The sequence below is a fragment of the Physeter macrocephalus genome, chromosome 18 (assembly GCF_002837175.3).
Source record: "Physeter macrocephalus isolate SW-GA chromosome 18, ASM283717v5, whole genome shotgun sequence".
Taxonomy (NCBI): Eukaryota; Metazoa; Chordata; class Mammalia; order Artiodactyla; family Physeteridae; genus Physeter; species Physeter macrocephalus.
In genome coordinates this window covers 98,010,886-98,082,363 of record NC_041231.1, presented here as the reverse complement: position 1 = coordinate 98,082,363, position 71,478 = coordinate 98,010,886, and the positions used below count along the sequence as shown (strand labels likewise).

The 71,478-nt window shown below is 45.0% G+C and overlaps 2 protein-coding genes across 3 annotated transcripts; one reads left to right on the top strand and one right to left on the bottom strand.

The window, feature by feature from the left end:
• Window positions 1-33,152: 33,152 nt before the first annotated feature.
• Window positions 33,153-50,943, top strand: CD83 (CD83 molecule). Of its 2 annotated transcripts, none has more exons than XM_007126701.2 (5): window positions 33,153-33,293; window positions 33,386-33,501; window positions 45,936-46,146; window positions 48,313-48,419; window positions 49,802-50,943. In XM_007126701.2, exons 1-5 carry the CDS (start codon window positions 33,257-33,259, stop codon window positions 49,928-49,930), a joined length of 600 nt encoding a protein of 199 aa, XP_007126763.1. In that variant the 5' UTR covers window positions 33,153-33,256; the 3' UTR covers window positions 49,931-50,943. The 2 variants fall into 2 exon arrangements, with proteins under 2 accessions (XP_007126763.1, XP_007126764.1); XM_007126702.3 differs by having other exon boundaries at window positions 33,170-33,293; window positions 49,805-50,943.
• A 5,549-nt stretch (window positions 50,944-56,492) lies between these two features.
• LOC102983619 (RNA-binding protein 7-like) lies at window positions 56,493-58,623 on the bottom strand. The gene is made up of 2 exons (XM_055080032.1): window positions 58,489-58,623; window positions 56,493-57,263 (listed from the first exon to the last, which is right to left on the bottom strand). Exons 1-2 carry the CDS (start codon window positions 58,621-58,623, stop codon window positions 56,493-56,495), a joined length of 906 nt encoding a protein of 301 aa, XP_054936007.1.
• Window positions 58,624-71,478: the final 12,855 nt, after the last annotated feature.

Sequence of the window (71,478 nt, the reverse complement as noted above, 5' to 3'; positions counted from 1 at the left end):
TTTGTTTTTTTCCCCTGTAACTTACCTTGTATCAATTTAATTATTAAGCCAGTAAAAGAACCAAGTGGGCTGGAGGGAAATTGTACCCCTCCCCAACGATAAGAAAGAGGGGAAACACACAAACACAGAGTCCTATTTGCTTAAATTTTTATGTAGTAAGATAAAGCAAAAACTAACAAAAATGGTTACTTATGGGGAGAAGGGACAGGTTGGAGGAGCAGGAATGGAAGCCAGATACTCTGAATTTACCTTGGTTTGTTGATTTGACTATGGACTCAGATAAACGTTTTATATAATTACCAAATAAAATTAGGGTGGGTCCTAATCCAGTATGACTAGCGTCCTTATAAAAAGGGAATATTTGAAGTCAGACATGCACACGGGACGGATGCAGTGTGAAGATGAAAGCAGAGATTGGGGGGATGGTGGTGCTTCTACAACCAAGGAAGGCCAAAGATTGCCACAGACCACGGGAAGCTGGAACAGCTTCTCCCTCCCAGCCCTCGGGACAGACCAACCCTGCCACACCTTGATCTTGGACTTCCAGCCTCCAGAACTGTGAGACGTTAACTTTCTGTTGCTTAAACCACCCACTTTGTGGTACTTTTTGTTATGGCAGCCCCAGCGAACTAAAATAGAAACCTATCGACTGAAAGACACTCCAGAGGCAGGTTGACAAAAAGTTCTGCGTGACTCTTGTTTGGATCCTGATTCAGACCAACCAACTCTATAAAAATACTCAGTTGGATATTCGATGATATTCAGAAATCATAGGGTCTTGGGCTTCCCTGGTGGCACAGTGGTTAAGAATCTGCCTACCAATGCAGGGGACACAGGTTCGAGCCCTGGAAGGGAGCACACGGTCCTGGAAGATCCCACATGCCACGGAGCAACTAAGCCCATGCGCCACAACTACTGAGCCTGCGCTCTAGAGCCTGAGAGCCACAACTACTGAAGCCCGTGTGCCACAACTAGTGAAGCCTGCGCGCCTAGAGCCTGTGCTCCGCAGCAAGAGAAGCCACCGCAATGAGAAGCCTGTGCACCGCAACAGAGTAGCCCCCGCTCGCCGCAACTAGAGAAAGGCTGCGTGTGGCAATGAAGACCCAACGCAGCCAAAAATATGTAAATAAATAAATTTTTTTAAAAAAGAAATCATAGGGTCTCTTAGGGATAATAATGGTATTTTGGATATGTTTGAAAAGATTTATAATTTAAAGACATGTATTGGAGTATCTTTGGATAAATTGATAGAATGCCTGGGATTACTTGGATAAGTAAGCCCTCAGGGACAAGAAAAATCAGTGAGTTTAGGTGTAGATAGAATAAGATAGCAGCAGGTGATCATTTTGGAAGGTGGATTATAGGGTCAGGAGGTAATAGGCTGGTAAACTGGCTGGGGAAACGGGAAGCCCTAATTTGAAGCATTTGCCAATGTCTATGGTGTTCCTACCATGGCCTGTTTCGAGCTACCAAGGGTTTAACAGGCAGCTTGCAAAATTCCTAAATAGTTAATATTCAGGTCTTGGGAGCTGGTAGTAGGAACTGGCTCCAGCACGCCACTGTTCCATTTTCTCTATTTTTATAAAGAAAAATAGTCCATAATTTTTTTAAAAAATAGGAGCACAACCTGGAAAACATTTCTACTCTTCATCTTATCCTGGAGTTTGGTGTTGGAAAAGAGAACTTGGCCTTGGAAGTCCCAGCTGAGCCTCAGTTCTACAATTGACTAGCTGTGTGACCTTAGATAGGTCACTTAATTTTCCTGAGCCTGGTTCCTCAGAGAAGAATACTATCTCATAAAGTTGTTGTGAGGATTTCTTGAGGTAACATAAATGGCTTTAAAAATGTCCAATATTGTTATCATGGTAATTATCGTTGTTGACTGTCAGGCCGAAGACTCGAAGGAAGTAAATGAGATTAAGACCTGACAGTAGACAGCTATTAGCATTTTCTATAATCCTTTGAAAACCATTAAACCGTTACTGAGTCATTAGCAAGAACTTTTTAAGGGGCTCTTTTGCGAAATCGCTAATAGAGGCATTGGCCGCATGGCAAGGACATTCAAGGGACCACGAGGCCCGTGACGGTGGCAGCAGGAATGCTGTCCACTAGGAAGTCTTGATAAATGGAGTGTGAAAGACCTAAAGGTGGAGGCAACCTGGATTGAAAAGTACTCTCCAGGACTGTGGAGGTGGGTGGGAAAAGAGAGGAGTTTAAAGGGTGAATCCTTCATACGATGCAGAGGACCACACACACATCCCAGTGCCCGTGGATGCCAGTGCACGCGGGTGAAGAAGTCACACAGGAGTTGCGTGGAGGCTGGAGGGACAGCAAGGGACGTGGAGGTGGGGACAGCGAGCCACCCCTTTGCCTGTGTGCTGGTCGTCTTCGTATGAAAGTCCCTTTCCCTCTTTTTCTCGGCTTGGAAATCCATCTCCTTCTCTGATGAGAGTCCCACTCCGCGGCCCTCCAGATGGCTCGGACTAACCCTCCTCCTCAGCAAGGGTCTGCCCACCCGATGGTGAGGGCAGAGGACGTGGACACTGTGTGACAAAACTGGGAAAGGTTTGCAAGTGACATTCGTCCCATAAGGGCCCCTAACCCTAGGAAACGCCATTTTCCTCTATGAATAAAAACACGACTCCCAGATCTCCACAGTGGATGCTGGATGGAGAGCTTTCTAGGGTGGAGGGGTCATGAGACCCCGAGGCCTGGCTTCTACATATTCACCATCTCTGCAGAGAACAATGGGCTGGAAGGGAGCTCTGCAGATGGCCCCAGCTGCCACCATCGTGCGGACCTCAGGAGGCATCGCTTGCCCTCTAACCCTCCGGGGCGTGCGGGGCGGGATGTGGGTGAGTAAATCAGCCCTCAGCCTTCCGTGGCACTGCAACCGTCCCCTCATCTTAATAAGTGGTTCCTCGAAGTCCCCAGGACAAACATAAACAAAAACAAAACCCCGTAGATAGAACAACACAGTGATAGGAGATGGGTGCTGATGTTTTGGGGCCAAGGCCCCGTTGCCACCCTCTTAAATTGCGATTTTGTGTAAGGCTGGCCAAGGGCCACCCAGAGGCTGCGGATCCCTTAGCAAATGAGTTTCTGCTCATTCATTCCTTCGTTCAAATGAAAACTTAGTACATACCTCCGTGTGTGTAGTCCGACACAGACACTGGGGATGCTGAAATAAAAAGAACATGGGGGGCTTCCCTGGTGGCGCAGTGGTTGCGCGTCCGCCTGCTGATGCAGGGGAACCGGGTTCGCGCCCCGGTCTGGGAGGATCCCACATGCCGCGGAGCTGCTGGGCCCGTGAGCCATGGCCGCTGGGCCTGCGCTCCGGAGCCTGTGCTCCGCAGCGGGAGAGGCCGCAGCAGAGGGAGGCCCGCATACCACAAAAAAAAAAAAAAAAAAAAAAAAAAAAGAACATGGGTCCAAGTTCCGGGAGGCAACGTAGCACAGTGTTTAAACTTGGGGGCTCTAGACCAGGCTGCTGTGTGACCTTGACCATGTAACTTGACATTTCTGTGCGTCAGTTTTCTTATTGATGAAATGAGGGATTTAATAGAATCTCTCTCCCAGAGATGTTGTGAGAAACAAATGAAGAAATAAAATGAAAAAACATTTAGAACAGTTTCAGTCGCCTAACATGTACTCAGTAAATGCTTATGCTATGATGATGATAATGATTGATAATGATGATTCTTCCAGATTTCTGGGTATCAGAGTAAATTTTAAAAAACAAAACAGGGCTTCCCTGGTGGCGCAGTGGTTGAGAGTCCGCCTGCCGATGCAGGGGACACGGGTTCGTGCCCCGGTCCGGGAAGATCCCACATTCCATGGAGCAACTAAGCCCGTGCGCCACAACTACTGAGCCTGCTCTGTAGAGCCCGCGAGCCACAACTACCGAGCCCGCGAGCCACAACTACTGAGCCTGGGTGCTCAGAGCCTGTGCTCTGCAACAAGAGAAGCCACCACAATGAGAAGCCTGAGCACCTCAACCAAGAGTAGCCCCCACTCGCCGTAACTAGAGAAAGCCCGCGTGCAGCAGCGAAGACCCGACGCAGCCAAAAATAAATAGATAAAATAAATAAATTTTTAAAAAAATCCACACACAGCCCCATTGCAGGTCCTGGCATATGACCCCAGAAGTGACATGAGGAACTACCTTCTCTGCAGCTGAGAGATAACCTGGTTTCAGGTTGGGCGCTTTCCATTCAAGTAGCTCAATTTCCCAGCCAGCACTCGTCCCCTCCCCCATTACACTTCCACCGACACACAGAGAGGCCGCCATGAGACACCGCTGACCATGCTGCTCGATCAATTTCTCTCCAGGCTCAGCACGTCCAGGGGACCCCAGCTTATCTCTCAGCTCAGCACAAAACACACGTGTGTCCTCACTCATCCAGCGGCTGTGCCCTTGTCCTGCCTTCCTGACAATGAGACAGAGCAACTCAGCCTGTCTTATTTTCTGTTTCATGACACCAACAATTTTCTGTGCATCCTAGTTCCGAAAATCCCTAAAGCTCCTACCCGTGAGGATTTCAGTTGACAAGGGGAGAAATCACACGCTGTAATCGTGCACCAGTCCAGTCTCTGTAACCGACGTGTGTACCAAGTTTCCACAAAGAGAACCCCACCGACGGGGGGAGGTGAAGAAGTGCCTCCGAGGTGGGAGTCTTTGGATTTTACCAGATGAATGGGTCCAGGGCAGTGTGAACGACTGGGCCTGTTCAATATGGAAATTAGACATACTGTCCCTTTAACATCTACTCCTCCCTTTGTGTCCCCTGATTTAATAGAGGATTTTACCTGTTTAAATCACCTCCTCATCACCTCCCACCCTAGGGTTTTGGGGACGGCCGGACATACGACCCCCGGTGCTGGATAGATGAGATGGACAACACTGTATCAGTCACATGTACTCCCAGCCTGGGTGAGGACACTGAACGGCAGGCAGGGCCACATGGGGGCTGCACCTGGGAACGCAGTGAATAACCAGGGACTGTGGGGACAGACCTTGTAGTAGCAAGAGCTTGGGGTGCCCCCTACTTCCCTGGGAGAATGTGATTGGCTTTTCTGAATAATTCCACAGGCTGGCAGGGAACTGAAGCCCACTGCTCAAAGAAATGCATATATTCCCCTTGAAAAGTTTTTTTTTTTAAACTTTAAAAATTAATTAATTAATTAATTTTGAGGGGGCTGCGTTGGGTCTTCGTTGCTGTGCACGGGCTTTCTCCGGTTGCGGCGAGTGGGGGCTACCCTTCATTGCGGTGCGTGGGCCCCTTGAAAAGTTTTTTTTTTTAAACTTTAAAAATTAATTAATTAATTAATTTTGAGGGGGCTGCGTTGGGTCTTCGTTGCTGTGCACGGGCTTTCTCCGGTTGCGGCGAGTGGGGGCTACCCTTCGTTGCGGTGCGTGGGCTTCTCTTGCTGCGGAGCACGGGCTCTAGGCGCGCGAGCTTCAGTAGTTGTGGCACGTGGGCTTCAGTAGCTGTGGCTCGCGGGCTCTAGAGCGCAGGCTCAGTAGCTGTGGCTCACGGGCCCAGCCGCTCCGCGGCATGTGGGATCCTCCCGGGCCAGGGCTCGAACCCGTGTCCCGTGCATTGGCAGGCGGATTCTCAACCACTGTGCCACCAGGGAAGTCCCCAGAAATCAAATCTTAAACCAGGCAATCAGGAATCCCCCCGGCTCAGCTCTAGTTAGGTCATCTGCATGACAGACCCCTGCCATCCTCTAAAGGAAAGTACCTTGCAGTGACCAACCCACTTTGTTGCCTGGTATAAGTTCCTTTTTCCTGCCCCTTTCTGCCTCTAAAAACCTTGCCTTTTGTACGGCTCTTCGGAGCTCCTTACAATCTGCTAGACTGGATGCTGCCCGATTGATGAGTCATTGAGAAAAGCCGATGTGATCTTGCAGATTTCCTCAGTTGAATATTGTTTTTTAACACAACCCACACTCATCCACCTGTCTGCGCAAACCGGAGGGTGGGTCTCCTGCTTGACCCTTGCCTTTCTCTCCACCCACATCCAACCAGCCATTTAACCCTGCTGCCTCTATCTTTTCAGTACATGCAATGCACTCACTTCTCACTGTCCCCACCACCACTACCCTAGTTCCAGTCAGTTCATCTCTCGCATGATTTTGCATAATTATCTTTATATTTTCTTCTAGGACTTCTGCAATCTCATCTTGCATCTAGATCTCATATTCATGTGGTAATGATTCTTATATAGAGTGCAAGAAATAGATCTAATTTGATTTGGGGTCTCTCCACTACAGCTGCTGAGGTCTCGCCACTACAGGCCCCTGAGGACTTCTTCCTCATTGGAGGGCCCAGGGTGGTGAGCACGGCCGTGCTGGGGTCCACCCCACTCACCATCTGGCTCTGGCACTGTCCTGCAGGGCACAAGCTGTGCAACTGTCTGCAGCTTCTGGTCTTATCTCTAATCCTGTTTCCCCTCTCTAGAGAGCTATGGTAGAAGAAAAGAGGACAATATCACTGCCTCTTTGCTTCAGGAAAATCCCATCTCATTGCCTCTGGCTTGAGGTTCTTCATAAGCCAGCCCCTTCCTTCCTCCTCTGACTGCCCTTCTCTCTCCTCTTGCACCTTTTACCTGACTCAACCACCATAAACTAGTTCCCAGACATGCACCTCCCACCTCCGGCCTTTGCGCGTGCCGGCCCCTCCTTGCTGAGCTGCTCTCCTCACACAGACTCACCCTCCAAGTCTCTGGGGAGACCTCACTTGTTCCACAAGCTTTCCTGGCCTTGGCCAAGCTTGGCTGAGCACCTCCAAAGCGCGCTTCGGCGAATCCTGCGGTAGCGCTTCCATGCTTTAGCATCTGCTCCGCTCCCTACCAGCCTGTGAGATCTTCCAGGACTGGGTCTGCGCAACACGGAGGCAGCACCCAGTAAACGTCTGTCTGCTGAGTAAGGGGCATCACCCTCAGAGCAAGAGTGTTCGCGCTGTCAGCCACCGAAGGTTTATCATGTGCCAGCTTTTGTCTTTCCTTCAGACAACTCTGTGAGGTGACTGCTATTATCATCCTCATTTTACAGAGGATGGTAAAATGATGGGTCCAAGGTCTCACTGCCAATAAATAGAGCCAGCTTTTAAATCCAGGGCGTCCTGATCGCAGACCCTTGCTCTGAACCACCACTCCATGTTGACTCTATGCCAACACAGGGCTTAATTTTAAAAGGGTGGGGAGGTAAAAGTGACAAGCCATTTGGTGTCTTTCCTCCTTAGGGTGTGTGCCGGAAGGGAGGGGCTGGGCCAGGAAAGGTGGCCTGAAATGTGATTGGCTAGATGGATACAATGGATGCTAGTGGGGGAAGCTAACAAGCACTGACATGTGTGCCTTGGAAAGATCAGCGCAGAGAGCGAGGCAGTCCAGGGCTGCCTCCGGAGGGAGGGCAGGAGGAAGCTGTTATGGAGAAAGTTCCCCTTGAGGTGGATCTGGTATCAGAAGGGTCTGAAGCACAGATTCTGGAAGTTTCTAGGGCAGACTTTAGGGTTTACACCTTGGCTAGCTTCAGGCTTTAGTTGTAAGTTTTGAAGCGCAGCCCCAAGAGAGAAGCTGTTCCTTGAAGCCCACGTGTTAAGAAACACAGATGTAATACTGATGCCCGAAACCACTTAGGGGGTGATTCTGTGCAGGTTTCCCCAGCGATTTATTGGACAGGCCTGGAGAATTGCAGAATGGTTTTCATTCAATTCATATTTTGGTTCTTAATCCCCCTTTCTGCCAAATTCTTCACATTTCAATTTGGTATTTCAGAACATATTTAAATAAATCATGAGAGCTTAATGGAAAAATCAAAATCAAATTAAATAAATGGGTTAACTGTTCAGCTGCTAGGTTTTACTTCAGCCATTACAGGGTCAGGAAAAACCACAGAGCAATTTAGAACTAACCCCTCTGCTTAGGGAGAGACCTCTATATCAACCATTCCCTCCTGGGCATACTTAACCCGTCTCAAATGACACATGGAGAAAACATCTGCTCTTTGACAAATACCTACAGAGAACAATTCAAATTGCAAACCCAAATCAATAGCAAACAAACATCCTGCTGCATTTTAAATAGATATAGGAGCTCTAGTAGAATTCATTGCAAATCATTAAAGTTTATTTACCAGGCTTAATGCTTAGAGGGAGTTAAATTCCTTAAAGTGGAGAGAATTAAAGGAGAAGAGAATCTGAGGGTGAAGAAATGTGTTTCCCTGAATTCATCCTTCTCTTTGGGGTCTCAAAGGTTCTCAAACATTTTTAGGACTCTTTATTTCTCTTCCACCCCACCCGCTGCTTTACTAGCTATGCTGCGATTCCATCTCATATTACTGTTGCTGGACACGGTTCTCGAAAAGGTAATTCCTGCTCATTTCGTAAGGCTGTTTTCTTGCCCTTGTTTCACCTCCCATCTTCCCTCCCTTTACTTTGATATGCTGAAGAGTTGTCTTAATTGCTGGTGTATTCGATTTTTCTGCAGTAACAACCCCAAATTTTAATGGCTTATGAAAGCCAATATTGATTTCTCCGTCATGGGACTTTAGGTCAGCTGAGGCTCAGCTGTGTCTTGCCTGAACTTGCTGGACTCCACTGAACTTGGCTAGGCTTGGTTTCAAGCTTCAGGTCAGGTTCAAGTCTGCTCCCTGTGTCTTTTATTTGGAGACCCCAAGCTGGAGGAGCAACGGCCACCGGGGGCATCATTTTCTCATGGAAGATGGCAGGAGTGCAAGACGGGACGCGCAAAGACACAGTGCCTCTTAGAGCCTCTTCTTAGTGCTGGCGTGCTGCAAGGTATGCCGCATCCCACTGGTCCAAGCGCGTCATGCAGCCAAGCCCAAAGTCAAGGAGCTGGGAAGGCATATCCCATTGTGGGGTGTGGGCAAGGAGCATGAATACTGACTGAAGAATAATATAATCTACTCTAGGTGGGAGGGTGTGCAGTGCAGGGTTCTCTCAACTGTTTTTTCTTGAGAAAAATCAAATAGCTCTTCAACTTTTATTATGCTGTTATGCGCTGCGCTTACTTTCCGTGCTCAAGGTTAGTGCATCCACTTCTCTGGGGAAAGAAGGCCGACTGAAATATAACTAGTCAATAGTAATCATGGAAGCACTTAGAGTTTATTGTGTGACTACGCATGCACAGGCCCTTTATGTGTAATTCATATAGTGAATACTCTTTTCAGGCTTTGCAAACAATACAACTTTTTATGAGCGTGCGTAATTTCTACCTCAGTTTCTGTTTAGTACTCCCATTCCAAAGAGCTGCAGAAACTTAGTCATTTGGGGGTGGGGGTTGGGGCTGGTGGAGTGAGGTGCGGGGCTGTGGTGCCTTCATTCACACCTGGTCTCCGGACAGGGACGTATGTGGCACGGTCTCTCCCACCTCATTTTGATGAGGCCCCTCGGGTCTGGCTCCTCCTCAGCCACTCCTTTGCCTTTCTCCAGAGTTCAGAAAATATCAAGCTGTAATTTCTTCCTTGATATGCCCCCCTACTAATTTCTGCTCTACTGCTTCCCATCATGCTGGGCTCAAGGGACTTTGAGGTCTTCTGGACTTTGAAGGTTTTACACGTGTTCTCGGATCTTTAAAGCTAGCTGGCTTTCTAGCCATCATCTTCCCTCTCTGGGGTTAGCGCCAGATGGGCTGGGGAGGGGCAAGAAGCAGGGCTCTTTCTGGAACCACACGGTTCAACGACCAACCCTCTTGACGTCTATCAGTTTCTCTCTTCTCTCAACCGATGGGATATTATCTCAGTTCAGCCGGGCTGAACTGGCTGCAGAGAATCTTCCCAAATGCATTGTTTAGGGCATAATTTTACACTCTGAGACCTTCACCTTCGTCACAGGTAGGGAAGTTGATGTTGAGGCAGCTGAAGTTACCACTGCCCAAGGTTGACTAAGTTTGGAAGCGGGGGAAGGGGAACTTGTTGAATTTTAAAGCTGGCCCCCACCTCCCCCAGGCTAACCTGGCTCTACAGACAAAGAAATGTTTTTGAGCAAAAAAAAGGGCAAAGTGGGGATCTTTTGGCATCTCAACTCTAGTATGAAGAGTGCAAGGACTTGTGTAGGACCAAGTCAAAGAGCATGTCTATCTCAGGACCTCCCGTCGGGTGCTGGGAGAAGGTCTCGGATGTTGGGGCAGAGTGGAGCATTTTCAGATCTTATCTCTAAGGCTACAGAACACAGTCCAGATGGAGAGAGTCTGAGGCAAAGTTTCACCCTTCCTAGAACTGGATCCACAAGGGTCCAAGGGAGTGGTGGCTCACACTGGACTCAATGATTGGGTTTGGGGTTTGGAAAACAGCCTTTAGTTTGTGTGCCAAGAAAGCTGTGCTTACATGTGGCAAGTTTCCTCTTTGGGGAAGGACCTGGTAAATGGAGGCTGTCGTTCCGTCTTCTCTGATTTCTGCTGCAAGTAGTATTCCTTCCATTTTAAGAGATTTTACTCCAGGGCTAAGCACTAGGAACAAAACTTTTGTGATTTAATTAAAGCCATGTTCTCGCGCCCCCACCCTGCCCCGCAATACTGTCTACACAAATGGTTGACTTGGGCAGACATCACATTCTCTTTATTCTCTGTTAAAACCACATCCTTTTCTTCTCTCTCACTCTTGGTTTCTCTCTCACTTGTCATGCATCGTGGTGGTGTGCCCAAATATTATTCATGCAAGATAGTGTCACCAAGGAACAGGGAATAGGAAATCAGACCTCTTTTTTTGTGTAACTGTTCACCTTTTTCAACCTCTACACATTTGGAAAGAAGTTGGAAGTTAGAACACTCTCTGAAGTATGACTGTTCGCCTGTTACTTAGCTTCCCTAAACCTCATGAAATAATGATAGGAATATTGACTGGGGAATAAAAAGTGAGGGGAGGTCCAAGCTGCATATATGGCATATCCCACTTGTGTGAAAATATATACATAAAAAACTTGCTGGAAGAAAACAAACCAGCGTGTTGATGGTGGTTGTCTCTGGGTTGTGAGATTATGGGCAAATTTGAATTTCTTCTTTATATTACTCAGCTTGACTGCTCTTCTTTTTCGCTAAACTTGCTTCCAAATGACTTTTTCTGTTTCCAAAATTATATTCATTCTCAAAGACAGAGATTTGCTTTTAACAATATTTTAAAACTGTACAGCAGGCCTTGAAGGAAATTACAAAAAAAGATTTTCAGCACAGTTTTGAGCACTGGTAATTCTTGGCATAATTGGATGAGGAGACTGATTTGAAGGAACAGCATTCATTTTGTTATATAATTTCTGGCAGCATCAGATATGATGCTTTGATAATTATGTCCATAAACTGAAAGAAAAGATAGCTTTTTCTACTGTTCAATTTTTTTTTAACTCCAGATCAATGTACCATGTGAATGTAGTAATTCAACCAGTCATCTGGAAAATTCCTGTATATGAAAAGTAAATATGTACCTTAAAAACCCCAGTTCACTGAGTTCTTTAATATAAAGCAAGTCTTTCTGCTAACATAAATAAAAAGAGGAACTATGCTGTGTTTGAAACTAAATTGTGAAAAAAAATGTGATTCTGAAGAATTGTCTCTGCTCTCAAAGATAGAATATGAAAATCAAAGATTACTGGCTCTCATACATAAAATTATGTTTTATTAAGAAAAATGAGACATTTAGAACTGTAACATTGGAGTGAATATGAACTTTTCACAGGTTTTACTTCATAGATATTTTAACTAGGTAACTTGTCTGGCTCACTTGTATTTTTATTAACATATTTTGGACGGGAAAGGGAAATTTTTACTTTCAATATCTTGTGGAATTGATAATTGAATATTATCTTTATCAGAAGAAGACAAAACACATGAAATTGAATGTTAATAACTCAAAAATACTTATCTGATTGACAAAAACTCAATCACATTTGCCTTTCCAATGAACATTTCATAAATATTTGAAGGCCTCTTGTGGCCACTGTGTGCAAAGCCTTTTGCTGGCCCCTGTATATGAAATAACAGTGTGCTTCTAAGTAAATATTGGAAGCCCTGTTCTGATAAGAATGGGGGATGGTGGTACAGAATAGATGTAATTAAGAGTTTTATTGCCTATACTATATTCAAATGGTCCCTGTTCTCAACGACTTCATGGTCTTATTGATAAGGTTTCAAATATGCAATTTTTAAATAATACATCAGGCTGATTTCTAGAAAGTGTTATACTGAATATAAACAGGTGCCAAAATATAGGACACAAAGAAGAAGGGCTCTGAGTAGTCAAGTTGTAGAGGATCTGAAATAGCCAGGGAAGTTCTCATGAAAGAGGTGGTCTTGAAAGTTATAGCATGCAAGGATCAGGTAGTAATCTGGCTATAGTTTGGATTAGACCTTACAATTTAGATACGGTTGTATAACAAATAACCCCCCAAATCTCAGTGACTTGCATCACAGACATTTATTTTTCTTGCTCACAGATCTACAGGGCAGCTGAGATTCAGCTGATCCTGGCTGGACTCAGCTGGGCATGACTCCACTTTGGGCCTTCCTCTGTCTCTTCCTGGGACTGGCACTTCCTGGGGCATGGTCCTCTCATGATTATGGCAGAAACGCAAGAGGCCAGCTCAAATCAGGCAAGCACATTTAAAGCCTCTGAGGCATTATTTTCCTTAACATTCTGTTGTCCCGAGCAAGTCATGTGACCAAGCCAAATATCAGTGGGGTGAGGAAATACTCTGCATTGATTCTTATGAGAGATACTGCAAGGCACATGGCAAAGGTCATGGATATATAATCCTATATAACAGGGAAAGAGCGAAGAATGGGAAACCATAATTCAATCTGCCACAGTCACATATTTGAAAAAAAACAGTGGAAAAATTGCAAACAGCACAGATAAGACCCCCCAGTGAAGAACACAGGTATAGATCATTGTGCTTAGTTGACTTGAAATGAAATGACTGATAGACACATTATCTTTAAGATTTTGGAGGTTTGTAATAAGACTAATGCTGACTAGTTCATCTTCCTGGATAAAAAAAATAATAGACCAAAGATAAGAACTTGAGTTGGAAAAAAATTTTCTCTATTTGATAGCTAAAATGCTGGCAGAAATTATTGGAAGAGGTGGAGTATCCACTTCTGGCTCTTCAGGGAGAGAGCTGTGTCTCGTCTCACAGAGGTGCCGGAACAAGATGAACCCTTCAAGCCTTTCTCGGTTCTATGTTCCTGTGATGTCCGTGTTACTTCCCCTCCCAAAACCCCCAGCAGTGGCCAAGGGTCAAATGCTGCATGACAAGACCCATGACGATCTTTGCGAGTTCTTCTTTTGGTTTCTCTGGCAGGAAGTGATGGAGGAGGAGTGAAAGCCTGGAGGTCTGCTTTGGGGTCATGGTCCTGGGATGGCTAATTGATGCCAAGATACCACCCCAGGAAGCCTGGTGGCCAACCCCTGGCAGCATCCCTGTGCTGAAGAGCGCTGTGTGGGCAACAACAGATGCCTGATTTGTGTGGACAGGGCTTCCAACAAAAACCAGGGTCTACTTTCAAAGTTTTCATAGAGATCTTAGGCTCCTCAGAAGTAATCTAGGTGGAACTAAATGTTATTGAACCTCAGTGCACAGTGGGAATGGTACCAGCAACCTCCCAGGGCTGCAGTGCAGATTAAATGAAAAATACATGTAAAGATCCCAGCACCGTGTCCAGCACATACTAAGTATTAAATAATTGGCAGCTTTTAAAAATACCACACCAAAAGCATCCCATTCTTTGGAAACAATCAGATGAGATTTTTTTCTTAGTAAAATTCACTTTGGTGCTACTTAGGCACTGCTAATCTCAGGCAGAATCTCAGACCAGTGGCAGGTCTGAGGCACGGGTAAAAAATTTCTGAGAGGCTCCCAGCAAGGGGAGTCTGGTTAAGAAACTCTTACAAAGAAATGTTTATTGAAAGGCAATATTATCTGGCCTTAGGCCCCGCTGCAGAGGTGTAGAGGTAATTTGCACAGGCCTCCCTGACCCCCATTGGTTTCCAGCTGCCAGACACGCACTTGACTGACTGGCCTGTAATTTGCTCCAGGGTGAAGGCAGTGTCTTACCCACCATTGTGGGCTCCCTTGTGTTAAGCATAATGGACTGTAAACTCTAGGTACTCAGTAAATGAATGTCTACTGAATGACTGAATATATCCAGAATCACCCTATATCCTCAGTACATCCACATCAGCTCAGGGCTTCACTGATTTTCAAATCACGGGCTAAAAATGAACAAAGTTAATGATTATACCTTAGGGTATAGGAGGCATTCTATCTTCTAAGACCTTCACCTTAGCTGAGTTTGAGAACCAGCACCCTGTATTGAATTAGCTCCATAATGAACCACACTGGCTGCCTGGCTGCCAGGGGCCCCTGGTTGACATTTGATTAAGCTTTGACAGACCCCCTCCCCAAATTTACTGAGAGCTTTTATTTCCTCTGTCAAAGCATAAAACTAGATTTAGGGGAAATTCCCCAGAAGAGGCCAAACCTGCCTCTCATGGGTTCCACATGAGAACCCACCAGAATGCCACCAGCCTTTGTAAAGTTCCGCCCGGTTTCCTGTTCCCCAGCCAGCTGTACCTGTTCACACCACCAGGAGACGAGGCCCTGCTCTGGACTTAGGCCATCAGCGTCACTACTTCCTCTGCAGGTACCCAGAGGCTGGACTTCTTGCCTCTGAACTTGCTTCCCACTGTCCTTGACCCTGTTCTTACACCGACACCCCCCAAGCTCACCACTAGACCACATGCCAATCCCCTTATCTGGAAGGATATCCTAGATTTTGTATCTCAACCAACAGAACTTGAACTCGAGTCCTAATCCCCCTTCCTTCTCTTTCATCTATGAACTTTATGTAGCCATCTGCATTTACAACTGTGCTTGTGGACGCAGACCCCTGCCAGCACCAAGCAGATCACATCAGGAGTGGAGCTGGTGGGCGGCATGGGAAGCGGGTGAGAGCAACGTGGGCCTCTCTGCTAATCCTTTCCTTCCTGGCTTTGGAGGACACACGGTGCAGAGCAGTAGATCTCGGCCACGAGACAAATAGCAGTGGGAGATGCTGAGTGGGTGATGGGGAACCGTAGGGCAGATTAGCCTCTCATGACTGGACAGAGGGGCACGTACGTCACAGTTCTGGTCAGCGTTCCCAAGAGAACCCTGGCTCCTTTATTTTCAAGAGAACGCAAAAATCTGGATTTTTATGTGAAATATCCCAATTTTCAACAGCGGCTGGCTTATTTTTAAAACTCTGGCTGATTAAAACCGCCTGTGGGCTGCCGGCGGGAGGCCTGGCTCGCCCAGGCCCCTCACGAGAGGCAGCTCCTCGATTCCTTGGGGCGTCGTTCTTATCCGCCCTTCCCGTGCAGAAGGCCCACGCGTGAGTGGAAGAGCCAGGGTCTGAAGCCGCATCTTTCAACGGCAAGTCCGCGGTGAGTGATTTCCCAGCTGCTGAGTGTCCTCCACACGCGCCCCGACGTGCTGGGCCTGGGCCACAGAGCCTTCGTCCAGCCCTCATCAACACCGCGTCCGCCAGATCCCAAAGGTCTGTCTGGGCTGACGCGTCTTAGCGCTCTGCCACGAAGCTCGTGCCAGCACAGCGGGAGCCTCGGGGCCTCCACGGTGGCCCTAGAGCATCTCCTGTGTCCCCGCAGGGGTGGGGTGGGCCTGCCTGGGCGGCCAGAGGCAGCTTGGGGCAACTCAGGCCGCGGGAGCGGGATGTCCAGCTCTCCTCCTCCAGCGCCCCTGCTACCTTGGACGTACTCTTCTCTCCTCTTTCTCCCTCAGGTGAGCCTGGGGTGAAGGCCACCTGCCACACTGATTCTAGCCTGAACTTGGACCCAGACGGTCCGCGTGTTAGCGCCGCCTCTGCCCTCATCTCCCAGCGTGACCTTGGACTCCCTTTTCACCTCATCAGGCCTTAGAGTCCACGTCTGCAAAATGAGAGGCTTCTACTAGTGTATCTGTAGAGACCCTGAACGCATGTGACAGAAAACCCACCTCAAGCCGGCAAAGGCAAAGACTTGAAATGATTGTGGATGTCCTTAAGTAAAAATAGTAGGGTTTAGAACACCGTTTCTGTAAATTGGTCTCTTAGGTCTCTCAGCTCTGCTCTCCTCCGTTCTGGCTTCCTTTCAAGGTGGCTGCTGGCCACTCCAGGACTTCAACTTCCTGGACTCAAGTGCAGTGAAGAAGAGGAGGGTGACCTCTCTCTGAACAGCAGCAGCTGAAGGTTTATGACGGGTCACTGGCTCAGTCTGCGTTGGGTGCCCGACCCTGGGCCAGTCCCTATGGCCAGAGAAATACAGTATGCAGAACTTGTGGCGCATACCCAGCCCCCTGAAACACCCACGGGCTGGGCAATCTGGGAGGAAGTCAGGGTGTGGCCAGAGGGGCAAAGGGGTCCTGGGTATTCCACTTCATTGTTGATTTCATTTTATTTTTGATATGTAGAACACCGAAATGCTACCAAAAGTCCAAACTATACAGAAAGGAAGGCTCAGAAAAGCATCCCTCCGTGCTATAGTTCACCCCATCCCCCCATGCACCTTGTAGGAAACCAACTACATTACTTTCTGGATGGTTCCTCCTGTGCTTCGTTTTGCAAAGAGAAGCAGATATGTGCAAATCTTATTGTTTCCCTTATGTCTTATATAAAAGATAGCAGATGATATATGCTCTTTTGTACTCGGTCTTTTCACTTCGCGGTATCTCCTGAAAATCGTTCTATTTCCACTTACAGAGCTCTTCCTCATATTTTTTAATATCTCATTACCTCGTTGTTTGTGTGTACCATATTGTACTCAACCAATCTCCTGTGCTTGGGCTTTTAGGGAGTTTCCAATATTTTGAAATTATAAGTAATGCTACAATAAATAATCTTGAGTATCTGTATTTTCTTTTTATTGAAGTATAGTTGATTTACAATATATACATATAAATATATGTATATATATATTCTTTTTCAGATTCTTTTCCATTGTAGGTTATTATAAGACATTGAATATAGTTCCCTGTTTTATACAGTAGGTTCTGGGTATCTGTATTTTTATATTGCTAGAGGTATATATTTGGAGTAAATTTCCAGAAGAGGAATTGCTGGGTGGAAGGGTAAATGCATGCATAGGTTCGTTAGGTATTGCCAAGTTCCCCTCCGTAGAGGTGGTCCCATATCACATTCCCACCAGCACTGTTCCTGAGTGCCTGTTTCTTTAGTCTCACCAACAGAGGGTATTGTTAAACTTTCGATTTTTTTTTTTTTTTTTTTTGCCAACATCATGGGTAAAAAATGTTATTCAATGTGGGTTTAATTTGCATATTTTATTATGAGTGAAGTTGATCATATTTTCATGTTTGAATTTTATATTTCTTTTAATGGATTGTCTGTTCATGTCTTTTGCTCACTTTTCTATTGGATTTTTGTTCTTTCTTAATTTTTAAAATATTAGATATTGGTTCTTCATGATCTATGCTACAAATATTTTTCTGTCAGTTTTCATTTGTGTTTTGACTATGCTAAAGCTTTTCTCGTAGTCAAATTGATCGGTTTCTCCTTTGTAGCATGTAGAGTTTTAGTCATATTAAAATATACATTTTCCTACCCCAGTTATATAAAAGTTCATCCATGTTTTCTTTTAGTACTTGTGCAATTTCATTTTGCATCTAGATCTTTGATTCATTTGGCAATTATTCTTATATATTGTGCAAGAAATAGAGCTAAATTTATTTTTTAAATGACTATCCACTTAGCCCAAAACGAGTCAGCCCCAGTGATTTTCAGATATCTCATCATAACCTAGATTTCTTCAAGTATTTGGGCCTATTTCTTGACTTCTCATTTTATTCCACTGATCTGTGTGTCTTTTTAGGTGTTGATACCACACTGTTTGGATTATAGAGGCTTTGTAGTGTGTATTAATACCTCGTAGGACCATTCCTCTTTCACAGAAGATTGTTTTCAAAAGACAGGAGTTATTATAGAATATTTGTAGGCTGAGGGAAATGACCAAGTAGAGAGATGAGTCAGGAGAGAGAGGGGAAAATTGTGATGTCCTTGAATAAGCACAAGTGGAGAATTCTGGAAGGAGCCAGTGAATACAGATTCAGAAGTCGGTAGACTTGTTGGTGAGAAGAATTCTCTTCTGACTTTGTTTTCCAGTGAAATAAGAACCAGAGTCATCAGCTGAGAGCGGGGAAAGGGGTGAGGAAGGGGAATCACTCAGACGGTGCTGAGGGCCCACTTGAGGTTTGTGGTAATAAATAGAAAGCAAGACCCATCTGCATAGTTAAGTGTTTTCCTCTAGCCTCACACAACGGTTTGAGCTTGGGAGCTGAGTAGGCAAGGAGTTGAGTTTAAACAGAGTTGGGATTTAGCCAAACAAGCATGACAAATGGAGACAGGGATTGAGTGGTGAAGGCAGCACGGACGCAAGTGAGTAGAATGATGTGCTAGGGATCCAAGTTGAGTAAGGAGGGAAATAAGGACAGTGGGCGAGGGGGTTGGATGTGAAGAAGATAGTAGTGACGATGGGTTAAAGATCCTGAAAAGGTTTAAGAAATGTTGGAGTCTTTGGAAGGGGAGATGATGCTCCTGGGGGTGGGTGGATAAAATGGGATAGAAGAAAGATGTCAACAAAGATATAAAAAGACTGAAGGGCCCAAATGTGGGCAGGTTGTCTTTGTGGTTGAGATGGTAGTGACAGAGAAACAGTGAGCCTCATCCTAAAATCTTCATGAGTAAAGGGCAGTGGCTGAGAGGTAGGAGGTGCCTGCAAATGAGAGTGGAGAGCGGGTGGGTTCTCAGTTAATCATTCCTCAAGGACTCACAGAATTTCAGCACAGGAAGTTCAGGTCCCCACCACCCCTAGGAGTCTCCTAATGCTCCTTTTCAGTCTGTTCCCCTGGCAACCTCCCAGGGTTGGATTAAGCTGTGAAGGCTGAAGCCAAGAGGCTTTACTAAGAGATTTCTCTTTAAGTTTGTAGAGCCTGGCATTCCTTAAAACTCAGAGACAATTTGAGAGCCTTGAGAGAGATTGTAGAGAGCCAAGAGAGATCATAGGGACACTTTTTGCAGGGCTGGCTAGAGTTGCACCATAGGAAAGATCCTGGGATTCCTCTGCAGTGCAGGCCAGGTGAATGGAGAGGCTACTTGTTGTCATACAGGAACACAAGGGGGTGAGCTTAAACCCTCAAAGGGTCAGTTACTCTGGACAGCCCACCCTGGCTACAAAACCAAAGCCATAGCTCTTTCTAAAAGAGCTCCTAAGTGTTGAAAACTACCCTCCTACTTCAAGCATCCTGTTCCATCCAGACTCTCTGAGAATCCCCAAACATCTGAAGTTAGAGCCTGGAAAATGATGTGTCCCAGCCAGGTGAACTGGACCTGGGTCACCTTCAGAAGACCAAAGCTGTAATGATCCCTGGTGGATTGGGTGACCCCAGTGTGGCTTTGGCCATGCACTTGAGGCTGACTGTGCCTGAGGCCTGTTGACAGGAAGGACTCTAGGTCTTCATGGGGGAAAAATAGATAATGTGAGAAGTTAACCTTTAGGGGAGCAGGAATAATTAATGGACTTAGGATGGGGTCCACGTGTGAGGTGACAAATGGGACATGTGGAATGTCAGATCTGGGTCTTTGTTGAGAATGAAAGATTATGGTCCAGGACCAGTTAAGATGTTAGAAATAAGATTCAGATGTAGGTTATTTTCAGTCATGTAAAGTAATTTGTAAGTTGGCGTAAAGGTAGAAGAAAAGTGCATACTGGACTTGGAGCCCACTGGCTTGTGCTCATGAGGACTGGAGAGAACAGGTGAGAAAAACCCCATCTCTGTTTCCTAGCTGTGTCTCAGGAGGTCCTGTGTGGAGGAGGGGCCAGGTCCTATCAGCTCGTACTCTCAGGCTGTAATTTGCCAATGGGATTGGGTTCCAAGATTGACAGATGGGACCTGAATTGGGGTAGGAGAGGGGGAGGGGGGAGGGTGGGGAGGTTCCAGACACCTCCACCCTCACCCATTCCTGTGGCTTCCTTTGCTCAGAAAGAAGTGGTGCTTGGGGGTTCCCAGCCCTGAACCCCCATCCAAAAGAGGCACCTCAATCCTGTAGAAACACACAGACATGCACACATAGACCCACTCCCACTTAGGCATATCCTCAAATCCACAAACCCCAAGTTGTAATTTTTCTCACTCAGTTGCCAGCAGCAGCTGTGGATCCTCTACTCGCTCAGTGACTCGAAGTGAGAAAGAAGAGCCTCATCACCCAGAGAACGTGAACCCCAAATGCCAAAGTTTGTTAAGACAAGCAGATCAGTGGAGATGCTCTTTGACAAATAAAGGCTCTCCAAATCCCACAACTCGCACAGCTTTTAGAGGGTTATGTTTCTGTCTACAACACCCAGGCTCATGACTCAGGAAGCTCAGGGAACAAGTCTGAAGGCCCCGGATGGGAATCTGTGCTCAGCTTGGGGGTCTTGGTCTTGCCTGACTCCCGCCCAGCTGCCAGAGTCCTCAGGTCAAGAGTCTGGCCTTGTTTCCCAGACCGACTTTCCTGTCCAAAACCTGGGCAAACATTGTCACATCCCCTGATGCTGATCATCTACCTTCCTGACCCACCAGCCTGAACACACACAGACACACAGACACACAGACACACACACACACACACACACACACACACACACTGTCTGCCTCTTCCAATTTGGACCAACTTACTATGCTTCAAATGCCATTGAGATGTTGGCTTCTGCTCTACAAACATCTCACCTCTCTTTTTCCTGGTTGGCAAACTCCCTTTTACAGGTATACTTTTTGGACTTAAGTCCCCACACAAGCCTGCCTTTGGAATAGTAGACAGTTGACTGTGCTCTCATGTTTAACCCTTTCGGTAAAAAGGTCTATTCTGTTAGCTGGGAGACATGTGAAAGTTAGCCTTTAACTCAGTGACGTCATGGTATTTTGCTCTTGTGTAAGCTACTGTGTATGTGTTTTTCAGGAACTTTCTTCAGCTTGTTTGCCTCTCCGTTATGTGAGTGACCACAGGCACATTTGAATCCTCTCTTCCCTTTCGGCTTGATGCTCACTTGTGTGGCCTAGAGGGCATTTGTGGAATAAGTTTGGTAGGGTACCAAAGTGCGGGGTCACTGGGCTCTTCCTGGCGGAACAACAGAGTGGGCACAGATTCTGAAGCCCCAGCCAGGGACTGTGGAACAGAGCATTCAAAATCTGCAAAGTCCAAGACACGTGATTAATTAACATTGGTCTGTTGGGTCAGGCCTATCTGGGCATCAGTTCCCTGAGGTAGAGAAATCGAAATTTGAATATCACCCATCGGAATTATCATAAGGATTAAGCAGTGTGATGTGATGTGTGTGTGTGGTGGGTACCGCTCAGTAAATGTTACTTTCTTTTCTCTTTCTGGCCCTAGTGGAATGTGCTTTCCATGGCACCGTTGATATCGGTTCTAGAAAATGAAACCCTTAAAGAAGCTCAGCTGCTTCTGTGCATGAAGCACCGTTGCTGCATTTACCATTAGAGACGGACGCTCTGCCATCTCGGCTCTTCCTCCGGCAGCTGCTCACAGATCTGTTCGGGTGGGGGAGACTTTTCCCGGCCTTCCTCAAAACCATCATTTGTGCAGCATCCCCAGGGCTACGAACAGCAAGGAAATGAGGGAAAGCAAGCAACATCTGGTGTTAAACAAATACCATCGTCTTACAAATGACTCACCTCTGGGATAATGATTCTTGCGTATGTATAGCAGAGGGACGTCAACCCCAGGACCCGATACTAGAGAATAAACACCTGAAAGGCAGTCCTAGGACTTCCTGACAGCTCTACTGTGTCTCCAGCTGAATTCCATTTTGGAAAAAAGAAAAGGTGCTCATGTTCATAGCTTTTAGTCAGACCAGACAGAAAGCTCACCTCCTGTTCTCTGTTCTGAAGAGCAGAATCCTGCAAACATACAGCATGATAGTAGGTCAGTGTTTGGGGTGATGCCCGGCGGAGGGTGAACTTGTGAGCATCTTCCGTCTTTCTCCCTCGCCCAAGGCCAAGACCATGTCTGTTTGTGCTGCTGCTGGTGCATTTGGGAGTTCCTGAGACGTTCTCAAGCATCATCCAGAGAGTTATACATGTAAATGGCTAAGACAGATGTTTTACACCTTGCTTGGTTATTATGGGTGTTATACCCCAACGAAGAAAAATGTTAATGTATCATTTTGTGACACTTAAATGACTCCTCATTAAGCTGTGATGGGAATGGCCTGCAGCCAAGTGGCGATGGAGAACTTTGTCATTGGCATCCACGTGTTCAGTCTTCTCTCCTCTTAGCATGATTTTTTTCTCTCTCAACTGAAATCCATCATCTAGCTTCATGTGAGGCAACCAGTCACCTGGCGCTGACCCAGGCCATCAAGGATCCTCTCTGTAAGGTCCCAGACAAGACTGCTACCACAAAATGTTGTATCCTGTGACATAAATGACAGCCATGGATGCGTTTGTTTTGTCCTGCATAGTGTTTTGAACAAAAATCAATGGTTTGCAACATTTAAGAGATTTCATATAAATGTCTAAATTCTCAGCTTCTCTGGAAAAAAATCCCAGAAAGATTTGACCATGCTGGGTTAACATTTTCACATTAGCAACTGTTGGCTGAGAGCTGAGTAGTGGCTGCTCCTTTTAGGTGGGCTGTTGCTGTTCAGTTTGCCATGGACCCCACTACTCCCTATTGCCTCCATTCTCACATAGGTCAAATTTAGTGTCAGGCAGCTGGCTCTTTTTACACATTCATGTTACCTTCATGGCCCTGTAGGTACCTGTTTGCAGTCTCTGCTTTAGACCTTCCAAGCCTCCAGTGATGCCAACCATGTAATCAGAAGATTGGAACTTTCAGTCCCATTACCTTCCCCACTCCCCTAATTTCCAGGAAGGGGAGAGGGGCTGGAAATCGAGTTCAATCACCAATGGCCAATGATTTAATTAATCATGCTTATGTGATGAAGCCTCCATAAAAAAAAAAATGGAAGCCTGAATATTCAAAGCGATTCTGAGAAAGAAGAACAAAGCTAGAGGCATCACCCTGCATGGTTTCAAACTGTATTAAAAGCTATGGTAATCAAAAGAGTAAGGGATTGGCATAAAAACAGATACATAGGGCTTCCCTGGTGGCGCAGTGGTTGCGAGTCCGCCTGCCGATGCAGGGGACACGGGTTCGTGCCCTGGTCCGGGAAGATCCCACATGTCACGGAGCGGCTGGGCCTGTGAGCCATGGCCACTGAGCCTGCGCATCCGGAGCCTGTGCTCCGCAACAGGAGAGGCCACAACGGTGAGAGGCCCACGTACTGCAAAAAAAACAAAAACAAAAACAGATACGTAATTAGCGGAACTGAGAGCTCAGAAAAACACCATCAATTATGACAAAGGAGTCAAAAATATAGTGAAGAAAGGACAGTCTCCTTAATAAATGGTGTTGGGAAAACTGGATAGCCACATGCAAAAGAATGAAAATGCACCCCTATCTTACACCATACACAAAAATCAATTCAAAATGGATTAAAGACTTGAATGTAAGAACTGAGACCATAAAAATCCTGGAAGAGAGCATACATGCTAAGCTCTTTGGCATTGGTCTCTCTGATTATTTTTTTGTATTTGACACCAAAAGCAGAGGTGACAAAAGCAAAAATAAACAAGTGGGACTACATAAAACTAAAAGGCATCTGCACAGAGAAGGAAACTGTCAAAAAAATGAAAAGACAACCTACTGAATGGGAGAATATATTTGCAAAATCATATATCTGGTAAGGGGTAAATACCCAAAATACATAAAGAACTCTTACGACTCAATAGCAAAATAAAAAGTTCAATTAAAAAATGGGCAGAGGATCTGAATAAATATTTTTCCAAAGAAGACGTACAGATGGCCAACTGGTACATGAAAAGATGCTCAACATCACTAATCATTAGGAAAATGTGAATCAAAACCACAATGAGATATCGCCTCCCACCTGTTAAAATGGCTATTATCAAAAAGGCAAGAAATAACAAAAATTGGCGAGGATGTGGAGAAAAGGGAGCCCTTGTGCACTGTTGGTGGGAATGTAAATTGGTGCAGCCACTATGGAAAGCAGTATGGAGTTTCCTCAAAACAAAACAAAACAAAACCTAGAACTACCATATGATTCAATAATTTCACTTCTGGGTATTTATCCAGAGAAAAGGAAAACACTAACTTGAAAAGATATGTGCACCCCCATATTTATTGTGACATTATTTACAATAGCCAAGACATGGAATCAACCTAAGTGACGACTGATGTATGAATGGATTTTAAAAAGTGATATATATATATGTATATATATAGATATATATAGATATATATATACTGGAATATTATTCAACCATAAAAAAGAAGGAAATCTTGTTAATTATGACAACATGGATGGACCTTGTTGGTATTATGCTAAGTGAAATAAGTCAGACAGGGAAAGAGAAACACCGTATGAGCTCACTCATATGTGGCATCTAAAAAACAAACAAAAAACTCGTGGATACGAGAACAGGTTAGTGGTTGCCAGAGGCAGGGAGTGAGGGGTAAACAAAATGGGTAGAGGTGGTCAAAAGGTACCTATTTCCAATTATAGTGTAAATAAGTCATGGGGCTGTAATGTACAGCATGGGGACTATAGTTAATTACACCGTATTGCATATTTGAAAGTTACTAAGAGATTAGATGTCATAAGGACTCATCACAAGAAAAAAATTTTTGTAACTATATATGGTGTTAGATGTTAACTAGACTTATTATGGTGATCGTTTTGCAACATATTAATTATATAACATTTATACTGCAATTTTTAAAAAGATACAACCCTAAATTCTAGTGGAGGAAACAAAATATAAAAAGCAAACTAATATGTGAGATAATGTCAGATCATGAGAAGTACTATGGAGAAAAATAAAACGGGGTAAAGGAGGTGGCAGAGGTTGACTCTTTTATATAAAGTAGTTAAAAGAGACTGTTCTGGAAAGGTGATGTCTGAACAGACTTGAATGAAATGAGGGAGGAAGCCGGGCCATGATTCAGGGCAAGAAGGTTCTAGAAGGACGGAGAGCAAGTCCAAAGACACAGGAAGGAGCATGTGAACAGTTCACTCCAGCGTAGATGTTACTGTAACACAAGGAATTCATCGGATGGCAGGTCTTCTTCACACGGCCTTGGAGGAGTCTGGTGCCTGGAGGAACCCGGTGTGGGAGAAGGCTTTCCTCCAAAGCACCTCAAATCAAGTCTGAGGCCAATTTCTCTGTGTTTCGTTTTTCTGCAACTTGTACCTGTTGTGAACGGCATCTCTAAATGCTTCTAGTTTCTCAGAGGAGAAGAGCAAGCCAGCCAGAAAAGTACAGAAGCAAGAGGTCTTTCTATTTATTTTGTTCACTGAGTGAACAAATGAGCACATCACTGGAAAGTACAGGGTGACTAAGAAGTAGTCCAAAGGGAAAAACCTAATGGGGGAATTTTATTTAAAAACATAATTTACATATCCACACTTTGGGTTTCCCTCTCAGCCTCTCTTTGGTTCTCAAAGCCCCTGGGAGAAGCTGGAGTGGTGGAGGGGGCATCTGAAGGTCCCATCAGCTTGAGCGCAGGGCTGTGGGAGTGAGGCCCCATGACCACGTGGCCAGCTGATAAGAGCTCTCCACGCAGGGCTGTTTGTGGACCAGGAGCGCTTGGCCACAAACCTTGACTCTTGACAGGGCTCAACCGTGGTAGATTCGTTGGAAGGATTAGTTCAAGAGCATTCTTTTCGTTCAAAAACCCTTCTCTTGAAAGGAGGTTCAGGAGGCACCCTTGGGGCCAAGGGGAAACCCACCCTTTTCTTTTTATAGGACTTCCTCATCCATCAGGTCAGTCAACACAAGAGGTGAGAGTCTGGGTAGAGAGAAGGGTGCCCAGAGCAGTAACCATGGATTTTGCCCCCTGTCAACTCGCAGCAGTCACCAGATGAGCTATTCCTAGTCAATCACAAACATCTTTTGCATCTTTGTGATGTGCTCAGCATTTGATAAGTGTCTGACGACTTCAGACACCAAAAATGTGTTCACTGGCCCCTCCTGGAGGACCTTCCCTCAAAGGGCATATGCTTTACTCTCATTTCCTTTCTCTCCTGATCCAGTCTCCACCTTCCCTGATTCCTATCCTCGCTGTCAGTTCCCTCTTTGTAGAACCGCCCTCAAGCTCTGTACTCCACACCCCTCACCCCCAGCCTCTGACCTTCAGAGAGAAATTGTGTAGAATTGAGAGACAAAGCAAGGTCCACTTGAAACAAGAGTGTCCGCCCATATAAACTTCTTCAGAACAATCTTTGCACAACGTACCTGCTGCTTAGTAAATGTTTAATAGTGAACTAAAAGTTCCTCCTTTCCATGCCCATCCCCCAGAGCCCCTGCCCTGGGACGGGGGAGGTGAGGAGAACTAAGATGACGTCGTTCTTCAGCTTTCTCCTCTCCTGGCTTCCAAACTCTGCCCAGGTTCTCCAATGTCCAAATTCCAAATGTGATGACCTGCTCTACTGGCAAGACCTCTGAGAGAAACAGAATAACAAGCCACAGTCCTGGTGTAAGTAGTCGTGCGAAGGGAGGGTTTGAGGGTCAGCAGAAGTGGCGAGGGCACTGGCTATTTTTGTTTTTTTGCCCAAGGTGAATGCATGCCTGCCATTGGCAGTGAGAATGTTTTCTAATGATTTAGGGTTTTTCTTTTCTTAAAGAACGGAGCAGAAACACAGGAAGGTGACAGCTACTGGTTTCAGAAAGATCCTATGCACTTCTTCGTGTTCATTTTACTTTTCTCTCTCCAGTGAAAGTGAAGATCAAGCCATCTGTAAACTCCGTTCTCCTGTTCAAGGAAGACTCCCAAGGTAGGGCTTGGAACTGTTCCTTCCCATAATCACTGCCACTTCCAGTACACTCTGAGATCCTCTAATTTTTTATTGTAATGTGGCCTGTATAACCCGAGAATGTTTCATAAGGAGTGGACTTCTCAGAAATATGTTCATACCTCAGTATGAGGGACTTTTTAGAAAGTGAGGAGGAATACATTAAGGATGAAAAATAATGTGGGAATTCTGGCGGTTAAGCGGGAGTTGCTGTGAAGTCACATTTTTAGGCTGTTAAATAACAGATTGGGGAGTTCTCTTTTCAGCAACATGGTTTTCTGTGTAATACGAAAAAAAAACCCACCTTTTGCAAATTTCTAGAAATAATGAATAAATTCTAACCAATATCTAGCTGTACCTGCAAGAGAGTAAGGGCAATCTGGAGGGTAAAAAATGAAGAAAGAGCTATGAGCCTGTATGAGCTGATGCTGGGACTTCTTGGTAGGGGCAGGGGTGGGGTGGGAGAGCAGAGGGGGTGCAGGTGTGGAAAAGCAGTTGTCTGGGCTTCAGAATTGGCTGTGGAATCAAGGGGCTTAGGTTTTAATAACCAGCAGGCATAGAAGAGGAAACCTGGGCCCCAGGAGAGGAGAATGTGGGAACTGAAGCCCACCCCCACCCCAATGTAAGGATGAACTACAAACAATTGCCTACTCACCCAGCGAGATGACAAAGAAGCTTTTTTAAAAAAAAAAAAAGCCTACCCTTAATTTATTAATTTATAATCATAGAGGTGCCCTCACAAAGATATGGTATTTAAATTTAAATTACCAGAGTGATCTAGGATACATCCCACTAAGAGATTAATATAAAATGCTGTCCCAGGCTGCTAATACCTTTGGGGCACCTGGCTGAAACAAACATAAAATCTCTCTAGGAGGCTACACCCTGCTCCCAGACCCTCTAGGATCCCCCTATGTGAAGCCCCAATTAAAGATTAACTTACAATGAAAAATTACAAAATACATGAAAAAAAATCCATAAAAAACAAGAGTTAACAAACAAAGCAAAAATCAATAGTAAAACTCCAAGAACTTCAGATAATATAATCATTGGGTAGATTATAAAAGAAACACGTTTAAAATGATAAAAAGTCATCAAAGGATTAATGAAGAACACAATAAAAGAATAGGACACTTTTGGTGCAGCCACTATGGAGAACAGTATGGAAGTTCCTTCAAAAACTAAAAATAGAACTACCATATGACCTAGCAATCCCACTTCTGGGCATATATCCAGAAAAGATGAAAGTTCGAATTTGAAAAGATACATGCACCCCAATGTTCACTGCAGCACTATTTACAATAGCCAAGCCATGGAAGCAACCTATGTGTCCATCAACAGATGAATGGATAAAGAAGATGTGGTATATATATATATATATATATATATATATATATATATGTATATATATACAATGTATTATTACTCAGCTGTAAAAAAGAATGAAAAAATGCCATTTGCAGCATCATGGAGGGACCTAGAGATTATCATACTAAGTGAAGTAAGTCAGAGAAAGACAAATATCATATGATACTGCTTATATGTGGAATCTAAAAAAATGATACAAATGAACTTATCTACAAAACAGTAAGAGACTCATAGACATAGAAAACAAACTTATGGTTACCAAAGGGGAAAGGGGGGGGGAGGGATAAATTAGGAGTTTGGGATTAACAGATACACACTACTATATATAAAATAGATAAAAGACAAGGACCTACCAAAAAAAAAAAGTACACCTTCAAAGAAAACCAGACTGAGTTAAATAAGAAATCCAATATAACTTCAGAAATCTTTTAAAAATTATAATTTAAAACTTGATATGTTAAACTGAAGATACATATCACTGAATAAATAATAGTGACTGGAAAGACAGGTCTGAGGACTACTTGGAAGCCTGCACAGAGACATGAAGGGAGACAACACTTGGAAGAGGGGCTTACTGACATGGAGTGTGGATGGGAGGGTCCAACACACATCTATTAGGTGTTCCAGAAGGAAACAGCAGAGAGAATGGAGGTCAGGCAATATTCCAAGACAATAAAGGAGATTTTCCAGAACTAATGAAAGCTACGAACCTCAGCAGGTTAAATAATATGAAATTCTCTACTAGACACAGCACAGTATAACTGAAACAACACCAAGTAGAAACGCAAGATCTGAGAAGCACTTATAGATAAAAGACAGGTTGCCTACTAAAGAATGAGTATCAGTTTGTCCAGAACTTTGCAACGGCAAAAACAGAACAGAACAGAATAATATAGTCAAAGTGCTAAGATAGCCATCTATTTATAACTAAATTATTATTTAAGAATATGGGCAAAATAAACATTTTCAGGCAAATAAAAATGAAGAGCATTTACTACTAACAGATCTTTGCTGAAAGACTTACTCAAGAATATACTTCAGAAGAAATTGACCCTATAAAGAAGCAGAGAGATGTCTGATATTAGATAGATTTGAACAGATACTTAATACATAAAAAAGACTAATTGGGGAGTAGAAACGCAAGGTGGGGTGAAGGTATAGGTCGCAATAGTATGTAAGATGGGGAGGGGATGTGCAGAGGTCAGGCATTCAGGCATTTGGGGGAGAGGTTGGCAACATTGATTTTTTAGACTTTATTAGATCGACTATGCTTATTAAAAGTTATGTAGAGGTAATCACTTAAGATTAGAACTTCCATGTATAACTTTTCAATTAGTAGAGAACACTATTGAATAGAAAAGTGTGGTCAATATAAGATAGAAGTAAGAGAGAAAATAAAGAAGCAGAGAAAAGTCCAATTAAGTATGAAGCATGAAACAAGATGACTGAAATAAATTCAAATATAGCAGAATTCAGGAAAAAAGTAAAATTAAACTCTCAAAAGTCAGTTGTATTGGATTAGAAAAATCTAACTGCGTGCTTTAAAAAGACATAGAACTTAAGGACAAAGAAATGTTGAATGTAAAAGTATAGAAAGTTACTAGCAAAATATTAACCCAAAGAAAGTGATGTGGTTATAGTAAGAGTAGACAAGACTGTCTTTGAAGCAAAAAAGAAATATTTGGGCAAAAATGGTCACTAAATAAAGATAAAAAGGAACAATTCACTGGGAAGAGATAATTATAACTTGCAGGCACCTAAAACATAGCATCAAGTTATATGAGGCAACAAATTGATAAAATTTCAGATACATGGGCAATTTCATAGTCACAGGGGGATTTTGGGACCCATCTCTTGCAGTAACTGACAGTTTAAGGTGACAGAAAGTTAGTAGGGCTATAGGCTTAAGTAACACAATGAGCAAGGTTGATCAGACACCCCTGTGGCAAATGGACATTCTTTCCAAGAACACATGACACATTTACTAAAAAACGACGTATTAGGTCACAAAGCATTTCTTGATAAGCAGCAAAGAATCACACAGACCACATTCTTGACCATACTCAACTGCTCGACCAGTTAAAACCAAGCCACATATTTGGAATTTTGGAGGAAAAAACCAATTCAAACCAAACCACATATTTGGAATTTTGGAGGAAAAAAAACCTTTAAATAATTCACGACTATAAAAGTGTCTTAATGGAGAGTCTAAGAACAAATTGTTAACATTATAAGAAAGTTCGGCAAGATTGCTGGCTGTACAAAAGTAAAGTTTCATTCACTGGCAACAAGCAACTAGAAAAACTTAGTTTAGAAAACTATACATGTGAAAATAGCAACCCCAGACAGAAAGGTACCTAGGAATACATCTACCAAAAGGTGTAGAAAACTTTTATGTATGAAATTTTAAAAATTCCTGAAGACCTAAATAAATGGAAAGATACTCAATATCGATGGATTTGTAGAATCGATTTCTAAAGATGTTAATTTTCTGCAATTTATGAATTGAATGTCTTCCTATTAAAATTCAAGCTAGGTTTTTTTGAGGTTCACAAGTTGATTCTAATGTGTATAAGGCAGAGCAAAGAACCAAGAATGCCAGGCCAATTTAGAAGAGGTAGATCAACATATGAGGGCTCACTCACTTCATCACCATAGTAAGACTTAACTCTAGTGTAACTAAGCAATAAGAAAGCGATATTAGCACAGGAAATGACAGAATAGAGTCCAGAAACAGGCCCACACACACATGGAAATTTGTATATAACAGAGATGCTATTTCAAATCAGTGGGGAAATAAGGACTTTAAGCAAGCAGCATTGGAACAACTGCTTATCCACATGGAAAAAATAAGTTAGATCCCTATATCAAACCATATTTAAATGGATTAAAGACCTACATATGAGAAAGCGTGACTTTAAAAGTTTTGGAAGAAAATGAAAGAGAATGTTTTTATGATCTCAGGGTAGGAAAAGATTTCTTAACCACAACACCAGAAGCACAAACCATGAATGAAAAAAATCAATAAATTTAGCTACATTAAAATATTTTTTAAAATCCTTTTGTACTTTAAAGGGATCATAAAGTGAAAAATACAAAACTGAGACTTGGAGAAGCTCTTTGGCACGCACTTTACCAAGAAAGGATTTGGCCCAGAATTTATAAACAGCTCCAGTGGAAAAGGCCAAATGATATGAGGACACCCAATGGCCTCAAAACATAAGAAATGATTTTCCTCCCTCCTAGTGATCAATGTCATGTAAATTAAACAAAAGGGAACTAACATTTCATATTCATTACATTGGCAAACATGAAAAAGAATCTGATGATGCCAGGCCCTGCCGAGGAGAGTATGAAAGGGCACACACATTTTGGAGAACAAGATGTCAATATTTAATACAGCGGTGGGATTGCTGGGTCAGAAGATCTGAGCATCCCCTGCTCTGTGCAACATTGTTTATAACACTGAAAAATTGAAAGAAAGCTTAAATGCAGGTATGGGATCTAGCAAGGGACAGATGTTTAATTAAGAATCTATCGCATACAGATATGTTTATTTTCTGTAACTATTTTTGTATCTTTAAAAATTTCTTAATTAAAACATCAGTTTTAGTGGGGGTTATGGGGAAAGCACACTGGCACAGAGCTAGTGTGACTGTCAGTTGGTACAGCCACCTCCCAGGGCAAATGAAAATGTCATGTGATGCAATTCTCTTTAACCCCTTGAATGGACAAAGGTGGAAAAGTTCCATAACAGCTTGCGTTGCCAAGAGTGTTGGGAGAGAGGCACGTTCATGCACTGCAGGTGGGAATGTAGTTTGAGGACACCTCTGTGGAGGTAATAAAATCGTAAATTCCCTTTGACCTGGTACAATGTCCTCTAGGTATTTATTCTAAGAAAATACGCCATATTAGAGCAAAGCTTTATCTACACAGAAGTTCATCATAACAATCACAGCGTTGTTTGTAATTTAATAATAGTAAAAGAAATAACTAATACTAACACTATCTAGACTACTAACCCTAGACTAAACATGTCCAACACTAATAGGTTCTAATTTATGGTACAACTGTAGGATGGAATATTATGTAGCCATCAAAATGATGCTCTTGAATCTTTTTAATGATGTGGAAGCTCTTGCAAAATATTAAGCTAATATGAAGTCGATTACAACACAGCACGTGCAGTATCTATGCACTGAAGCAAAGACACCAGAATGTTACCAGAGGTTACTTCGGGATGGTTAGAGGCAATTTTTATTTTCTTCTGGATTAAAAAAAATCTTTCTCATACATTGTCTGTGTGTGTGTGTGTGTGTGTGTGTGTGTGTGTGTGTGTGACCTTCGTTTTAATAGGAGAGGTTCTTCTTTGTTGAAATCATTTAAACAGGCTGGATGATATGGACGGACAACGCCAGAAGGCCGGGGGCCGAGTATGACGGATGCCGGGTTCCTTGGGAAAACCAGTCTGATGATCACAGAACGTGGAGAAGGGCGAGTACTTGCGTTCACTGTGATGTCGCCATTGGCAGCTCGGCGATCGGGAGAGCTGCTCCTCCTCTCGGAACCTTGTTTCGCTTCCGTGCAAAAGACCTAACAGCCTCGGCTGGCCTGGCTCCCGGCTCTGTTTGGAGGGTCAGCGGGAAGGTGTCCGGCGTGCGCGCGCGGTTTGCCAAGCCGCGGGCGCGGTGCTTTCCTCGGGGATTGCTGTCGCCGCGGCTGGGCGGCGGCGGCAGCAGCTGCAGCAGCAGCGACGCGGGGGCGGGGCCGAGCGCGGGGGCGGGGCCGGGGCGGCGGGGGGCGGGGCCGGGGGCGCCCCGGGTGGTGGAGGCGGGGGAGGCGCGCCGCCGCTTCCGCCGCCCGCGGGGATCCCCCGGGACTGCCGCCCGGGGAAGTCCCGGTGCGTGCGGGTACAAGAGGCAGCTCCGGGGCCCCAATCCGGCAGTCCCCAGCGATGTCGCGCGGCCTCCAGCTCCTGCTCCTGAGCTGCGGTAGGGCCCGCGGACGCCCGGCGCCCCCCTCCCGCCTCCCCGGGACACCCTCTTTTCTCGTTTGCTCACGCCGCTCTCTCTCCCTCTTGCAGCCTGCAGCCTGGTGCCCGCGGCGCGGGAGGTGACGGTGGCCTGTTTGGAGGATGTGGACTTGCCCTGCCCTGCCCCCTGGGACCCGCAGGTCCCCTACGCGGTCTCCTGGGCCAAGGTAAGCGCGGCGAGGCTGGCGAGTTAGGGTTGGGTGGTTTAATTGCAGACCGGGCAGCCACCTTCCTTGGGCTGGCGACCCTCTGTGGCTCGGGTTCGTGGGCATCTCCCATAGCTGAACTCGTTACCCGATCTTCCCACACGCCTCTCCCATCCCGGCTGCAAGCCCAGCCGCATCCAGGTACAGGCCGACTTAGATTTAGTTCCGCCGGGGACCCTCAATCTTCTTGCCTCTAAAGGTGGCCCTGAGATGAATGATCCAAATAAGACGTTGTGGAGGGCAGAGAACCTCTTATTTGGATTAATTCCAGAGCACACCTGTGGTTATGGACAGCAGGCCAGGGAGAAAGCAGCTAGTGCAGATTTGGCATTGGACGCGAGGAAGCTCTCCGGATTTCTGATTTCTGGTGTTTTGTGACTGTGGTGCTCATACATTTGGGGAGGCGGGGAGGGAGCAACTTGAGAGGAAGGACTACCAGAGAGAGGTGATAGGCTTGTTTCTTAGGTGGTGGTTATCTGTCAGTCATCCCCGTTCTGGGGTACCCTCGGCCTCCTGCCGCACCCCTGGCTGCGCCTCCCTCTGGCCCCCCTGCGAGGTCCAGCAAGGAGGGCGTCTGTGATGGTGCACAGAGGCGTCCCCGCGTGTAAGAACAGTGTCACTGTCCCTACTGTAAGAGAATTGAGTCAGACTGAGGCTTTTTTAAGGTTTCCTCTGAACTGGAACCTTTTCAGAATCTAAGATTGTGGTTCTGGTGGCATTGGAAACCCAGGCAGCCACTGTTTGTTGTCACTGGTTTGTTTTTTTTTTTTTGCTCACCGTGCTCCCCGCCTTTAATGAGGCTACTGCCACAGTGGCACCTCTGACTGAAGCACAATGACTATGATATCCCAGCCTTACTCTGCAGAGCTCACTGATTTGTCATCTTACCTTGCAGGAAATCTCTGTGCGTTTGTAGCTTTCCACAAAATGCTGGGTTTTCTTCTGCCCACCATAAAAGATGCTGTAAGAACCTGCACAAGTATCTAGCCATTTAACAAGGCAGCACAGGACCGTTAACCTCTTTGTGTGTGTGTGTGTGTGTGTGTGTCTTCTAAGCAGATTGTCAGTTCCCTGGGGACAGTGCTGCGCCACTGCTTTTGTGTATCCTGCATGGCACCCAGTGTTTGCCCTGCTAATTTTGAAGGTGCTCAGTGAATTCAGGCTGACCCTTTATGATTATGCACAGTGGAAACGGTGCTGGGGCCTCGGGGCGCTGTATTGTGTATGAAAGTAGGTTTGTTATTATTCCTACTTCATTTCCACCTTATTCACTGTGGGATCAGAGAACACAGCAATTCCAAAATTGTTCCCTTGTAAAAACAATAGTATGTAAATAAAAATATTGTAAAACCAATATTATTTGAGTACTCACCATCTGCCAAGCTCTGAGGTAAATATCTATGTACATCAGCTGTTCCAATCCTTCCAATGGACTTAAGAGATCAATACTGTTACTGTTCCTGCTTTACCGATGAGGAAACTGAGCCTTAGGGAGTGAAATAATCTGCTCGCTGTTACACAGCGGGCTAATCGCTGGAGGTGGGATTTGAACCAAGTAGTCTGGCTCCACAGCCTAGGTTCTTAGAGGTCTATCTTGTTATTTCTGTTTTCTCCATTAATTACTTAAAGAAAATGAAAGTGTCTTTGGGCTAGCCAGGCAGGGACTTGGTTATCTAAAAGGAGGGGAAAAACATGAAACCACTATCCCTTTCAGAGAGCAATTAAAAAGGGAAAACAATATTAATATCCCCAGGGGAGTAATTACAAAGTACTCATGAAACAAGTAGATGAAATTTCAGACTGTAAAGTTCAAACAGTTGTCAAGTTAAATCTTGCACGAGGTCATTTGGAATGATGCAGTAAACCAGAGTGATTAACCTTTGACTTTTCCTTGGATGTCAGCTGATGATGTAAGTCTATAATGTATGTGCTTGTTTGTTGAATACAGTTCTTGCAAGCTTTAAAGACCCTGAAGGTCTCTCAAAGCTCTGTTAAGAGAAAAAGACAATAGTCTCTTGGCATTCTCTTTTTTCTGTTGGTCCGTGGAATAGGGTCATTGAAAACTCATACCCTAGTTATTTTTTTTTTAAGGAGGAAACTGTGATTGAGTCATGGTGGATAGGAGAGCTATGCTATGCGAGTAAACTAATCAGGTACCTTGAAAGTGATATGCTTTATTTTTCAAGTACTTTTGAACAGATCTCAGCGTATTCTGTAGATGTTTGTTATTTTCCAGCCCAGTAATTATACTTTTGCATCGATTGTGCTTGTACAACAAAAATGGTTAGAGTGTTCTGGAAATAAGGCCAGTGGTGAAATGCTGAAATTCTGCATTTTACAGAAGATTATCTTGTCATTTCCTCCCACAACTTTCTTGTAAAATGTTTCAGTGATGCAGAGAGGTAGCTATGAAGTGAGGAATTTAAGCCTGATGACCACAGCCAGCCTAGCTGGATCATCAGTAGGGTGGTTTGTAAAACCACTCTGCACAGCTGTAGGCTGCATGCTGATCAAGTAAGCAGAAAGTCCCTTGGAGTGTGGGGTTTCACCGTTCGCCAGATTGAATCGCATTCTTGCAGGCCTTCTGCATATCATTGTTACGGTCATAACGACTCAACAATTTAAAAATCCATTTACCACCCAGTTCTCCGGCACCACCGAGCATCCTGCCACTGTCCAGTTGGCACTGATTACTTAAGATTAACAAAAGGACCCATGTAAACCATGTGTTTCTTATCATGTGCCTTTTACCAAAAGACTCGGAGCAGACAGAGTCCATTTAGTATTTGCAACATTAGGGTGAGTTGGGAAGGAACAGTGTCCATTTTATTCTCTCTGTTTCAAAGGTATAACGACAGGGGACTGGGCAGGGGGTGTAATATAGACATGCCCAGGGGCTCAAAGGTAAAGTCAAGAGTGGGCAGAGAGCCCAGTTCCTGTTAGCCCAACTCTTCTTCCCTGTGGACTGATGTCTTCCCAACTGGGATCCAAGAACGGGGCCTCCTCTCATCCCTGCCCGTATTGTACCTTTGAAGGCAGAGTGAATGACTGGGAAGAAATAGAAAAGTTACTGCGGTCTATCCATTCAGTTTAGCTCTTAGGATTGTGAATAGACTGTGGTTGTTGAGGGAGGTATTTTTAGCTATTCTGAGGCAAAGAGACGTTGGTCCATCACTCTTCTACCAAAGTAGAAGAACGTGGCTGTGACCTTGGGTTAGATTCTAGCACAAGAGGGTCATAGCCCAGTCCCATGTCTGCCAGGAGTAAGGACATCCATTAAAGGGCTACATCTGTGCTGCATGCGGGAGCGGGTTCACGGTCTCTTCAACGAGGCTGCACAAGGTCTGGAAGGGGAGGATGACACTGGATGAATGGAGTGTTCGGGCGTGGTTGAAGTTCGCCACTGCTTGTAATGAGTGGTTACTTACGAGGGCGACGTAGCACCGTCTCGTATTGTGCTGGGAGCCCCAGCACCCTAGGTTGAGGCATAATGAAAGAGGATATGTCGTGTCATCTCTGAGTGACACCACGGGGGTGAGGACAGAGATGCGTCACAAGACGAGTGCCCTTTTTAGATGATTTCCAGAGGAAGGGAGAAAGGGGAAGTGAGACCATGATTTCAGAGAATAGATCACACTTGAACCTTACAATATTTAGGAGAGATGCAGCTGTGGCAGGTCATGGGCTCTCCTGGGGACTGAAGGAGAGCAGGTTCGTGGGCTCGCATGAAGCTACTTGGAAAGTTCCAGGACAGTCGCTACACGGATATTGCTTGTCCTTGATTTGTTATGAGCTGTCCTCCATGTATGTTGCTAATCTCCTATTCAGTGGAGTCCTGCTTTTTGTCTCTAGCATCTTGTGTGATAATGAGCCCCAAAGCGAGGAAGTGCTAAGGAGGAGCCTTTGGAGGGGCTAGGGTTGATGAGTGGCCCGGGCGGGTGGCATCTGTACAGCCACCAACCCTGATGGACCCACGAAGGAGACAATGCATGCCGCTTACTGCCCTTACCTGATTCTAGAGCGACGTGTGTTTTAAGATAGATTTGAGATGTTTTAGGAGAAAAAGGAAACATTTCTACATTAAATACAGAAGCGCCGAAACATTGAAATGTGAAAACAATGCCTGTGTGAGCATCAAAGAAAAATACCATCCGCATTGGCACCTATACTACTTGACCTGATTGAATAACCTTTAGGTCAGACTATGAAAGGCAAAAAAGTGAATTTTCAGATGTCTCCCATATTTACATTTTCCTCAATTCATAAATATTTCTATGTCCCAAATGTGTGCCAAGCCCTGCGCCTGGCAATAGCCATCCTAAGACCAGTATGGACCTTTTGCCGGAGGACTGTCAAAGGCATGGACACGGGAATCCACACGCATTTGGGGGGACCGAGGGGAAACTAATGATCTGGAAGGGAGGATCATACTACAGAGGACTGAGAGGTAATGCCAGCAAGCAGGCTGGGAACAGACTGGGAACACCCCCGAATGCTGAATTATAAGGGCTTGAACTTGGTCCTTTCGGCAGCAAGGAGCCTTTGAAAGTTTTTGAGCAAAGAGGATAACATCGTGAAAACTATGTCAGAGGAAAAGCGTATTTCTTGTGGTGAAAGACAGACTATAATTCGTCCCCGAAGATGAATCTCAGAGGGGAGCTTTAGTCTTTCACTGCAGTGAAACTGCCATCGGATTAGCTCAGTGAGGCTGCAGCACACCCCTGGGGGATACCTCCCCTTCTCTCTTGGTCACCAGTCCTGTTGTCCACATGGTTCTAGGGAGGAGTGGGCCAGGCTCTAGAAGAAGTCCCAACCAGAGGAGAATGATGGAGCACTGAGATTTTTGGACAATGATGAGACACAGCAAAGTTGCTAAAAATCTTTCAGCTTGGAAGAGGGTAAGGAGGAAAAAGGCAGCTGAGAGTTAAAGAGAAAAAACTGCAAACACTTGTTTTCCATAAATAAAAGGGGGAACCCGAGTCGCATGAGGACTGATTATGTTAGTTCTGTACTGGGTTATGTCACTACACAAAAAAGAGGAAGTTAGAAGAAGGTCTTAGTGACATCAGGGAAGGTTTTATGTAGGGCAGGACTAAAAAGAGATACATTACCTAAAAAGAGGGTTCCTCCAACTGAAACTGTTTCCATAAGTCCTTCCTGGCTTCTCTTGGAATAACCTCAGATTTTCTACCAACAGTGCTAGCTCAAACCAGAGGAACTAAAGTACTTCCCTAAGACTCTTTACACCTGAAGCATATTTTTAATTTTTGTTTTTGCACTGGGGCATACTTGGGTAAAATTTCTGTGTGTGTCATGTAGTTCTGGTATAGAAGTAGTAGCCCAAGGCTTGTGAATATCACTTGATATTTTTGTGGAGCACCAGCTAGTCTACTGCACGTTCTTGTCCCAATTGTCCGAGAGAAGGTAGATTCCAGAAGAACTGGTAGTTGTCTGGGATGATTGGTCCAGATGGGGAAAACCTATGGGAAAAGATAGATGCTCATTGCCATAGACAATTCATGTTCACCCAGGACCTGACTCACTGGGTCAGTTCTGGAGAACAAAGGACCCGAGTCCAGTCAGACCCTGGTGTCTCTTCCACCAAGCAGTGGGATGCACGTGAGCCTGAGTGACAAAGCAGGACTGGCCTTGAGGTTGGAGCCACGTGGAGCTCGCCCCGCATGTGCCACATTTATTTCTGGAGTGGGGCAAGGTGCTCCTATCAATTAGGAATCTTTCCGTTGTGAAGGCTTGTAATCCAGTCAAAACTAGCTTAAAGAAAAGGGACTATATTGGCTCATGTGGTTGAAATAAATAATTTTTAAAAATCAAAATATAGTTCCGACTTCAGTTATGCCTGATGTTGTGGGTTAAATCGGGTCCCACAAAAAAGTTACGTCTCAGTCCTAATCCCTGGTGTTTGTGAGTGTGTCCTTGTTTGGAAATAGGGTCTTTGCAGATGTAACCAAGTTAAAGTGAGCTCATACTTGATTAGGGTGGCCCTGAATCCAGTGCCGGGTGTCCTTATAAGAAAGCAGAAACACAGAGACAGAGGCACAGCGAGAACACCACGTGAAGGTGAAGGCAGAGACCGAAGTGATGTGTCTACAGGCCAAGGAATGCCAGTTTCCAGCAACACCAGAAGCCAGGAGCGAGGCATGAAACAGATTCTCCCCTAGAGAGAGCACTGCCCTGCCAGCACCTTGGTATCAGACCTCTGACCTCCAGAACTGTAAGAGAATAAATTTCTGTTGTCTGAAGGCACTCAGTTTGCGGTAAGGCTAAATTTGGAGGTTCGTGAATATCCTCAGGGCTCGGTGACTTTTTATCTCTCAACTTTTCCTTCCTTCGTGTTGGTTTTATTATCAGCCTCCACGTGGCAGTGAGATAGTAGCCGGTAACTGCAGGCTTGTCTGTCCTCCCGAGATCAAGTGCAAAGCAAAAGACTGTGTCTCTTCCATCTCAACAATGTCAGATTACACTTAAGTGGCTTTGATTGGGTCATGGATCCATCAGAACCATTCCCTCTGGTCACGGAGGTCAGGCCAGAGTCAAATGTGCCTTTTCTAGAACCAGATGTAGTGCCCTCTGAAGGACATGAGCTCAGAGCCCATAAGGATGCCCCTCCCGGTCCAGCAGGACCCACAAGAAGCTAATGGAAGAAGGACGATTGGCATGAACAGTGAGTGGCCTAACGTTGCCTTCAAAGCCCAGTTCCAAAGGGTGTTTTCCACATTATGATGGTGCCTTAGAAATTCAGAATGTTGTGGCTCTTTTGGAGACCTTGTGGGCAGAAAAAATTTCTCCCTAGAGCAGAGATTGGGACTTCTAGAACAGCTTTGCCAGAGGAGACTGGAAGTATCAGCTGGAAGAAATGACTGAATGGGTGGGCGGAGTAGAAAGCTATTGGATACAACAACAATTCCTGTTACCAACATTACCGATTATGAAGCACTATTATGTGTTTTCTCATCTGATTCTTAAAATAACCCCACGAGGGAAGTAAGGTAGTTAGAGATGAGGAAATACAAGTCAGAGGTAAAGCGATTTCCCCACAGTGACCCAGCTACCTGATGCTTGACTTCAGGTCTTCTGATTCCAGAGCTAGTGCCCTTGTGTCTTCCTCATTGTTTCTAAAATTCACTCATTCATTAAATAAATACTTTTTGAATATTTCCTACGTGCAGGGAACTGTTTAGAACTTAACTGTGAAAAAAAGAGTGGTAACATTTTTAGCACTTTCTGTGTGATTGACACTATGCTACAGTACCCACCTACCTCATCATAGGTATATTCATACCAACTTTGGGAGGTGTAGTTACCCTCCGCCATCTCAGGGGAGCAAATGAAGCCTGAGCGCTCCAGGCCCTTCGCCAAGAGCAGAGCTAGCCATGGTGGGGCTGGCGTTTGTTTCCACGTCTGTCCAACACCAAAGCCTGTGCTCTTAATTACATTGCCTCTGCCATACTCATAACTCTGTTAACAGCCATAAATCCAACTCTGTCTGTTAGACCCAGTAAATTTCAAAGTGGAAAATCATTTTTCCAATAAAACTACACTTAGAAAAAAACGATGTTAATGCTCATACATTCTACCCCCAATATGACATCAACCTCTGAGCCAAACTCTTTTGCATGTTATAAAGAGCTGTTTTTATGATGAATGGGGATTATATTGGCACTTTAATTGAGTTGGAAACCAAGGTACATGAATGTTAGTGCATGGGAAATGCAATAAAAAAAGCTGTTCGATGTGATTGGAATATATCAGATTAATTTAATACCACCTTTAAATACTAACATCCATTCCTTTAAATATGTTTAATTAAATTGTTGGATTAAATATTTATATGCATATATATATGTGCACACATTTTTCTCCTCAGAAAAAATCTCTTCCCTTTTCTTTTACTTTCCTATCACATTCTTAACAGATCTCATGCATGATAAATTTGGATTTCAAGGCTGTGGAATCAAAATTCTGTGCAATAGGAATGGAGCTGTTGTCCTCTTATATCCAAAGATGGTAATCTAGGAAGTTAGCATATATTTGGATAAAATTATGTAAACTTCTAAAAAAATCCCTTTTCACAATAGGGATTTGACTGAAATATTGGTTCAATTTCAGCCATATTTAGATATTTATTTGATTTCTTTCTAGTTCAAATGTATCCAGCATTAAAAAAACCAATTCACATGCGTTTAAAATTACTACTTGTATTTGCTTGGTTTAGTATTCGGCAAATTAAAGAGAATTTATTTTAACTTAGGGCTTGTGGTTTCCTTAAGGTCAGATCTCCATCTTAGAGAAGGAATATGGTATTTAAATTATTTAGTCAAATTGGAGGCCTTGAGACAAAAGTCCGTAGGCTTTCTGAAAATGAGATGTCTTATATTTTGCCTTTTCTAATTCAATCAGAAAGATAAAATTTGTCAGCATAAGAGTTAATGCATGGAATGTGGATTTTTTTTTTTTTTTTTTTTTTTGCGGTACGCGGGCCCCTCACCGCTGTGGCCTCTCCAGTCGCGGGGCACAGGCTCCGGACGCGCAGGCGCAGCGGCCATGGCTCACGGGCCCAGCCGCTCCGCGGCACGTGGGATCCTCCCGGACCGGGGCACCAACCCGCGTCCCCTGCATCGGCAGGCGGACTCTCAACCACAGCGCCACCAGGGAGGCCCTGGAATGTGGGTTTTAAAAACATAATTTGGATGAGTGTTTTGAGGAATTAATTTGCCCACAGCGTGCTGTGGTGTAGCCCTCTGCAACATGAGCGTCGCAAAGTGTGCGTTAAATAGTTCCTGTCAGTTACACTCGGCTGTGAATGAATCTGAGGGTTCCTTTTGTTATAAATGACTATTTCCTAAAATGCTTTTGCAGAGAGGCAATGAAACACTTTTAGATTTGGAATGTTGAGAGTCGTTCTTGCCAGTGGTTGATTTTGAGCCAGCTCAACTGTTTATAAGAATTCATAAAACCAGGCGAAGTTGAGGATGGCCCATTTGCTGTTATTGCATGTTCCTCCCCCTGAAATTCCTTCGGTTCTTGAGCAGTGCTGCTTGGGCCGCGGCTCACTCACCCGATACCGCGGGGTGATGGCTGCTTGGCCACGGTGCTGAAGATGATGATTTGAACTTTTGCATAAAGTCTCTCGGTACCGCTAGCGCCTGCGCACGCGCGTCTTGAGCATGTGAGGTTAACATGGAAACTACAACTATTTTTGCAGCTGTAGAGGCAGAACGAAGGGCGAATAGGCTGTGTGCACACCTGCAGCTTGAAGCTAGAAGGAAGGTTCTGAGCTATTTCCACGTGCACTGTGTGAAGTTACAGAAGGTTCCTTTTGTTACAGGTAGTTATCAGGAGCAGAGAGCTGTTCATCACGTTGGCAAGAGGTCCCAGGTTAAGCCAGTACTTCTCTCAGTTCTCTGGGTCTTTCAGGAAGACCCAGGAAGGGGCCATTGGAAGGTGACCCCGTGAAGAGTTGAGCTATTTTTGCCACGATCCCACTGATGGCTGTGGTGGTTCAGTAAATCAGAGTTCTGCAGGCTGCTTTGGGGTTCTTCGTTTTGACTTTCCCCTACCTCTTACTTTCATTCTTATGATTTCACCCTGCCTTGGCTTTGCCGTTGTAAAATAACCTCTCTGGAGGTTTTATCAGAGACCCGTGGAAATCTGACCATCACATAAACTACTTTTTGTTGTTACTGCTGATTTTAAAAATGAATTCTCTTCTGCAAATAGGCAGAAGGCACTGCCAGTCAGTTCTGATCACCACCACGTACTTGCTTCAGCAGTTCCCAGCAGTCAGCGTGATAAAGGGGCCATCTTTATGTAAATAAAGCACAATAGTTTATATTTCCACCAGCTCCAGAGGGGTTCTCAGTTTTTTGTTTTCGTTTTTGTTTTTTATTTTTTTTTGATCTTGGCTTTCAGATAGGTCTTTTTGAGTTGAGGGAGGGGTCACTGGATAGGAGAGAAGACCACCCTAAGGAGAAAATCTGAGGTAGAAAATCTCAAAATGATTGTTGCAGCCAAGTTTCCATCTTTTCGGATGCAGGGATTTCTACAAAACTGAATTCCAGTGAAATCTATTGGAAAGAAATCTGAGTTGAACACATTTGGAGGTTAATTTAGGAAAGAAAAGCAGATTGAGACAGCATCCTGGGGACTGCAGAGATTAAGCTGAGTTAATTAGTTCAAACTGGCCTTGGGGGGTGAGGTGGGGGAGGGAGTCTTGGAAGCAGTTGGCCCGGGATGGTCCTGGGCACCTGACCCATCAAAAGCTCTGGTGGGACGGAGCGCTTCTGCCAGGCAGCAGAGGAGAGGAGAGGTGCAGGCACATGATAAGTCTGCAATTTTGGGTTTAATCAGACTTGAAAAGGGGAAAACTGGTCTAACTTAGACGTGTTCTAAAATCAGTTAGATGCCTGAGGTTCCTTGACCACACCTCCTTTTTTTGTTTGCTTGTTTTCTTGCTCTGTTTTTGAACACCGAAATGCCCCAGTCTTGATTATTTTGGAAGGAACCTTTCAGCACAAGGGCTGTCAGGAAATGGGATTTACGTTCATAGACCTCGCCTGAGAAAAGCTGTTAGTCTCAGCCCAGCGCTAGGAGTGAATGAAGCAGGGTTTCTTGCAGGAGCGATAAATCAGCCACCAGATGTCTCTGCAGGCCACTCCACAGGAATGCCGTTAGGAGCCCGAGCCGTGGAAGCTGGAATCTGAGCTTTCCGTGGACCTCAAGGTGCATCCCCCGACTTAATAAATGAAGCAGAAACCAAGGAGGGTGTGTGTGTGTATGTGCATGTATGTCTTCTGCCCTGGGCTGCCTCTGCCTCACTGGGTGTTCCCCCCATTCCTTGGTTATTTATTTCCCTGTGCTGACTGCCTTTTGAAAAGTAGGAGAGGAGTTGTGGGGTGCGCCCGGTACAGGAGATTAAACAGCAGCAGGTGCCGGCAAAGACAGCAGCAGTGTCCGAGGGCGGTGTCTTTCCCTAAGGGGGCCCTTTGGTGCGGCCACGACGCTGGGGACAGGGAAGGAACGCCACTGAATCCCAGGCTCCCTGTTGTTCCCCAGCCACCCAGCAAAGGGCTCGGGGCTGCCCTTGCACCCTGGAAACGGTGATTGGCTTTACTGTTTATGTAAATGAGTTTTAGAAGCTTTAAAACATGTCAGTGGAGGATCAACGAGCACGTTAACTAGACAAATTAAAAATATATCTGGGGAAAAAGGGAATTGATGGTGAACGTGACGTGTGCTTAATCGTGGAAGTAGGAGATGATGGAAAGACCCCACCAGTTGAATTGCAAAGACTGTTCAGGGAAAGAAAACCAGCCAGGTTAGTTTGGCTAAATTTGGCATCTACCCCAGTTGGGCTGGTCCATCCCGGGTACAATGATTTAAGCCGTAATTGCCCTCCATGTATATCTTGATGTTACTACCAAGTGACCTGACCCATAAAATCTCCACGTGGCGCTGTTGTCAGCTGTCTTCCTGCCTTAGCAGAGGCGTGAGCGTGGTACATCCTGCAGCATCACAGATGACCCCGCGGGTACGCAGCCTCTGAAGAACAGGGTGACTTCATGAGAGGCATTGCTCATCTGCATCTCTGTGTTTTCTGTCGAGTTGTTTGGCAATGACCTTAACAGATTTAGAAACGTTTCCAAATAAAAGGATGGGCTGCAAAAATAAGAATCAGTCAGTGGGTGAGTTGGTATCTGAAGAAAACAAGAGAACATTGAATAGAGAACAACCAGCAAGGGAATGTGATTCAGTGTGGTTCATATGCTTCATCACATATCGTCAGTGACACATGGTTATCGTCAGTAGGAACACTCCCTCCTTCATGTCGGGATACAGAGAGTCGTAAAATGCGGTCCTGATCTTATTCTAAAAAAGATGGAGCCTTAAAGAATTCTCCTAGATTCTCTCCTCCTCCCCCAGAAATCACACACACACACACAGTATCTTGTTCTAAAACAATTAGCTGAGGATGGATTTTATGAAAACAAGAGGTAGAACCTTGATGTGGAGGCCCAGTGCTTGTAGGTTCCGGCAGTAGAGCATGATGTGGTTTGATTCTTGTTTTTTAAATTTATTTTATTGAAGTCTAGTTGATTTACAATGTTGTGTTAATTTCTACTGTACAGCAAAAGTGATTCAGTTATACATATATTCTTTTTCATATTTTTTCCATTATGGTTTATCACAGGATATTAAATATAGTTCCCTGCTCTATACAGTAGGACCTTGTTGTTTATCCATCCTATATATACTAGTTTGCATCTGCTCAGCACGAACTCCCAATCCATCCCTCACCCACCCACCTCCCCCTTGGGAACCACAAGTCTGTTCTCTATGTCTCTTCTCTGAGTCTGTATATGATTCTTTCTTAACAGCTCACAAATGGAAGTGCAGAGAGGATGGAGGTGCCCCAGGAGGACCTGCAGCCCTATCAGCAGAGGGCCTCTTCAGAGGCCCCCAGGGAAAGGCTGTATTCCCTGAGGATCCAAAACACTACCAGCTGCAACTCGGGGACCTACAGGTGCACTCTGGTGGATCCAGAAGGGCAGAGAAACCTAAGTGGCACCACGATCTTGAAAGTGACAGGTGAGGTGATCTGCGGCACCTGTTTTCTTCTTACAGTATGCAGGGCACTTTCTGTAGGTCCTAAACTTGATCCCCTCAATCCAAGTTTACCCTGTAATTCAGAAGCTTTGGATAATATCTGTGGCTGAAAGCTAAATTCTACTGCAAGGATGTCATAACTTTCTCTACTTTCTTTTTTCTTTCTTTTAAATAAGGACAGATCTACCCCAGTCTGACTGGGGTGGGTGCCAAATGTAGTGAGACAACTAAATCAAACAACTCTTACTCATGTTAAGAGTCCTTCGGAGCCAATAGGAAGTGTCCAAGTCTAATTTTTGGAAGACAGAGAAACTGGGTAGTCTCCCGAATATATCAGATAACTGTGTAATATTCTGCTCATTGGGGGCTTTCTAACCTGGCCTAAGGGAGCTGCTTCATGTTTCCACCTTTTTCACATGAGAACAGCATTTCTCTCCCACTTTACAGCAATTGAATGTCCCAATACCTCAACTCAAGCCAAAGAAAAAGGGTACAGCAAGAAAATAGCGTTCCCGTGACAGAAGGCACATTTTTGCTCTATGCAGTAAGACCAGGAATCAAGTGTAAAGACAAGGATTATCTCCTTGGACTTATTTCCATAACTTTTCTTTATGTAGCTTAAAATACGCCTTGCATTTGACTTTGGCCCAACTCTTGTTAGTGGCTGAGGCTTGAAATGACAAACATGTTGTTACAGAGGCCCTGACTTTGTACAATGGCTACTTTCTCCTTCCACGGAGAAGCGGAAAGGAATCTGACTCAACATAATATTCCCACACTCACAAGAACGCAATCGCTGGTTAGGGGTCAGCGTTTGGATTTGGTTCACTGTCCTATACATACACACACACACACACACACACACACACACACACCCACACACACACACACACACACACACACACCACCTATACCCTTCTCAGTCTCTAGCCCTTGACGCTGCTTCGTTTGTCTTCATGGCATTTACCGTACCTGCCGTGGTGTGCTCCCTCAGAGAGTATTATTCACGTGAATGAGAAATGCGAGCAGCCTGGCAGGAAGGGCAGAGAGGGCAGGCATGTGCTGCGGGGAGCAGAGAGGAAAGGAATAGAGAAAAGCTGGTTGCTTTCCTGTCCTCTGCGATGGCAGTGCTGCCTACAAGTTGAGTGGTCAGACTAGAGCCACTTGGATCTGGTTCAAATATTAGCTCAGCTGCTCATTAGCGTCTTACCTTGGGGAAACCTCTGAGCCTTGGTTTTCTCATCTTTAAAATGGGGATAATATAATATTGATATTATCTACAGAACAGGTATCTACCCAGCTTGTGGTGAAGGTTGAATGAGATATTGCACTGAAATGCTCAGTCTGGTGCCCGGGGTGGGGGGACTGAATGCTTGATAAATGTTAGAACCACCAGTGGCTCTCAGCCCTTCTCTTCTGGGGTCACAGGCCTCTGTGAGAATCCATCCCCAGACCATTGCCCAAAATTTGGAATCTAGTTTCAGGGGTCGACAGCTGTCTGGAGGCCCATCCGTGGCCCTGAGGGCGGAAGCCCCTCCTGTCACCCTCACCCCATCCGCTCCTGGCCCAGTGCTCAAGCCAGCTCCCTGAGCAACCTTGCTGCACGTTGGATGTCGTGCTTGAGTGGGGAGAAGCTGTCCCCGCCTTGTCCCCTCCTGGGCTGAAGGCCTCCCTCCTCCTGCACTTGCCCCCTTCCCGGGGCTGAGGCCACAGCCTTTAGCAGCCCCCAGGGAGCTGTTCCGTAGCCCCCCTTGGCTGTCAGCCTTGGTGGAGGGGCTTTAACAGGTCTACAAAGATGCATCGACTTGTTCCATAATAGCAGGGCAGCTCTGCCACCTGCCTTAATCCATCAGCCTCTCTGGGCCTTGGCTCCTTCTTCTGTAAACTGGGGCACTCAGACCTGCCCCTGAAGGTTCAGTGAGATGCTGGATGTCAGCCCCTTTGCACGGAGCCAGGCACAGGGTGAGTGTGAACGTCAGCTGCGGTCACCGCCGTCATTACCGATGTCCTTCCCACGGTACAGACGTGAGGGTAAGAAGGGGAGACCAGTAGGACTTTAAAAAGCCAGAACAAAACATCCTTAGCTTTTTCATCCTGGTAGAAGAGCCCTGTTCAACGGCTTCATATTTTACGTATTTCTTTTTGAAGGATGCTCTAAGGGACGCAAAGAAGAGACTTTTAAGAAATACAGAGCTGAGGTTGTCCTGCTGTTGGCTCTGGTCATTTTCTACGTCACACTCATCATTTTCACTTGCGTAAGTATCTTTCTTAAACATCTCTCATTATTAAAAGATCACCTGGGTTACCAATCGAATGCGTTTTGTAGACAGTGTGAGTCATTTCGTAATGGCAAGAGACCTATTTGCAGAACCCTGGCCTTACTGAGGCCCCCAGACTGTGAGAATCTCTCTGGGAAGCTCCCAGCTTGTTTTCCATCTGGTGGCTCCACACAGAGCCTTGTGAAGAGAAAATGAAATAAGACAGTGATGGAAGTTTGTGAAATGCCAAAGAATCCTCCTAAAGCACCAGCAGGCCTTGTAGAACGGTGGAAGAAAGTTGGACCCTGCCCATCCACCATCCGGGCGAGGTGCTGTTCTTCCTGTAGGCAGGTGAGCAAGCCCGGCCACCCTGGTGATGGATCCATCTCCTTGGTTGGCCCTTGAACTCTTTTCTCTTAGAGATTCCCTCTTATAATTTTGGTACTTCCACCACTTTTTTTTTTTTTTTTTTTGGTACTTCTGGTTGCTATTTTAGATATCACTTTTTAAGAATTAATCCAGAGAAGCCAGAGGTACACAGGGTGCAGCCTGGGGTAGAGGACTGCTGGCCAGTACTTGGGTTTCCTGGACATGCCCTTGACCCATTGGTTGCAGACTCCAGCCTAGACTCCTCCCTGCCCCCCAAGCCTCTTTGTGTGTGGCTGGTCACCTGGGTTGACAGTGGTCATAGGGGAACAGGGCCAGCTCTGGGCCTGACCCACTAGGAAGTGATCTGTCCCCTATGTCTCAGCAGGATCAGGAAGTGCTGGCTATTTGGGGACCAGGACATCGGTCACCCAGGAGCTATTCCAGCACTGGTTCTTGTCACTCACTGGCCCCTTCTGTTCACTTGCTTGACTCTGGCCAAACACTCATCTCTCTGGTTGCTATTTTAGATGTCAGTCCATCAGAAGACTCCATTGAGCGCCTACTGTGTATAAGGCATTATGCTAGGCACTGGAGGGCATGTAAAAAGGCATAAGAACTATGTCCTTCCCCCAGGGAACTTACAGCTTGGTCTTTAGAGTTATTTGCATATAAGAAGATAATTGGCATTACCTGGTGGTAAATTTTTTAAATGAGTGACTCTAGTGTTTTGTTGGCAAATGCCTGTTTCTTTGGGCACTGATTTTCCATGCAGGAAATCATAATGTTAGGGTCTGGAAATGGCCCCAGTCTGTAACTCCTGGTTGAGGTTTGGAGATACCAGCGAAATAGCACAAGCCCACTGTAGGGTGAGTGATGTAGCCCGCACCACGAGGGCTCCCACATGAGCTGTGCAGTCAGCTCCTAATGAATGGAGTTTAAATCCAGGTGACAGCTGAAGCATTTTTCCAATTATTCACTTCTCAACGTATCTCTTTGATTTTATTTTTCAGAAGTTTGCACGACAGCAGAGTATTTTTCCAGACTTTCTTAAACCTGCCACGGAAAATGCTTTTCTCCCAGTTACCCCCCCAGATAAGCATTTGGAGCCAGTGACCCTTCACAAAACGGAACTGGTGTGAGCAGGATGTCTGCAGATTGTTTTTCCAAGGTTGAAGGCTCCGTGGTGTGCGTCCACGTCACAATGGACAGGAGAAGCCTGAGCCCCACACTGAAGACACCATCCTTCCTGTGAAGCCCTTCACTTGACTGCAACATCCAAAAGTGGATCCCACCCCACTTTTTGTGAGCAGGGCCTTGAAAATTGTGACATGACCACAAAGCACGGGGCCGCCTACAGGGTGCTTTCCAGTGCTGCTCCTTTATGACCTTCTTAGCGTTTTATTCAGCTATCTGGTCAACCTCTTGGACAAGTTTTTTTCAGTCTTAGAAAAGCTATGGTGAGATGCAGTTGGAAAAGGACCTTGGGATATATGAATGCCTGGAGTTGGCCCTGTGTAGACCCTTGAGGGCAGCTGTCCTCTTCCACATCTGGAAAACATCTCTGAATTTGCTGTGTTTTCTTGTCTAAGCCCAGATGTTTTATGTCTGGGAGAAAGTGACAGGCTAAGCTGAGAGACAGAGGGAAATATTTAGCAAATAGTTTCCCGGCATGAAGGCCCTGCTATTACCAAGGAGTATGATGTGTACGCAGAAATAACAGGTCGATGAACTGTCCCCAGCAGGGCCTTTTATCTGGGAAAGGCATCCATAAAGAAGCAATAGAGAAGAATGTCACAATTATTTTTATATCTGTGTATACTTGTCAAAGAAGGATTTGTGCTTCTTCTCCTTTTGAAATCTGTATCTTCAGTTAGATATTGTTGTTAACTGACAAGCAACCTGCATATGGAGGGTGAGAAGAAGTCGGAAACTGTGACAATAGGAGGGAGAGCTATTTAGGGACCTGATGAAAATGCTGGACCAATTGTGCAAACTGGATGCTGGCCCCAGTTGTCCCACTACTTAGCTGTCTGATCTTGGACAAGATCCTTATGGTTTCTACTTTCTCAGTTGTAAACCAAAAGGTTGATGTATGCGTTGATTGAAAAAAACGTATGTGAAAATTCTTTGAAAGAGTATAAAGCACTATCCAAACTCCAAACTCCTTTGGGTCATTATCCTTATTATTGCAGTGGTGTTCTGGGCATGAGAAAATGCTTTTCATTTTTTATGTTTTCCATCGTTCCAAACAAAGAAGGCTACAAAGGACACTTTCCCATAGTCTTCTGTATGAATTCCTTTGGGGAAGTGAGGCCAGTTCAGTGGTCTGTTCTTGAAGCACCGGCCAAAAGTACTCCAAGATACGGACACTCACGAGCCACCAGGCCATGGGGAGAAGGGAGTTCTCAAATGTTCCATTGACGTTCTGGCAATTGTTGGGTTTCTCTTATCAGACTTGGCCCTTTCCCTACTTATTCGCCGAAGAGAATATTGCCCGTGCTAATATTAGGGAGTAAAAGGGATGACAAGTTTAGTGTTTCTGCCTCTTTGTCATAGCTTTCATGTTATTAAATGTATGCATGTGAAGAGGGAGTGTTTTTCTCTTTTATATTTAAAACTACTCGTAAGACTTTGCGAGGAGTGCTGGTGTGTCTGTAAACTAGTTTGAGAACCAGACCCAAGATGAAATTCTAGAATTGAAAGCTTGGCTGAGTCCTTCCTCTGAGTGTGTGTGTGGGGGGGGCATTTATGGCAGGTAGACGTCTGTGAAACGGCATCCCCTTCTTCCCAAAGATGCTCCTGAATCCGTCCTCGAGTTGCCTTGCCACCAGGCAGTACATGATCAGCTTGACCACATGCATGACCATAGGTGGGAGGGATGGAAAGGAGGAGGGTTTCTACTTCAGAAGGATGTGTAAAGTCGGGCTCTGTACCTGGGATTCACGGGGTTTCACTCAAAATTCTCAAATAGTTCCATTACCTCCCCTCCCCCAATGGTAAGAACAATCTAGTGCAAGTGGTTGGTGGTTGTAATAGTTATAAAAGCGTTATAGGTGAATCCACTTTGGAAAATGACTCTTTGTGAAGATGAATGCCCATAATATGTCTGTAAAAGCTATAGATTCCCTTTCAGTGGAATCAACTCCATCCTCAAATGCTTTACCAAAAATGCTGGTGAGACCATTGGCATGGTAATGAAGAACTCAAGAGTTTTTAGCTGGTTTGACGCCCAGCTTCACCACTTAGAAATTTTACCACCTTGGGCAGGGGATTCACCTCTCTAAGCCACAGCTGGCGGTACTTTAGAATAAGAATAAAAATAGTATCTGCTTATTAGGCTTGTGTGAGGATTAAATGAGATAATATATCTAAGAGCCTAGCCCAGTATCTGGCAAATAGTAACATCAGAACAAGATTAACCTGAGAACAAAAAAGGAGAAAAAAGCAGCAGAGAAAGTGGCAAGGACAGTGAATACTGGACAAAGTGCTTTTGTTAAAAACAGGATGGACTTGGTGGGAGAGTCATGTTGCTTTCAGAGGATTAATACAAGATGAACCTAAATGCTTCATGGTCATTAGAATTATAGTACCTGAGAGGCCAGGGAGGGGGGTGCCCTTCATCAGTTTGGATTGATTTAAGCTAAAAAAAAAATGATGGAGGGCTTCCCTGGTGGCGCAGTGGTTGAGAGTCCGCCTGCCGATGCAGGGGACGCGGGTTCGTGCCCCGGTCCGGGAAGGTCCCACGTGCCGCGGAGCGGCTGGGCCCGTGAGCCATGGCCGCTGAGCCTGCGCGTCCGGAGCCTGCGCTCCGCAACGGGAGGGGCCACAACGGTGAGAGGCCCGCGTACCACAAAAAAAAAAAAAAAAAAAAAAAAATGATGGAAATTTGAGATCAGGTAGACTCAACATTCATACTTAGTCTTTGGTATAAGAAAAGTGTGTGTGTTTAAGAGAAACAGATGAGAGAGAGAGAGAAGGGTCAGGGTGGGAAGGGCAGAATTTATCAAGAACAGTGAGCTGCTTTTCCACTGCCATCATTGAAGCCTCTCGAGGTATTTCAGAGAAAGTACATGATCATCGACCATATCTATTCTTTGTCTCTGTCGCCAGGGAGAGCTTTGTTTTCAGAGCCCTGCTTTGTCTATGGAACTAGATCTACAATTATAATAATTTCACCTTGGGATGTCCCAAGACACAAACACGGACATGAATATTAGCTCCACATTCTCAGAAAAGAAGGCCTGTGGGTTTTGTTTTCATAGTAATTCTTAGCAGATTTCATCATAGAAAATACTGAGCCGCACTCACAGAACCCAACAGAGCCTGATAATTTGCTGGGGTTGCAGGAGAAGAGATCGCACAACAGCCTGTGGACACGGAGAGTCCTTGAGACTCGTGTTCAACGCCACAGCACAGTAAGATTGGGAGTCTCAGAAAAATTCAGTCTGGTTCCCAGACTGTCTCCTCACTGGCAACTTTATTTGGCTGCGTTACCCGGTAAATCGTTTAATACTCCATCTTTCCTATGTAAAATACCAAAAGGCCTAAAAATCTTAGGAGCTATTTGCTTAATTCAACAACAATTGTCTCTCACAGTTTTTCAACTGATTGTTTGAGACCCAGATTTGATCTAACTGGTTGGGAAGATACAATTAATCAGTTCTTTGATCAGAGACTATTATTGCTATTTATTATCTTCTCAAGACCAGATGGGTTTCTTTTCTAATCTTCAACTTTAAACTGCATAAGAAATTAAAATTCTACCACCTGCCTTTTTGTAATCTCTGTGTGTGGGTTGAATGGATGAAATTAAGCATAAGTTTATTTGCTGAGCATTCACTCTGGCACTCTGTGTAATACTCAAAAAAAGCAAGGTACGGTCCTTCCTTTCAAGGAGCTTATAATCTAGTGGAAGGAGAAATGAGCTCAGAGCCATATGCACAGCTACTTGTTTTACTTAACATTAGGGAATTATTCAAAGATAGTGGGAACACAGAAAAAGGACTGGTAGTGTTCCCATTCATCTAGGAGCACCTTAGAAGGATTTATAGAACTAATTCCATTTGAACATGGACTTGAGAGATAAGCAGGATTTTGAGTGGTAGTAATGGTCAGGGGTGGTGGGAACGACAGAGGCACGATCTCTAAGGTAAAAAGGTAGAGAGCACACCTGAACAGAGGATTGTATGAGAGCTTCTGTAGGCATAGGGCACCCACAGCCCAGACCAAGCAGGAAGGAGGCGACGATGGAAGATGGACAGGGTACTGTAGAGAATTTGCACAGCGGGGCAGTATGGAAGGATTCTGAGTTGCGGAGCCGTAGAATTAGATCCATTTCTAGGACAATAACCAGGAAAATAAAGTGAAGGGTGAAATGAAAGAGCTGGAGGAGACAGGAAGCAGGAAGGCCATCCAGGAGGCTGATGGAAGCCCAAAGAAGCAGAGCATCAGTGGAAGAGAAAAGGAGGGATGGAAACAAGCTGGTTCCTACATGTTGTCTTCTCAATTTTCAGTCTTGGGTTTTCTTATGATCCTAGCTGATATCTCTCTCCCCTTATCTCCATATCTATCTATCTATGTATCATCTATCTATGTATCTGATTTTTTTTTTTTTACTTAGTTCTCCTTTCCTCTCTTTAAATAATGGAATGGAAAGAAAGAAACAACCCCTTCCATCTTGACCTCTACATAACTTACAGAACATAATCATCTTAGACCACAGAAAACGTTCCCATGTGTCACAGCTGTCGCAATAGCTAAGAGGGCTCTGAATAATTATAAGAGGGCAATCATAGACGTTACATGATTAAACCCTGGTTTTTTTTTGTTTTTGTTTTTTTTTTTGTGGTATGCGGGCCTCACACTGTTGTGGCCTCTCCCGTTGCGGGGCACTCATCTATCTATGTATCTGATTTTTTTTTTTTTTTACTTAGTTCTCCTTTCCTCTCTTTAAATAATGGAATGGAAAGAAAGAAACAACCCCTTCCATCTTGACCTCTACATAACTTACAGAACATAATCATCTTAGACCACAGAAAACGTTCCCATATGTCACAACTGTCGCAATAGCTAAGAGGGCTCTGAATAATTATAAGAGGGCAGTCATAGACGTTACATGATTAAACCCTGGTTTTTTTTTGTTTTTTTTTTTTGTGGTATGCGGGCCTCACACTGTTGTGGCCTCTCCCGTTGCGGAGCACAGGCTCCGGACGCGCAGGCTCAGCGGCCATGGCTCACGGGCCCAGCCGCTCCGCGGCACGTGGGATCCTCCCAGACCGGGGCGCGAACCCGGTTCCCCTGCATCGGCAGGCGGACGCGCAACCACCGCGCCACCAGGGAAGCCCTAAACCTGGTTTTATACATCCTTACTCCCAGTCCTGCCTCAACTTACCTGTCCCAGCAGAATATTCCTTGTTTTCCCTATGGATAATTTGATATCACATTTGATCAGTGATTGGCTGACTGAGGAAACATCTGTGCTCTTTTGGTTTAGTTTTTCTGTGTTTACAGTGATATAGCAAACGTTTGCATCTTTTTTGTTTGTTTTTGTTTTGTTTTGTTTTCAATATATTAAAAAGTAACATAGTACAAATGTTGTAGTTCATATTAAAAAGGATCCAAATTTTTCAAGGAATGAATTTTTATAAACAAGTTCTACAATGAAAGGGAAACAGCATATTGATACATAAAAGTTTTTGTTAAACAAGATTTTAAAATTTTTAAATCAAAGTGTTTTAGACTAAATTCTCTCAAATGTTCAAACAAAAACAAAAAAACCCTGTACAATCTCCATGATAAAATGTGTCCTCGCACTTTGAAAATGTTAAAGTTTTAGAAATTTGAGTGATAGAGGCAGCACTTAAAGGTTTCGTGAACAGTTTTTTCCCAAAAAAGAATACTTTCAGTAAAACATTTTACTATTTTATCTGACTGTGCAGTTACATTTTTGTTCTTCCAGAAAAAGATTTACATTAACACTGTATTTTTACTGTAAAAAAAATACATTTAGAGATATTTCGCTTCCTGAGTGGCTTCAGTCATACATCGAACATGATTTAATGAGCAAATTTTAAAATTTTATAATGGAATAGCATGTGCAGATGTATACTTGTATGCTCACTTACAGTAAAACTCAAGATCATGTCACAGAACTTACACGTAAGTTCTCTAAGAAGTCAAATAATATGATTAATCCCCAAACTTGACCAAAAGGTTTTCTCAAATGTTAGTACATTGAATTACTGAATTTACATTTTCTCATTTATTAACAAAATACTGAGTCATTTCAGACTATCAACTTGAATGTTTTCCATTATATACACCAAAAATCTGATTGCCTAACAAGAAATTTCTTGCAGTACAAAAAGATAACAGATAATTAAAATATTTGCTTCATCATACAACTAATCCATAAAATACATCCCTTCCTCAATTGTCTAAATTGATTAGGAATTGTGGCACTTTCTTTAGCATAAAACCCTTTCCTCTTCTTAAAACTCCGAAGTGAAAGGTTATTTATGTAATAAAACTAGAACCACAATTCTTCTCATTTCTGTATTGGACTGCAATTAGATTTTAAAAATCTTATAAAGAAATGTGGCAACTTGTAAAGCTGCTCTATAGAGTTTTTTTTAAGAAAACATTCCCAGAAACAACAAAAGGGCCTAGAATGACCCTATGAAAACATCCTTTTAACACTTGTCAGTGTCGAGATGAGCGCCATTTTCCATCGCTACCACTGTCTCTTCTGTTATCATAGTCATGGCTCCAGTCGTCGTGATTTCTCTCTTCATAGAAGAAATCATCTCTGCTTCCTCTGTAATCATGGTCGGCCCCGTGATGAGTGTAATGCTGTTCACGGCTATAATGTCTATCCACTACGCGGGGATGAGAATTCTGTCTGACTTTTCGCTGTGATAATGGTGTATCTTGGCCCCACTGGGAGGTTGAAGATTGGTTAAAAGTATGATTATGTGACTGAACTGATAGGGAAAATCCTGATTGATCCAGATGTGGAGAACCAAATTCCCCTCCATATGACATCTGTCTCAAAGCACTGTTCATCTCTGCTTGTCTCTGAAAATTTTCTGAAGAAGAAAAAGATCTTTGAATTATCGGTGTTGATGGAGTCATGTTAGCCACTGTCCTTTCGCACCTGCTAGGAGATGTGGAAGTAGGGCTTGAACTTCCAACATGATGCTGGGAATATGACAAACTGACCTCCTGTGAGGCATGGCTACTTCCTGATCTAAACTGAATTTTGATGGGCCTTCCAAAAAGTTTGATTCCGTTAAGCAGATTCATGGCATAAGGAACAGATGCTTCACGTTTGAAATTCACAAACGCAAACTGCTTTGGTTTACCATCGTTATCTTTTGGAATTTTCACTTTTATTACTGGCCCAGCCTGTTGGGTGCCGGGACGGACCGTCCTGCTTGTGTCAGGAAAGCGGGGATGGCCATTGGGGCGGCCCTACCGGGGCCGGAAAACGAAAGGGAAAGCACGTTCGCATCTTTCATTGGTCCTGTACCTTTATACTTTCGTCCAACTGATTACATGTTACCTAATTGCTCCTTAGTGATTTTTTTAAATAAAATCTTCTAGCAGTTGACTAACAGACCCGGTTAACCAAGCGTTAAGGTAAACCAAAAGATACCTTGAAGGGATCCTAATGGATTGTGTGTGGGTATCACGGGATGAGTATTGAATACGTTTTAGAGAAAAGGAAAATGGTGCCTTATGACATTGTTTGTTGCCCCAGAGCTTGATGAATTACACTCGAGCCCCATTCTCTCCTTCAGAGACAAGGCATTTCACTTGCAGACGTATCTTTTTTTCGATTCCACTTCTTTATTTCATTCTCCCCAAAGGATCTCAGGCAAGTGCACAGTTAGGCAAAGAAGACTAGCAGGAAAACATCATCTAGGTGGGGTGTATTCGTTTCCATGGTTCCTGAGAAGTTAGAGTGAAGGAAGGAAGCGAAACTTGGGCACTGAAAGCAAATCTTCTATTCTTTCCTCCTTTCAATGCATAAACATGTGCAGAATCCTTCTGGGGAAGGGAGGCAGAGCTCACTTAGTGATTCATTTAGATTCTGCATGAGAAGGAGATATTGTTTTAGTCTTCATTATAAGAGGGGCCATTTCTTCAAATTGACCGTTTTTCCCTCTAACTCTTTTCCAAAGTAGCCTGTTTACAATCTACTCTTGTAGATTACAGTACTCAGTAGAGTCAAGTAGGGAGACATTCAGACCTTGAAAAGCTTCAAGACATCCCACAGAGTTGGAATGCTTTTCTCAAAGGGAAAAAAATTCTGCAAATGTGTATGTACTCGCCTATGTGCCCGAAAGAGCCAGCTGGACAGACCATAAACAGCTCCCATTGAGGAACAACAAAAGCCCATGTCAGAAGTCAAGGGACAGGGAGCTGAGAACTAATAATAATTTTGCACTTACACAGCAGTTTTCATCTGAAGACCTCAGAGTGCTTTATAAACATTAATTAAATTGCCCCCACAGCCCTGCGAGATGGCTGTGTATCACTGTTTCCAATTTGCAGGGGGTGGAGGGAGGAGAAATGTGTGCCTGGAGTGAAGCTGGAACCAGGCCATGCTACAGTGCACGTGGATTGTGGACTCAGAAAAAGCAGTGGGACCTTTCCTCTGTGAATTTAAGGCTATGGTCACATCTCACGGTACCTGCTGAACCAAGAAGGAGATGGTCTGGCAACAGGGCTGTCCAGGGCGACCCCTCAGCAGGACCCACCTCCTGCATAAGGCAGCCACCTGCACTGGGCTTGAGGGGCTCCGGCACGATCTCCCCGACAAACTCATTGCCGTTATTACAGACGCATCCCTTCAGTGGGACTCATGAGGGCAAGTCAGGCCCACCTGAGGTGCTGGCTCTGATTGCTTGGAGGGTGTAGTCAGGACAGCTGCTTGGAGAAGGATCGTGATGGGTACTCAGCAGAAAATCCTATGATTGATTATTATCTGCCTTGCATTTGGGAAAAAGTAGGTGTAGGTATTGCTTGGAGGGTGTAGTCAGGACAGCTGCTTGGAGAAGGATCGTGATGGGTACTCAGCAGAAAATCCTATGATTGATTATTATCTGCCTTGCATTTGGGAAAAAGTAGGTGGGGGTTGAATTGTGTCCCTTGAAAAGATATCTTTTTTTAACAAAACTAATTTTATTGAAGTATAGTTGATGTACAATGTTGTGTTAATTTCTACTGTACAGCAAAAGTGATTCAGTTATATATATGTATGTTCTTTTTCATATTCTTTTCCATTATGGTTTATCACAGGATATTGAATATAGCGCCCTGCTCTGTACAGTAGAACCTTGTTGTTTATCCATCCTATATATGCTAGTTTGCATCTGCTGACCCCAAACTCCCAGTCCATCCCTCCCCCACCCCACCCCCTTGGCAACCACAAGTCTGTTCTCTATGTCTGTGAGTCTGTTTCTGTTCTGTAAATAAGTTCATTTGTGTCGTATTTCAGATTCCACGTATAAGTGATATCATACGCTGTTTGTCTTTCTCTTTCTGACTCAGTTCACTTAGTATGATCATCTCTAGGTCCATCCCTGTTGCTGCAAATGGCATTCTTTCATTCTCCCTGAAAAGATGTCTTGAAGTCCTAACCCCGGTACCCATGCATGTGACTTCATTTGGAAATAGGGTCTTTGTAGATGTAACAAGTTAAGATGAGGTCATACTGGATTAGAGTGCGCCCTGACTCTGAAGGCTGTGTCTCTGAGACAAGGGCAATCTGGACGCAGCCACAGAAGAGCGTGGTGCCTGAGGATAGAGGCGGTGATTGGCGTGATGTGCCTACAAGCCAAATGACCAGGATTGCTGGCGACCACCAAAGCTAGAAATGGCAAGGAAGGAGTCCTTCCTAGAGCCTTGGCAGGAGCGCAGCCCTGCTGACACCTTGACTTCGAACTTTTGGCCTCTAGAATTATGAGAGAATAAATTTCTGTTGTTTTAAGCCACCCGGTTTGAGGTGCTTTGTTACAATAGCCTTAGGAAATTAATACAATAGTCTCAATATTGGAAGTTGCAAATGCAGGATCATTAAAATGGTCGTTTATTTAAAGACACATCCCACCATTGTAATAAGCGAAAGAAAGTTTTCTGGAGAGATTGGGCTGTGACGATGGAGATGAGGATAGGGTGAGCACGTCGTAATGATGGTGACAGTGACATCACTGTGGTCCTCTGACCTGGCACGCGCTGATGGTTCTCAGCCACTTCGATGTTTTGGCGTGTCAGTCCTGTTGGAACATGTTGAATTATAATTGTGAAAATTCATTTAACGCATGCCATTTCTTCATCCCTAGAATGACATAGAAAGAAAAACAAGGAAGGCATCCAGAAGCCCGATCAAGGATAGCAAAAGTCAAAAATAACCTACAAATAAGAAAAAGGAAAAATAAGATCCAAACACTGGGAAGATTAATCTGCCGTGGGTGAAGCTGCAGACATTTGGGGCAAGAGATCATCTGTTGTATTCATCTTTAGTCTTGCCCTTTGCAGGCTCCCTTTAAAAAATACAAACAGTCCTGGGATGGGCAACACATATAAAACAATAAAATCATGTCAGGCTTTGGAGTCAGGCAGATGTGAATGGAAATCTAGGCTGTGTCATTTACTATCTCTACGGTATTAGGGAATCACCTGACCTCTCAGTGCCTTAATTTACTCATCTGCTAAGTGGGTGTAATGATATTCTCATACGTTTGTTGTCAGAATTAAATGAGTTAATATCTGTTTCAAAGCCTGCTCTATAGTATGTACAGTATTATCAGTGGCATTTGCTTCTGCTCAATAAATAGCTTTCCTTCCCATGGAGAGTGGATAAGGTAAGCTGGAGAGGCGGCAGAGGGAGAGGCTGGGGGAGATGACCCAGTTGAAAGATCCTGCATAACGGAGTCTGCCATTGGACTGCGGTTTCAGGAGAAGTTGCTTCCTTCTCCCTGTGGCCTCAGGGTGGCCCTGCCCCCAAGATTCTCCTCTCCTCCTTGGCTAGGGTCCCCCAGAGCTGGGGGAGTGACAGAGTGCCCACAGTACACTGCCGTGGGCAATGGAGCTGCTGCCTTGTCTGCCTTTGCTCTCTGAGCAGGGCCCACATCCAGGGAACTGGAGCTGGGGAACGCCTGGAGGCAGCTCCAGCTGTCAGCGGAGTCCTTTCCTCAGGCAGGGAGCCAAGCAGTGCCAAAAAAGGAAGCAGAAGTTGTTCCTATCAGACTGGGCCGAGAAGTCGACAACCTCACCTTCTTTGATAGTGATCTTTGAGCCCTGGTTAAATGGGTCAACTCCTATTTACCCAAAAAGAAACAACCTTGCCAAACGGTTTATCATCATCATCTTTTTTTTTTTTTTATTTAACAAATGTGAACAAGTTTTGAGTGTAACTTCTTATTTCCCCAGGCTCCACACAACCAAAGGCATGAGTCACAGCCCTGATCAAAATATAAATATTTTAACGTTGAGTTCCCCCACCAAATATGGCTGGTAATAAACACAGACCCAGACCCTGTGGGTCCTGAGTGGCCCACCGTTGCGCTTGGCCACCATCATGTTTTCCTCTTGGGATGGCCATGCCGCTCTCACTCTGCCACCTGGTGGACTGGTTCTGCAACTGCACTTCCCATACCTGTAGCTTAGGTCTCAGGAGACAGTTACTTTGTTGCTGTTCCTGCGGCTGTTGGGCCCATGAACATGGGAAAGGCCTCTCTCGTCAATAAAATCTCCCTAAATAAGAAGTCAGCTAATTGCAATTTCTTTCAGTTCCTAGAATTGGGGCACTTTCTACCTCCCAATGCTGCATTCAGAAATATCTTGCCCCCCTACCATTAGCCAAAACCCCTAGCCGGGCCCAGGCACTTGTCAAAGACTCTCTCCTTTGACCAAACTAATCAACCTCCTGGGAGCCCTCGACTGGACTAGGCATGACCTTGAGCTTCCTTCTCCGTCCTTGTAGAAACCAGTTTGAGCAAGAATCCTATAAAGTCAGTTTAGTGAAAGCTCCCCACTTGGGTGTCTGACCACCCTTGATATCACGCTGATATCAGCAAGGATTCTGTCGAGTCAGTCTCACAAGAATTCCCCTACCCACGATGTCTCTCCTTAGAGTTTTCCATCCACTGACCCTCACCCTGCTCCTTCACGACAAATCCCACTGTCCTCGTTAGAGTCAGAGTTAAGCCTGGTCTCTGTCCCCTACCACACCCTCCCCCCACCTCCCTCCACTGTAGTAGCCTTACCGTCACTAGCAAGTGTCAGAAATCATTTTTTCTTGGACACATTTCAGCTGTCACTGCAGGAGGCACCCCTGTCCACCTGGGTATCCCAGGCTGGAGCAGACTTTTTTAACCCTCTCTGAGACTCTTAATCCCAGAAAGGTCCTGACCCATCAGATTTAAAGTCTCCCAATAATCTCTCCCAGGAGGACTAGTACTGAGGTTGGCAGTCATATATCTTAGAGTTGGGAGGGCATTCGTAATTTCAAATCACCTTTCTCACAGCCAACAAATAAGTCCCGAATTTTTGGTTTAAATAAAATTTTTCTGTGTTTTCTACTTTGGCTCTAGGTCTCCCTCCTGATCACCCCAGCTGGTGTCAGCGTTACGTGCCTCGGGCTCATATTGTCCCTTTCAAATGTCCAGCCGTCTCCTTCAGCCTCAGAGCCTGCATCTCTGTCACGACCTTCCCGGCGACTTAGCTCAGGATCACAGCCGACTAACTGGCTGCGGCCGGCTAGGCTTGCTTTCTCAGCTCCTCGGGACTAGACAGGAGCCCGGGAGAAGAGGAGAAGAAGAGATGTGCCTTTGTTCTCTCTCTCCTCCCCGCCTCCCTGCCTATAACATCAGGCCGCTGGGCAGGTGATGCGCTGATCTGGCTATTTTTTCCTCCTGAAAATCCAACCCCATTATCCCTGTTACCAAATCCTCGGTAAAGAGAGGGCCAGGCTGAGCCTCGAACATGAAGACAGGAAGTGAAGGTAGCCCTGAGATTCTGGGCATAAGAAAGCACCAGTTAAGAGACGGAGAGAAAAGAGATCATATGCAGCGCATCTCTGCTGGGAACGGGGACCGGACATGCGTGAGGAACATGAGATCTGCGCCAGGTACTTTCCATCCATTAGCTTTTCCCACGTTATAGATTAGATAACTGAACCTCAGAGAGGTTAAAGAGTGTCCCCAGATGCCGTAGCTCAGGAGTGGAGCCAGGATTCGGACTTGGGTCTGCAGATTTATTTGACTTCTACGCTCCAGCTCTTTCCACCGAACCCTATTCCTCCTGTGGAGGCGGGGGGATGTGTACACTCCTGAGGACAGGGATGCAGTCCTCCCACGTCTTCTATAGGAGAAGCCTGGCTGTCTTCGGTCAACCACCCCTCTGTGCCTTGGATCTTGTTACTGTTCACGCCGTTTCTAATAACATATTCGTAATCATCTCTGAGGTGACAGAAATGGCCCCAGTCCGCAGACATCTGGGAGGGCTCAGGGCTGCCATGACCCCTGGCACAGGCTCCAGGCTCAGCCGGTACCAGCTGTGGACCTCGGATGCCTGGAATCAGGTCCCCAGGCTGGGCAAGCTACGAGCAAAATGGCAACCAGGCCTGGGAGGGTTCCCCGAGATGGAGCCATGAGCTATGGCCCTTTGGTAAGGCCGACCTGTACAGCAAGCCCCTGGGAAGTAGATAACCCAGCCTGACAAGTGACCTTGACAGAGTGACAGCAGTAATATTTTCAGTTGGTTGAGCTAGTCTTGGCCAGTTTCTCTAGAGCATCAGGTGCAGACGTAAGCCTGCTGCCCTACATTGCACATGCGTGCGTTGGCCTCTCCCCCTCCGCCGCTTAAAGTATTTATCCTGTGGCTCGTACAAGCCACGTCTTTCTCTTCCCCAGTGAGAGTGAGAGTCTCCAGGCTTCCTTGCCCGCCTCTGGATGTGCAGCGAAGTAGTGAGGACAAGAATCTTGTTCCAAGCCCATCAAGCCGGGCTAGCATTGGATGACCTCCGGCACCAGCCAGCCTGTCTTTTGGGGATTGAAATTGATTTTCTTCCTTTCTGTGTGTGAGCACGACCCGAGGTACAGCTCTGTTACCAACGCCCATCTCAGGTGTGCATTTACAGGTGAACAGTGATACTCTTAAAAAGATAAATGGGAGAAGTTCTTGAAGAATGCCCTCTGTCACCTCTGCAGCTGAACAGGATGTCTGCTTACATTTCCAGAGTAGCTTTTAATTTCTCCATGCTGTTGTGTGTGTGTGTGTGTGTGTGTGTGTGTGTGTGTGTGTGTGTGTCTGTACAGGGCTGGGGGTGAGAGGTTTCTGAAGCTGTGAGAGAAAATGTGTAAAACTCCAAATTCTTGTCCACATGGCGAGCCTGAGATCAAGGCATGCAAGGTGCTTGCCTCTGGTGCCAGATTTAAGGAGGTGACCAGAAAGTCAGTACTCAAAATGTGTTAATGTCATACATTTTAAAAAATCAAAATTAATGCAAAAAATCCACTGTGAGCAACATATCAAATTTTTAAATACACAAATAGTTGACATTACTGGTTTTTCCCTTTGTTTCAGATTCCAATAGTACTTGATGTGGCACTTTAGAAACTTTTTTTTTTGTTTGTTTGTTTGTTTTTGCGGTACGCGGGCTTCTCACTGTTGTGGCCCCTTCTGTTGCGGAGCACAGGCTCCGGACGCGCAGGCTCAGCGGCCATGGCTCACGGGCCCAGCCGCTCCGCGGCACGTGGGATCTTCCCGGACCGGGGCACGAACCCGCGTCCCCTGCATCGGCAGGCGGATTCTCAACCACTGCGCCACCAGGGAAGCCCTTTTTCCTTTCTTTTTTTTTTTTGTAGAAACTTTTGATGTGGTGTTCACCATGGATTTTTTAACATTAATTTTAATTTTTTAACTATTGCGTGAAGATATTCTTTATCTTGATTACTGAGTTTTTCCTGGTGTCCCTTTAAGTTTTGCAAGCCAGGGGAATTGCCTCTCCGTGGTCTCAGCCCCCTTCAGACATGGCCTGAATCAGAGGCAGGGCTGTTTTTGAGAATAGCTGAAGATACTAACTGGCATTTATATTCAGCCTCCAAATTGAAAATGAGTTGTTGAACTCTTCCTCTGGATGGTAACTGTCTGAGCCCAGAATGGCATTTGGATTTTGTCATTGACTTGGTCACAGCTAAAGTCATCCTGGGTGCCAAGCAGGAGTAAAGGAGAATTGGCTCTCTTGGGGGTAGTATCAATTCTGTATATACCATGGATGCTCCAAGAACTGTCCAGGCCACGGGAGGATACAACGAGGCTCTTGGTGGATGCTCAAGTTTAAGTTTTATGCCCAGTCCTTGCTGATGATATTTGTAGAGGAACCTCAACCTCCTCTCCCAAGGTGCCCAGTTCATTGCTCAGCTGGGCACTCAGAGCCCTTCTCCCCGCCGCCCTCCCCCGCCCCCGACATCATCATCCCTGGTGTCCCCAGTAGCCACAGTCTGTGTGGGTATCACTTCAGTAGCTGCCTTTTAAAGATATGGCCCGGTGCTTCTGGAAAAGCTAGCTATTTCATAATTGTAAAATTGACCTCTATTCCACAGCTCTACTACACACTGGTGTATTTCCTGGCAAATCCATCGAACCCAAAATTAAATGACGTTTCCTGGCAAGAGATGGGCCAGTGGTTGAAAATATCATAGCAACAGCTCCGCTCAACTTGCAATATTCATTTACATTCAATATCTCAGGTCTTTCCTGGGTCTATTAACTGGCAAGTTTAAGGGGCGACATTGTGGGCTTGGAGTCTTGCCATTTGGAATAAGAGGCCAGCAAGAGGCTGCCTGAGTCTGGTTTTCAGTTTTACTTTTTCCAGTGTATTCTTTCCCACCTCAAACTCCTCCTGTATGCTTTCTTTCAGGAGTCGACATCAGTGCCTATACCCAAACACACAGGCCCAATTTTACCTCCTTAACCGTTTAGATCCCATCCTGCTGCCAGAAGGATCCTGTTAGAATGTTGATGTGATCATGTCATTTTCTTGTTTAGAACCCTCTGCAACAACTCCTCCTAGCCTAGAAGGTAAGGTTCAAGGTTCCTATTCTGGCTCTGCCCACCTCACTGGGCTCACGGCTCACTGTTCTTCCCACCCGAACACTTGCAACCCTGGCTCAACCCCTGGGCCTTTGCACACACCCTTCCCTCTTGTCACACTCCAGCTTCCTGTCTCAGGGTAAACTGTATGGCTGCCAACCTTCCTGGAATGAGAGGCCAGGTGGCGGTGGGGTCTTAGGGTCCTGCATGTGGACTTTCACTTATAGCCCTGATGTCAGTAGGGTACCACCCCCCGTTCTCCCACATACCTGATGGTCTTGATTCTAGAGCCTCTCGTGTACATTTCACTCCCACATAAGACCCCTGTACCTCCTAGTGGTTGGGGAAGGGGACCAGTTGCCTGGCTGGACCAGCTAATGAAGTAGCCTGGGAGATCTTGCCTCTTTCACAACTGGAAACAATCAGTCCTCTTGTTTTCACTTTCCTGCCTTCCTCCCATCTTCAAGGACACTCAGAGCCTCCACTGCCTGAATCTTTCTAGGGTTCTAGAGAGCAGATCGTTATTTATCGTTGATATCCCTTTCTGGAGGCACTTAAGATACGGCTTTCTCAGATTGGCTAACATCCTTGGTCTGACTTCATTTTACTTATCTGTAAAATGATAAAAAAGTTATCTCACTTTCAATTCCATTAAAGGAGTTGAATGAGCTAATCTCTCAGGTGACTTCTAAGACAGGACTATCTTATGATTCGTCACGGAAGTTAGATTTGTGGGCATGTTGGATTTCTCTTTCTTTCCGAGCTGACTGTGGTTGGAGGGAAATCAGACACATTGGCTCCAGGATAATCTGGCAAATTAACATACATTTGTTTTTAAGTTAAAGCTTGTGCAGTATCTTTTTTTTTTTTTTTATGACTCCCCATCTTAGTAGAGTTTTTGATTACTTGACAGACAATATGATATTGTGTCAAGTAATTTTTTTTTTTTTTTTTTATGACTCCCCATCTTAGTAGAGTTTTTGATTACTTGACAGACAATGATATTGTGGATAGTACGTTGGATAAGAGAGTTTGTGAAAGGAAGCAACCAGGGCTTCATGCAGAGGAGGAGCCATAGGACCTAGAGAGGCGTGAGTGACATCACCCCAGGCAGAGAGAGTAACCTGTGTCCCCTCTGTGACTTGGCGGGTGACGGTGTAAGGTTCAGGAATAGATGTTATTGGACCAATTAAATAGAGCCCTTAAAAAAGACCAAGTTTTCACTATGCTTTCCAAGAGTGGGCCGTGATTTTGATTTAAGTACCCACAAGCCACAGAAGTCTGAGATGCATTACTACTCAACGTATGTAACCGTTGCAGGGTGTGCAGGGGATGGCCCTGGATTGCTGCTCCGGGAGTCACGTGCGGCCACTGCTGGCAACAGCCTGTCACCCGGGCACTGCTTTCCTGGCAAGCGCGGACCAGGGTGTAGGGCTGTGATGATTTTGGAAGGGAAAAGGAGCAGATGTGCCCCTCCACTGACTCCTCGGCCTGCCTTGGGACGCATTTGCACGTTGCATGGGGGCTCTGATACCCCAAGGCGTATGGTTGCCTTCGGTTAATTGTTATGACCATGTGTAGGAAGAATTCTGGGTGCAATTGCCAAGTTTTTCGTTAGGGCCAGAAATGGAAAAATCTTTCAAACAGAAAATGAAGTTTGGTTTGGCATTCTGATGGATCGTTAGCTAGCCTGAAAACGTACACTTGGCTTTGCTGGTAGGCTGGAAGAAAGGAAGAGTAACTTTGCAGGGTTTAGACATGCTGCCCGTGGAGACCAGCCTCCTGTCCCATGGGCCCCACAGAGCCCTGGGTCTGGCTCTGCTTCAGACCAGACGCTCCCGCCCCATCTCCTTACCGTTGGGGGGAGGGTGGGTACTTCCCAGAGTCTCATTCACCTGGCATGGGCATTTGGCTGTTACACTTGGTCTTTTCCATCTAAGTACTTCCCCCAACATGACTTGGCCTCACTTCTGCCTCTGCCCGCCCCTGCACGGTCTACACCGGCAAGTTCAGAGTGGACACTGCGGTCATTCCTTCTTATGTCTGAGTCCCTTCTTGACAAGCTGGTGACCCTGGAGGATCTTGCCTGGTTTAGTTTTGTTTTTTGGTTACATGGCTCCCACATGCATAGTTTACCCAACTTCTGACGTGACTAGATTTCATCCCATGTGGAAAGAAATGTAGCAGTCTTTGGACATTCACAGCTGGGTTTGGAAGCAAGTTGATATCACTGATGACGTGTGGATTACACAGATTTATGTGACAAGCTTGTCTGGCCAGCCATACCATCGAGGCCACAAACCCCGGTCCTTTCCAAACTGTAACCAAAACTTATCTGTATCTTAAAGTGTCATAGACTCAAATGAGGGCTGATGCCAGAAAGAGTTATGAGTTGACTCTATGAGCGGGGGGGGGCAGGGAAGGGCAGGGGCTGAGATATGGGGGCCTGATGGAGAGAGGGGGTGCGGGCTGACAGCTTGAGGGATGAAAAGAGGGGATTCTAAGGAAACAAAATAGACTATTCCAAAATTGATCTCTGGGACGTCATGTTGGCATAGCTCATAGGGGAAGTGGAAAAGGACGGGAGCTGGATGTGCCTTTAGGGTCCTTCTGTGGCGTCTGAACGCTGACAGCACTCGTCACTTACTTCAAGACTTGACTCTGAGCCTCAGTTCCCGCTGTCGTTGACACCATGAAGACTAAATGGTCAACCGTCATGGATGCGCGCTGGAACTTTTTATGAGTCCGTTTCAAAGTATGGAGTAGAGCGGAACTGTCCAGGGGTCACTGAAGTTCCCCACGGTAACTGGAGGTCAGATGTTAGAACTGGGCCAGTGCAGGAGGAAGGGGGTCATTTGCCTGTGAATAGAGCCTGGGTGAGTAATATAAGAGAAAATACTTTAGGAAGAAATCCAAATCAAAGCCAAGCAGGCCATCCTCAGGGACAGAGTATGTTGTATTTGCTGTACCTTTCAAACTGTGGCCTCAGAAATCCATAGAAAGTATACCACCAAGAGTAAGCCTTAATTAAACTGCGGACTTTGGGTACTTATGACGTGCCGATGGAGGTTCATGGGTTGTAACAGATGGACCACTCTGGTGGCCGATGTCGGTAATAGGGGCTGTGTACATGCAGGTTTATGGGAAATATCTGTACCTTCCCTCAATTTTGCTGAGAGCCTAAAAGTGTTCTAAAGAGGTAAAGTCTTAACACAAATTTAAAGTAAAAATGTGTCCTAGCAAGCAGACCCTAGATGTTGAGCCCATCTGACCAATAAAGAACAGACCACCACACTTGGACCTGGGCATTTCAACCTTTATTAATACAAAGTCTTTCTTTCTTTCTTTTTTTTTTTTTCTTTTAAAAGAATCAATTTATACGGTGGCTCAAATTGGTTTGAGATTATTTGAAGCTGTATGTGAACATGCAGTAAGGCTGCTTCTTCCAGATGTTGTAGTTGTGTGTTTGATTTTAATCATTCTAAATACAATATTTTATATTCAATCCTACCATATCGAATTGTCTTTGATTTGGCCTATTTTTCCAGCTTGCCAAGATCTTTTTGAGACGGAGGTCTGTTTTCCAATATGTTATATGTTATCCTCAGCTTTCTGGAATTTGATATTCATGTTTGCTATATTTTTATCGACAAACAGTGTTGAAAGATAAGGTGAGGAACACTTGCTGTAGAATTCTGTTAGCGATCTCTTTCCAGCTTAATATATCAATCTATTAATCCAATCTTTCTGGGTAATTTTAATCAGTTGGCTATTGATCACCTAAGTCAATATGCCAGATACAGAGTCTATTCCCCTTTAATGGCTAGTGGTCATGCTGCCCGGACCATGTCCTTAGCATCCTTCCCGTCTAGACCACATCCCTTCTAAGGAAAACTCCTTTACTTAACCTCCTACCTAGGCAGCCTTGCTTCCTATCTTGTGGTCATTGCCCCTTGCTGGCTCATCCTGACTCAAGAGCAGCAATCCTGTCACCTTTGGCCTCATGCAAAAAGCTGGACCAATCATATTCTCTAACTGTAAAATCTGAACTAAGGAAAAATGAAAGGAATTTTATACTTTCAATAAATCTAGCAGTGAAGAAAAATAGCCTGAGGTTGAGTTGGGGCTGAGGAAAGCCAAAACTTGCCTCTCTCTGGAGAGAGAGGTGATGACAAGGTTTGGAAGCTTCTTTTGTATCTTAGATCATTCTGAGAACTTTAGGAAAGCTATGGACTCTCCCCCCTGAGAAATATATAAATTAACGTATATACAGCATTTTGCTTACAGTTTCAAGATGTCGATAGGCCTTTTCAGTCTTGGACTAGTTAATCCTAGAAAAAAAGGTAATAAATCTGGTAGGTATTGAGGCATTGAAGAGGATGTGTAATGAAAAATAGGGGTGGAGAGAGACAGAGACCCCCAGACCTGCCTCATTTCCTGAGGTCTCCGGGTCTGATTTCCAGTCCACCTGACCTTTCCAACAAACTCCAATTTTCTTGAGATTAGTTGAGTGAGTCTCTGTTCCTGCAACGAAAAGTGCTTTCCTTAAACGATCAGGTCATCATCCACCCAGTCATGCAAGCTATAAACCCTAGAGTCGCGTCTCTAACTCCAGACATCCCTTTCCAAGGGCTTCATGCTTCACCTTTCTTACCGTGCTGATATCCCAGGCCCAATCCAGCCCTCCTCTCTCACTTGTTTCCTAATGTTTTCCATGCCTCCAGCCCAGATTGCTCCCCAGACTGTATACTCAGGTATCCAGTCACCTACTGGACATCATTACTTGGTTGTCCCATAGATATTGCAAATGCAATAGGTTCAAAACCCAACTCACAGTTTTCCTACCACTGAAAAGGAACAGAAAACAAAAATAAAAACAAGGCATACAAAATTCCTCTTTTTTCTATTTTTGGTCAACGACATCCATTCGAAGAAGCCTAAGAAACATCTCTGATACCCTTCTCCCTCCTGGCCTCAATCGCGTCAATCACCTTATCTTGCTGATTCTGTCCTCTGAAGAGTTCTCATAGCTGTGTGTTTCTGTCACCCTACCACCATGATCCTTACTCTGCCCTCCTCATCCATCACCTGGAGGAGGTTTGTTGTAAAATAAAACTCTAATCTGTCTCCCTGTTTCTAATCTTGACCACTCCAACCTGTCCTCCAGCTGCAGCCACGAGATCTAAGCTACAATTCTAAGACACTCCCACCTAAAGCTCTTCAATGGTTCTGCAAAATCTCCGAGATAAATTTCACATGCGCTACAGGACCGAGGAGCCTCCACGTTGTCTCCTGCCTCTTGTCCTTCTAGCCTCATCTCTTACGCCTCTCTGCACCTCACTTCGTGCTCCAGCCAACTGACCTCCTTACACTTCCAGCCCAGACCATCCCATTTCCTGTCCCCAAACTCTGCTGGGGATGCCCTTCTCTAGCTGAAGATTTTTCATAGGCTCCTCTTTGGCTAAATTCCTTCTGGAGGTCTGAAAATATATATATACAAATTACACCAAATCATGGACACTTTCATAAGGAAATTGAGAAGAATTGTACATCATACACTCCATGGCCAAACATCATTAAATTC

Coding starts and splice junctions, on each gene's coding strand:
- CD83 (XM_007126701.2), top strand. CDS start 33,257: ATGTCGCGCGGCCTCCAGCTCCTGCTCCTGAGCTGCG. Junction 33,294..33,385: donor GCTCCTGCTCCTGAGCTGCG/GTAGGGCCCGCG, acceptor TCCCTCTTGCAG/CCTGCAGCCTGGTGCCCGCG. Junction 33,502..45,935: donor ACGCGGTCTCCTGGGCCAAG/GTAAGCGCGGCG, acceptor CTTTCTTAACAG/CTCACAAATGGAAGTGCAGA.
- LOC102983619 (XM_055080032.1), bottom strand. CDS start 58,623: ATGAGTTTGTCGGGGAGATCGTGCCGGAGCCCCTCAAGCCCAGTGCAG. Junction 57,264..58,488: donor TCTCCTTCTTGGTTCAGCAG/GTACCGTGAGAT, acceptor CGGCCCCGGTAG/GGCCGCCCCAATGGCCATCC.